This window comes from Physella acuta, unplaced genomic scaffold (genome assembly GCF_028476545.2).
Source record: "Physella acuta isolate Inbredline_101_S28 unplaced genomic scaffold, ASM2847654v3 ptg001834l, whole genome shotgun sequence".
Taxonomy (NCBI): domain Eukaryota; kingdom Metazoa; phylum Mollusca; class Gastropoda; family Physidae; genus Physella; species Physella acuta.
In genome coordinates this window covers 5393-66872 of record NW_026733343.1, presented here as the reverse complement: position 1 = coordinate 66872, position 61480 = coordinate 5393, and the positions used below count along the sequence as shown (strand labels likewise).

At 38.0% G+C, this 61480-nt stretch overlaps 3 protein-coding genes across 3 annotated transcripts in view; 1 reads left to right on the top strand and 2 right to left on the bottom strand.

The window, feature by feature from the left end:
• Positions 1-3022: 3022 nt before the first annotated feature.
• On the top strand, positions 3023-37687 carry LOC131930741 (uncharacterized; the record flags this gene model as incomplete). The annotated part of the gene is given in 8 exon segments (XM_059287341.1): positions 3023-3257; positions 30938-31087; positions 32683-33164; positions 35370-35447; positions 35568-35631; positions 35987-36176; positions 36826-36918; positions 37676-37687. Coding segments are annotated over 6 exon segments (1182 nt in total), but the record flags the coding sequence as incomplete, so codon positions are not given.
• Positions 37688-42075: 4388 nt separating this feature from the next.
• On the bottom strand, positions 42076-47429 carry LOC131930740 (GTP-binding protein Rheb homolog). Its single transcript, XM_059287340.1, has 7 exons — positions 47226-47429; positions 45539-45610; positions 45042-45192; positions 44477-44533; positions 44218-44265; positions 43994-44075; positions 42076-43566 (listed from the first exon to the last, which is right to left on the bottom strand). Exons 1-7 carry the CDS (start codon positions 47272-47274, stop codon positions 43474-43476), a joined length of 552 nt encoding a protein of 183 aa, XP_059143323.1. The 5' UTR covers positions 47275-47429; the 3' UTR covers positions 42076-43473.
• Positions 47430-51239: 3810 nt separating this feature from the next.
• LOC131930739 (uncharacterized) overlaps positions 51240-61480 on the bottom strand; it is a gene marked incomplete at its 5' end in the record, with an annotated part of 15291 nt that continues 5050 nt past the window's right edge. The window contains 15 exon segments of the mRNA XM_059287339.1: positions 51240-53034; positions 53296-53458; positions 53638-53825; positions 54184-54311; positions 54695-54856; positions 55004-55084; positions 55243-55362; positions 55778-55927; positions 56400-56536; positions 56842-57070; positions 57472-57746; positions 58179-58463; positions 60219-60313; positions 60667-60772; positions 61158-61290. Of these exon segments, the coding sequence (XP_059143322.1) occupies positions 52707-53034; positions 53296-53458; positions 53638-53825; positions 54184-54311; positions 54695-54856; positions 55004-55084; positions 55243-55362; positions 55778-55927; positions 56400-56536; positions 56842-57070; positions 57472-57746; positions 58179-58463; positions 60219-60313; positions 60667-60772; positions 61158-61290 (2580 nt within the window).

The following is a 61480-nucleotide window of genomic DNA, read 5'->3' as shown; positions in this document are numbered from 1 at the left end:
CACCCCTCCACCCCCCCCCCCCCCCCCCCAAAAAAAAAAACATGTCTACCGTCCCATTGCAAGAAAACCACTTTTTAGATTAGACACATTAATTAGGCGGTAATTTTATTATAGAGTATCAATAAAGAAATTTCTTTTGAGTTAGGGAGGGGGGGTGGGCTCAGACGTTCTTACACGGGGGTGGGGCTTCGCCCCTATCCAAAGAATTCTATGAAAGAAACTCTTCACGCAAACCACTTAGATTAGATAAAATTTGCTTTTTTTCAATGTTTACGCGATAATCAATGACGTCATATTACTGTGTGCACTCTCTGGTTTGAGATTATGTTCTACTCTACGCTAAATGTGTCGACGTCATATTTCGTTTTTCGAATTACTGTGCATGTTTTTAAATTGCTTGTGTTTTCTCTAGAGCGTTCTTGTCAGACAGAGCGTTCTTGTCAGACAGAGCGTTCTTGTCAGATAGACAGACAGCGAAACTATTAGTATTAACGAGAAAAATGGCCCGTTGAGGAAGGATACACCGGGCGCTAGGTTGATAGTGCTGTCTCTTTTTTCTAAACAAAAACCACCCCCCCCCCCACACACCACCCCCACCCCCACCCCCACCCCCACCCACACCACCCCAACCCCCCCACCCCACCCCCCCACACACCACCCCCCCACCCCCACCCCTACACACACCACCCCACACACACACCACCCCCACCCCCCACCCCCCACCCCCCCAAAAAAAAAACATGTCTACCGTCCCATTCAACGAAATATAATTATATACTTTTTCCAGTGTCCGCCCCCTCCCCGAAAATTCTACACCCGCCCCCGAAAATTTCAAGTACCCTCACCCCTCTCCGGGGAGGAAAAAGTCTAAATTAAAACCACCCCCCCACTCACCCCCACCCCCCCCCACACACACACACCACCACCCCCCCACCCCCCCCACCCACCCCCCCCCCCCCCCCCCCCAAAAAAAAGCATGTCTACCGTCCCATTCAACAAAATATAATTATATACTTTTTCCAGTGTCCGCCCCCTCCCCGAAAATTCTACCCCCGCCCCCGAAAATTTCAAGTACCCCCACCCCTCTCCGGGGAGGAAAAAGTCTAAATTAAAACCACCCCCCCACTCACCCCCCATCCCCCCCCCCCACCTCCCCCACCCCCCACCCACAACCCCCCCCCCCCCCCTAAAAAACATGTCTACCGTCCCATTCAACGAAATATAATTATATACTTTTTCCAGTGTCCGCCCCTCCCCGAAAATTCTACCCCCGCCCCCGAAAATTTCAAGTACCCCCCACCCCTCTCCGGGGAGGAAAAAGTCTAAATTAAAACCACCCCCCCACTCAACCCCCCCCCCCCCCCCCCCCCCACCCCCACACCCCTCAGACGTTCTTACGCGGGGGTGGGGCTTCGCCCCTACCCGAAGAATTGTATGCAAGAAACTCTTCACGCAAACCATTTAGATTAGACAACATTTCCTTTTTTTCAATGTTTCAATGACGTCATTACATTACTGTGTGCACTCTCTGGTTTGAGATTATGTTCTACTCTACGCTAAATGTGTCGACGTCATATTTCGTTTTTCGAATTACTGTGCAGGTTTTTAAATTCCTTGTGTTTTCTCTAGAGCGTTCTTGTCAGACAGATAGATAGATAGAGAGACAGCGAAACTATTATTATAGATGGAGGCCTTGTGTAATGTAGTTTTACTGAGCTTATTGAATGTATGCAGACACTATACAAACGTTGATGGGACATGTTTTAAATACGGGGATGTCTGGTAGAATAGACTTAAACATTGTAATGACGTGGACACTTTAATCTTCAATAAATGTTATCTCCCTTTATGTAGAATCCGAGCGTTGTTTAATCAAAATGATCTCCCCTACAACGTCTTGGACATTTTCTATCTAGATCCTAGTGACCTCCCCTACAAATAACAACAACAATAGCACAACAAAAACAGCAACAACAACAACACCACATATTCTACCTCTACACCATAAGATACTCAGATCCATATAATGTTTATATTTTTTTAAATGTGTATTTTTATACCAGTGTCATATAATGGCAAAATATTAAAATCTTCATAAAAAGGTTACTGGTAGTTAACTAAGTAAACAAATGCTAATCCTAACCCAAATTCCACCCTACGCCTGACCCTAATTGCTAAACATAAAACTAGACTTGGGATTTCAATATTGCTTACAACCTAATCAGGGGCGGAACCGCCGTGTTCAAGACGCCCTGGAAATTTTTAAAGTGGCCCCTAACCACAGACTGAAATAGTGCATTTTTCCCCAACAGAATCTAATAATAATTATAAGCTTGATAGAAACTCCTGCGACAATTTTTTTTTTAATCAAAGCACTAATAGGTCTAGTACAGCTCCGTTCCTGCAGCCCACAGGCTTTGTTTTTTTTTTTAACCTGGGGCCACCGGAAGTTTTCCGGTAGACCAGCGGGCCAGTCCACCCCTAAACCTATTTCCGGAATAGTCTGTTATCGGATATCGGTATAACACATTATTTTATATTTTTTTACAAATTCTATTTCACCTTTCTGCTGAAGTAGATCTAGATTTCAAGACGATATTTTTTTTTTTGCCCAGCAGAAGAGCCTAGACGTAGCAATTACATTTGAAGGTCAGGGTCGCTATAGTGAAGACGCCCTATACCCTATCGAAACAACAATCGTGTCTCTAAGTTTTTCCACTCAGGAATACATCCACAATCACAATACATCTCCATCTTCCCTAAACAAAACCATAACCAGGTTCTACTCAAAACCCTTGAAAAACCACTTCATCTAGACTAAACATACATTTTGCATTAAGACAACTATTGTAGTCCCCCCCCCCACACACACACACACGCACGCACGCGCGCGCACACACACACACGCACACACACACACCGTCCCTTCCATACACTTCGTGTTAAAAAACAACATTTTAATTTTTTTTTCTCCCCCCCCCCCCTCCCAACCCCCTTTCCAGAGTTTCGCCTCCAGCACGTATACAAAGGTCATGACCTCCTAACCAATGTTACCAAATCCGTGGCCGCCGGCAATGTTTACAACATCAGCAACTTCGGCCGCAAGACCGAATGCCTTGCAGACGTGGAGAGCGACCTGCGCTACCTGCTCTTCCTGACGGTGTTTGATGAACGTCTGTCTGCCCAATATGACGACATTTTCGGTGCCGCGTCCCTCTTTGATGAAGCCGACCAAGAGGAGATACTATCTTACCTCGGTGAGTTATCTTCCCCTTTTTTTCCCAGCTCGCTAAATTACCGCCGATCTGGTGGCGTATTACAATCTAACATCCAACACTCACCGGACTTTCATCTTGATCAAATTCAAACTAAGACATTTTAAGTTCCTCACAAGCTGAAAGGCCAAACACAATTTTTTTTAGAGCCGTGTAACTTGTATGGCGTCGTCTATCTAAAGAAAGAAAGCAATCTTATTTTGTTTTTTGCTGTTGTTTATGCGTACTGAGTAACCTCCCCTTGTGGTGTATATCCGTGTTTTAGAGATTTCTTTCTATGACGTCACTCCGTTTGTGACTAGTTTCGAAAGGTGACGTCACGTATACAGTTAATTTTTTTTAGCAAATTTAAATCGTTTTTTTCTAGTCATATTGCATAAGGGTGTCGTCTATAAAACCACGTCATACTCATGGGGAGGGGGATTGAGATGTTGGTAGGTTTGGACTTAAAAAAAAAAAAGATTTACAACGAGAGGGATGGGGGAGACGGACTTGGAAAGTGTAACGACACACTTTTGCATTTTAAAAAGTCAAGTTCCACTCCGAATTGATCACCAGAAATTTATCAAAATACTCAATGTTCACCGAGTTCAGTACATATTTTTAGAAAGAAATGGATGGTTTTAAAATTTGAGGAGTGTCGACTAAACTTTAAGCTCTAAAAAATTTGATCCTGATTTATTATTTATCTTTTTATTAAACATTTCATCGGCATCTCTTTAAGCCGTTTGGCGCACCCGATTTGAACAATGGAGCACTTTTCGTCCGGTCTCTATCTATAACCTCTGTCAATTGGAATGTTAGGCCTCTGTCCTTCAACTTTTTCATCAGTTTTGTTACAGTTTTCTAACTTCAAACATTTATTATTTTGCTGGATTCCTATTTCATAACTAGTAAAGTATTTAAATGAGCTTCGAGTGTGTGCAGTTCAATGCGCTTCTTGTGTACACCTCTTTATGAGGTAGTGTGGGTATATCTGGTACACTTCTGGCACAGTACACAGTTGCCTGACGGAGTGGTCTAGCAATAGAGAGCTGGACTGCTAACCAGTGAGTCTCGAGTTTGAATCCGGGTTCAAGTCAGTAGACCGTCCCTGAGTCCACCCAACTCTGATGGGTACCTAACTCACGTTAGGGTAAGTAAAGGCGGCTGGGCACAGCGCTGACCACACTATCTCTTCATATGCCAAGGTCACAGAAACTAGTTAACTCTACTTCACTTGCCCCGTAGACCGTCAGGTTTTGAAGGGGGACTTAACTTACACAGCTGCCTGTGTGTCCACGACACCAACTAAACTTGTATAGAAATATTAAGAAAAAAAGGGGAAGTTATATTGGGACGGCGTGGTCGGATTATAGAGCACTCGACTGCTAACCCGGATCCCTGGTTCGAGTCCGAATCTCTGATGGACACCTGACTCAAAGGAAATTTTAGGCGGCTGGAAATAAAGCTGACCACATTATGGCTTTATATACCGAGTTTTACAGAAACAGCTTAACTCTGCTTTATCTGTCCCATTTATCGCAAAGTTCGAAAAGGTTACGTTATTTTTTCAATAAAAAAAAGTATCGAATATAAAAGACAGAGCATTATGTAGGAAACTTAAAAATACAAAGCAGAACCTACATTGTAGGCAAAGAAATACGAAACAACCCACCTCATTAAAAAAAACAATAAGACTTGGTCCGTCTGTCAAAACCTGTCGTTGTCTACATTTAATTTCTACAGTGTGGCATAGAAACAATCTAAATTTAGTCCTCACCCTATTACCCCCCCCCCCCCCACACTCCCATCCTACTGTATTTTCCAACATTATTACCACCCCCCCCACCCCCATTCTACCAAGTATTACAACTTTAATACACCACCCCTCAACCCTCAACCTTCAACTTTGAGTCTGTTCCAACTTTAACTTTATTACCCTCCCCCCCCCCCCCACATCCTCACCTGCTCAAAATCACATGCTATTTCATTCATTTTATCGTAGAAAAAGATTAGTTTTAAATCTAGAAATTATTTTTTGACAATTTGTCAAAAAAAGGATGAGTGTGGTGTCAACAAACTTGTCGCATTTATTTTCTAGCGATCAAGTTTTTTTTTCAATAATGAAAAACTTGATAATTTATGGTATAAATAAAAGTTTGAAAATTATGGTGGACGTAGCTTTATAAAGTGATATTTTTATGTGTGTGTGTGGGGGGGGGGGGGAGAATTTTTGATGATGAGCGCCGATAAAGTTAAAATTGATTAAAATAGTTTCGGGGTAAGACGGTTAATAAAAAAAAAATTGCTGCCTTTGTATGCCCCCTCCCCTACATTTTGTTTGGAAATAATTTGTCTATATTTTATCTAGAAATAATTTGTCTATATTTTGTCTCGAAATAATTTGTCTATATTTTGTCTCGAAATAATTTGTCTATATTTTGTCTAGAAATAATTTATCTATATATTGTCTAGGAATACTGTGTCTATTGACATGCGCTATCTTAAGAATGAATAGATTTTCAAAAGGTTAAACAAAAAAGGAAGGGTAGGGGAATTGGCCAACTTAAATGAGGGGGCGGTAAGCTGTTGGTGAGGGGGTGGAGGGGGCGCCTAACCGGTAAACGAGACTCCCTTCAAAGTGACGCTTGCGGGGTAGACCTTTGATGGCTGGGGATACCAAGAGAAGAGAACTGCAAGTAACATTTTAGAAAAGTTGGGGAAAATGGCGGGAAAATTAGAGAGGGAAAAGTTGTAACAGCACGGGCGGATAACTGATACGTCTCTTTTAACCAGAGTGACCTTCTCTTGTGTCAGCAGAGAATGGGTACAGATAGACGGCACGATGGAAGATTCTAGAATATCGAGATGATCTCTTCAGATTAGGTACTCATACGTCGGGGTTTTTTTTTGCTCTTTCATCTGTTCCGGTAATCTGTGTTCTACGTCACAGAAGGTTGAGGTGTTTAGCTGTTCCGGTTATCTGTGTTCTACGTCACAAAAGGATGGGGTGTTTAGCTGTTCCGGTTATCTGTGTTCTACGTCACAAAAGGATGGGGTGTTTAGCTGTTCCGGTTATCTGTGTTCTACGTCACAAAAGGATGGGGTGTTTAGCTGTTCCGGTTATCTGTGTTCTACGTCACAAAAGGTTGAGGTGTTTAGCTGTTCCGGTAAATTTGTGCTCTACGTCATAGAATGTTGAGATGTTTATCGGTATCCGTTGAGAGTTGAGATGTGGCGGGTTAGGCGACAGGTGTGAGGCGGTGCCGCACTGTGGTGGTGGTGGTGGGACTCAACGGCATCAGAACGTGGTCACGTGACCACACCAATCTATCACGTGATCACAATCTCGTGGCTCTGACGTAAAATCACATGACTATAACTTAACGTCCCGTAATTAAAAATTACAGTCGCACACAGATAAGGCGACATGACTGCAACATTAGGTCACATGACTACAACTTAAAGTCACATGACTGCAACATAAAGTCACATGACTGCAACATAAGGCAACCTGACTAAAACATCATATGACTGCAACATAAGGTCACATGACTGCAACATAAAGTCACATGACTGCAACATAAAGTCACACGACTGCAACATAAAGTCACATGACTACAACATTAGGTCACATGACTACAACATCATATGACTGCAACATAAAGTCACATGACTGCAACATTAGGTCACATGACTACAACATTAGGTCACATGACTACAACATCATATGACTGCAACATAAAGTCACACGACTGCAACATAAAGTCACATGACTGCAACATTAGGTCACATGACTACAACATCATATGACTGCAACATAAAGTCACATGACTGTAACATTAGGTCACACGACTGCAACATAAAGTCACATGACTGTAACATTAGGTCACATGACTGCAACATAAAGTCACATGACTGCAACATAAGGTCACATGACCACCGCAAGCAGCCACGTGATCACATCACAAAATCACGTGACCTTTAAGTTTTATTTTATTTGACAATTACACAAAAAACAATTGAAAGTGATTCTCGTGTCGTTTGTATTAAGATAGCCCAGGGTAGGTCTACAATAGTTTTGTTTTTACTAGATCTATATTTTCTCCTCTTTTGTTCGATGCTTGTGATAAAAAAAAAATAGTTCGAAAAAAAAAAAATTCCGCCCTTTAAGAACGCTAACTCCACCCCAAATTTTCAATATCTTCTCTGCAGTATCGAATTCACAGGATCGAGCGACTTCTCTAGACGTTAAAAAAAAACCTGCCCGATACCGTAAAGATAATTAGTTTGAAGGTAAGAAGCCCGGGTTGGGGGGTGGAGGGGCGCATTATTCCGTTATTATTTCAACAAATAAGAGCTCGTTTTGTTTTTCACTGACGCCACTGACTGCTTCTCGTTTGATGAAAGATCGTTTCAGCATTTCAAAACGAATTTACGAGCGAGAAATCCTTCCGCATGAGTTTTCTACCGAGAAATCCTTCCGCGCAGCGTTTCTGCTTACATTTTAACTTTCAAAATAGCTTAGGCAATTATTTTCAGAGGAGTGTAAACACGGCTCAGGGCGAGGCAAGATTAATGGGAAGGAAGAAAAAAAACTACAACTTTTTTTTTTTTAAACTGAAACACGAAACACCGAGAGTGAAATAAAAAATATTTAAAAAAAAAAAAAATTTCAGCCGTTTTTTACAAAAAAAAATTTTTTAACTCGAAGTTTTGAAAATAATTATAACAATAAAAAAAAATTCCCAATCTTTTGTGCCGTTTTGTTTTTAGTAAAACCAGTGATGTTTATTACTACATAGAATTGAAAGAAATGAAATAAGTGTCGAAAACATTCTCTCACGCGAGAGTTTTGTCTATCGGGGTTTAATGTAGTTTCGAGCAGTTAAAAACAAAGCAGAAACTACAATAAACAAATAGATATATGTAATTGCTTCTGGATGTACTGCATGTACAAAATCCTGAACACACGCACGCACGCACACACACACACACACACACACACATATATATATATATATATATATATATATATATATATATATATATATATATATATATATATATATATATATATATATATATATATATATATATATATATATATATATATATATATATATATACGTGGGTTTTCAGACAGTTTTATTACTTTTAGCTCTCCCGAAATAAAATGTGCGCCTTTTTGTAAAAAAAATCAAACAGTTATGTTGCCTAGGCCTATTTTTCCCCGCTATTTCAAGCTACTTTTGATATATAATACGTTAAGAAAGAATTTTAAAATTGGAAGTGCGCGCGTATTGAATTGCCTAAACACGTAGAACATCAACACGGAAAAAGCTTGCGCAGAACTCGATTAAAAATTGCGGACACACAAAAAAGTTTGAACCTGGCGCTATCTATCAATGTATTAATGCGCGGTTTTTCTTTTAGTCTCGAGAATTCGTAAACAGCAGGAGTAAAGTTGTTTTTTTTGTTTTTTGGTTTTTTTTATGATTAAGTTTCAAATCATGATTTATAAAACAAGAAAAATGCAAATTACAGGTTTTTTAAAGCATAAATTAGAAGACATGTCATAGTTATTCGCCAACCGAGGACACCCCACGCCCCATTCTATTCTGCAGTGTTTCTTCCAGACTTTGTTCTTCAGGGGGGGGGGGGGGGGGGGAAGGGGAGCACTTGAAATTTCCTGGGGAGGGGGGGGCAGGGTCGGACACTGTTAAAATGTATATATTTTCTATATAAATTTTAGCTCGATTTCGTTCTGGAAGAGGGGGGGGGGGGAGGGGGTAGACGTTGTTCGGAAGGGCTCCACCCCCACCCCACCCCCGAAAAGATGCCTGGAAGAAACTCTTGTTAGTTGATACTTAATGTGTCTTTGTGGATGTTTTACACTTGAATCTCGTCTCTGCTCACACAAAAAGAAAATGTGTTCGAAATTTATTGAAACATTTGTTAAAAATGCTATTTTACAAATGAAAGCACCCCCTCATCCCCACCTTCAATTCCCATTTCCTAGTTTAGCAGTAGATACGTAAATTCCCTAGAGTTATTCGCTTAATTCCGTTAATATTTTTCATGAAATTTTGTATTATATTACGATTACCTACAACTTGTGATTGAAATTTAGTGCTATGGTTATTGTGAGGTTTGGACAAGTGTTGGACTAGCCTAAGGGGTCGTCCATCAGAGTTTCTTCCAGGCATCTCTTCGGGGGGGGGGGGATACTTTTAACAGTGTCCGCCCCCCCCCCCCCCCCGTAGAAAGTCTACCGCCCCCCCCCCCCACCCCGAAAATTTCAAGTGCCCCTCCCAGGAGAAAAAATTCTGGAAGAAACGCTGTCGTCCATAATTGTTAATTGCCCGTTCTGTTCATATGTATTTTTTCATAGTTAGATTAATTTGATGCGTTCATTGCCCATTGTGTTGTCTGAGGCCTAGTTAGATTTAGTTAATGTATTCATTGCCCATTGTGTTCAGCTCTTGCATCTTGTTCTTCCATTTGTATCAGGGTAACCTACTAATTCATTCCCACCCCCTCCCATCCCACCATCCTGCCCTTTCTTACTCCAAGGGGCGAGGTTATTTCATGTTTACCTATGTCGTGTTATTGACTCAAAAACCTAGCCGAAACAATCCCGTTACAAGGGTCGGCGTGGTTGGGTCGGTAAAGCTCATGGTTGCTAAACCTAAAAGTTCCAGGTTCGAACCCTCGGGCAGTTGGTGTGTTGCTGTCACAAGAGACAGCAAGAAATCTCTAAAATCAATATAATAATAACTGCCTTAAAAAAAAGTAGATTTCCTTAATCGAATGCGACGGTTAAAGGGCAAGTGAAGTACAATTCACCTGTTTCTGTGACCTCGACATATGAAGGGATAGTGTGGTCATCACTGTGCCTAGCCGCCTTTACTTACCCTAACGTGATTTAGGTACCCATCAGAGCTGGGTTAACTCTGGGATGTTCTACTGCGTTGAACCCGGATTCGAACTCGAGACTTTCGGGTTAGCGCAGTCTAGCCCTAGGACAGGCCGCCCTAATAACGGCGATATCTTCTCTGAGCTACTCTGTTGTTTGGGCAACGGTTCGATTGTTATAATACTATTTCTAGCCATCCCTTAAATATGATATCCTCCCTCAACCATCGGCGGACAGCAAAAATATTTATTTTCATGCCAGAAAACCTGAGTTATTTCCCTTCCTATGTCTAAGCTACCAAAAAAACAGGTGCCCTCGCGAGTGATGGAGAAAAATATTTTCATTGTCTTTTCTGGAGAATCTTCCAAAGAACACCAACAAATTCCATTCTTCTCAACGGATTCTCATAGATTCCAGGGGTTGGTGTGACTCTATAGTGTTTACCTGGTCAAAAATGTTTACATTTTTTTTAAATCGATATTATTCCTGCCTTCTTACAATTTTTTTTTCAAACACATTTTTTTCACCTCTCCCGCGGATCTCTTTTTTTTTTTAGCACGTGCAAACTCCCGCCTCAGACGCCCCCGCCATCGTGGCACCAGCACGCCGTCGCGTTCACTGTCTGGCGCCGGTGGCGGCTCCTGAGTGGCGCCCGTGGGACCCGCGCCATTAGGCAGACTCCCAGCTTAGTGCCATAGGCTGCCCGGCGGTACCTGAAGGAAAACAACGTCAGCCGCTGGTCCGTGGCGTCCAGGCTTGTGTCACTGTAACCTGGGGGGTGGGGGGGATGGAACTTCCGGTTGGGGAGTTGTTGTTTTTTTATATTGTGTGCATTTGGATGGTGGGATATGTCAAGGTGGTCTTTGACAGGGAAGTTTTTGACGGGGTAGTCTATGTCAGGGTAGTCTTTGACAGGGTAGTATTTGACAGGGTAGTCTTTGACAGGGTAGTATTTGACAGGGTAGTCTTTGACAGGGTAGTCTTTGACAGGGTAGTCTTTGACAGGGTAGTCTTTGACAGGGTAGTCTATGTCAGGGTAGTCTTTGACAGGGTAGTATTTGACAGGGTAGTCTTTGACAGGGTAGTCTTTGACAGGGTAGTCTTTGACAGGGTAGTCTTTGACAGGGTAGTCTTTGACAGGGTAGTATTTGACAGGGTAGTCTTTGACAGGGTAGTATTTGACAGGGTAGTCTTTGACAGGGTAGTCTTTGACAGGGTAGTCTTTGACGGGGTATTATTTGACAGGGTAGTCTTTGACAGGGTAGTCTTTGACAGGGTAGTCTTTGACGGGGTATTATTTGACAGGGTAGCTTATGACAAGATAATAACGAGGGTATAGAGGACAAATGCAGTATGTCCACTTTTAGGTCAGATCGATGTACATTTATACTGAATCTGTAAATAATACAAGCTACAAGAACACTTATCTACAATGTCAGAAAAGTAGAATGCAAATATTTTTTGAATGTTTAAACATAATATTTTGCACTATTTTAATATTTAAATGAGATTTATAAACTCATTTTTCTCGAGAATATTTTTTTTTGTGGACAAACTGCGTTTGTCTTCTATACCCTCGATAAGACGACAAAAAGATTTTCACTTTGCAGACGACAATAAGATTTTTAATTTGCAAACGACAAAAATATTTTCACTTTGCAGACGATAAAAAGATTTTTAATTTGCAGACGACAAAAAGATTTTCACTTTGCAGACGACAAAAAGATTTTCACTTTGCAGACGATAAATAATTATCTTTCTTTCTGTGTTCAGTCCGTGTTCATTGAACTTTCTGCAGTAGCCCAATACAGGTTTACACGAAGACATGTTTACGTGAAGACAGGTTTAGATGGAGACATTTTGCTATGCTCACAATTGCAATAGGGCTGGTAAGTAGGTCACCAACCAGTTATATGGCTCATGCAGGTTTTATTGAGCCGTAGAACTGGTTGGTGACCTACTTACCAGCCCTATTGGTGTGATATTGGTCAGCCAAGAAAGCTCTATTTAAGTAGAGCTGATTGACTGATTTTTACATGCCTGACTTGGTGCCTGGAAGGCGAGGCGATTTTGGTGCCGGATGGAATGATAGGTTTAAACTGCTCTGTTTATATTGTTTGAAACTATATACTTTCACATACAATTGGAGCGAGGCTAACATGGGTAGAATATGATACTCTATTGCAAAACTAATATGCACCAAATAGGAGCCTGAATTGAAAGAGATAAAAAAAAACATCAACAACATAGAAACTGCACTGATCGAAAAAAATAATGTGAGCTTTAGTATAAAGCGTTGAATACGTGCATATATTACTGTATCTGCTATTATGGTGTGTTTCTGTGGTTTTGCATTAACGGCCGTGAATGGTAGAGGGGGGGGGGTTAAGGCTTACTCGGTTAAATAGCAAAAGCCGTTGAATGTAAATAGTGGTATTCAGCCGCGAAGATAGCTCTGCTACAACGTGTGATATTTCGTGGGATAACTTCCCCTTGAAAACGCGAAGAGGATTAACTCCCCTCGACACGCTGATCTATTTAATAACGTTTTAAGCTCCTCTCGCTCACGTCACAAAACTTGCGTCCCCGAACAAAGCCGGAAAGATAACTCTCGTGGTCGAACGGAACAGGCGAATTTTTTTTTTTTTACTTTTTTAAAAAAGAAAGATGGGTAAATTGATTACCCGAGCGCGGAACAATCATTGAATGTTAAAATCAAAGGGACGAGCACTATAATCGCCCTAACAATCAACCCGGGGGACCGGCGTGGAATGGGCATGAATCGTAAACGAAATATTTTTTTTTAAATATATATATTTTTTTAACGTAATTATAGATGTCTGATATAGATGTCTGAATAACTTGGAAATGAGTTTCTCAGCCGAACAAGTCGGGTCCATGTCTATAGCTTGACCAGGGGCGTCGCCAAGTTTTCGTGGTAATGGGTTGGAGGGGGGGTAGTTCATGAAAGCGCTTATATTTCACTTTATTTTTTATGAAATCGCCCACCCCCCTCATCTTTTCATTTCTTTCTTCATCAACCCCCCCCCCTCCCCCTCTCCCTATAGGCGACGGTCCTGATCTAGTCAATTTAGGCCTAACTAAAACATTTTGGTGGGCCTTCTCAGCGTGGTTGTATGTTTTACCGGAAACAGTTTCGAATTTCACACATAGTTTCCTTGATATAAAAGTAGAATTTCGAACCATATCCATGGTGCAAGTGAAGTAGAGTTCACCTGTTTCTGTGACCTGGCATATGAAGTGATAGTGTGGTCAGCACTATGCCCAAGCCGCCTAACGTAGGTCAGGTACCCATCAGAACGTCCATGGACGTTCTAAGACTTGAACCCGGATTCGAACACCACAAGGCTTCCGTGTAGGAAGTTGTAGGCTCTACCATTCGTCTATGCCGTCCCGTAATTTTCTTAATATCAGTTTCTTAACTCAAATTCTTACTTTCCCTAGTATCTGGTTTCTCATTCCTGTCTAGTCCAACTTTTCACAGTAACTCTTTTCACATTCTTAGCTAACCTATCACTTTTCACAGTATCTAGATTTATATTTCTAGCCAAAGTATCACTTTTTACAGTAACTGTTTTCAGCCAAAAAATTTAAGTCTCACTTTTTATAAAAGAAGTCTCACATCTCTACGCAGTTTTGCCCTCCCCCCCCCCCCCCCAATTCCCATCTCTAGCTAAATCTCCCCAGTCTCTCAACTCGACATCACGTCTTTAACTAGCCTAACATTTCAACATCACATCTTCAGCTAGCCTAACATTTCAACATCACGTCTTTAGCTAGCCTAACATTTCAACATCACGTCTTTAGCTAGCCTAACATTTCAACATCACATCTTCAGCTAGCCTAACATTTCAACATCACGTCTTCAGCTAGCCTAACATTTCAACATCACATCTTCAGCTAGCCTAACATTTCAACATCACGTCTTTAGCTAGCCTAACATTTCAACATCACGTCTTTAGCTAGCCTAACATTTCAACATCACATCTTCAGCTAGCCTAACATTTCAACATCACGTCTTTAGCTAGCCTAACATTTCAACATCACATCTTCAGCTAGCCTAACATTTCAACATCACGTCTTCAGCTAGCCTAATTTCAACATCACGTCTTTAGCTAGCCTAACATTTCAACATCACATCTTCAGCTAGCCTAACATTTCAACATCACGTCTTTAGCTAGCCTAACATTTCAACATCACGTCTTTAGCTAGCCTAACATTTCAACATCACGTCTTCAGCTAGCCTAACATTTCAACATCACGTCTTTAGCTAGCCTAACATTTCAACATCACGTCTTTAGCTAGCCTAACATTTCAACATCACATCTTTAGCTAGCCTAACATTTCAACATCACGTCTTTAGCTAGCCTAACATTTCAACATCACGTCTTTAGCTAGCCTAACATTTCAACATCACATCTTCAGCTAGCCTAACATTTCAACATCACGTCTTTAGCTAGCCTAACATTTCAACATCACGTCTTTAGCTAGCCTAACATTTCAACATCACGTCTTCAGCTAGCCTAACATTTCAACATCACATCTTTAGCTAGCCTAACATTTCAACATCACGTCTTTAGATAGCCTAACATTTCAACATCACGTCTTCAGCTAGCCTAACATTTCAACATCACGTCTTCAGCTAGCCTAACATTTCAACATCACATCTTTAGCTAACCTAACATTTCAACATCACGTCTTTAGCTAGCCTAACATTTCAACATCACATCTTTAGCTAGCCTAACATTTCAACATCACATCTTTAGCTAGCCTTACATTTCAACATCACGTCTTTAGCTAGCCTAACATTTCAACATCACGTCTTCAGCTAGCCTAACATTTCAACATCACGTCTTCAGCTAGCCTAACATTTCAACATCACATCTTTAGCTAACCTAACATTTCAACATCACGTCTTTAGCTAGCCTAACATTTCAACATCACATCTTTAGCTAGCCTAACATTTCAACATCACGTCTTTAGCTAGCCTAACATTTCAACATCACGTCTTTAGCTAGCCTAACATTTCAACATCACGTCTTCAGCTAGCCTAACATTTCAACATCACATCTTCAGCTAGCCTAACATTTCAACATCACATCTTTAGCTAGCCTAACATTTCAACATCACGTCTTTAGCTAGCCTAACATTTCAACATCACATCTTTAGCTAGCCTAACATTTCAACATCACGTCTTTAGCTAGCCTAACATTTCAACATCACGTCTTTAGCTAGCCTAACATTTCAACATCACGTCTTCAGCTAGCCTAACATTTCAACATCACATCTTCAGCTAGCCTAACATTTCAACATCACATCTTTAGCTAGCCTAACATTTCAACATCACGTCTTTAGCTAGCCTAACATTTCAACATCACCGAGTCCCACGTGCCTCGCTCAACTCTCAACTTTACCCTGGACGAAGACACATCTTTAAAGTCTCGCCTTTCCCTAAGCTCAGTATCACGTTTCCTCTAGCGTCGTCTCTTGGCCGTGCGCGCACATTTTTTTACACTGATTGATTTAAGACCAGACAAAACAAATCGTTTTTTGTTCCTCTTTCATGTTTCATTTTTTTTATCCTTGTCAGCTTTTTTTTACATGGTTGATTTGATATGTATGGGGGTGGGGTGGGGGAGAGGTATGGAGGGAGAGTTTTGGCAAGTGAATGTGTCAGCAGTTGTAGTTATAAAAAAAGTTTAAGGTTAAGTTTAGGTTAACTTGAAAAAAAGCACGATACTTCAATAACAGATACATGTAAATTGGAAATATACGTGGGTTTCTAATAAACAGAATATATATTTTAGTTTAGTATAGTTCTACATACATCACCAGAATAGAGTTTTAATTTTGATTTTTTTTAAAAGTTCTTTATAACTTTTGAAATTGACGCAAAGGTATAGTTTAATAACAGGTGATGAAAACTTAGATCGAATACTTTTTGTAATCCGTAAAAATTGATAACGTCATGGTGTAAAATAAGTGTTGAACAACAGCATCCTACCACAGCATACCATTACAACAACAGCGAACTACAACAACAGTCTATAAACAAGACTCAGCAGCAAACCTCCAAACCAGACTACAAGACAAACAGCAGACTACAAGACAAACAGCAGACTACCTCAGCAGACTACAAGGTTAGAAAGCCATCGGGCTTGAGAAAACGAATTTAAACCGAACTTCCCGACACCCATTTTCAAATTTCAGGAATTGTTTAGTCCTGATGAGGAAAATTTCCAAAATAGTTGCCGGCCATAAACCACGGATCAAACCCGCTGGTTCGACCCCTTTTTGAGAAGTTCATTTCATTTTTAGCGCGGAAGGTAAACCGACATCATTACTGAACCCCTCAGAATTCCCCCTGAAACTCCAGAGAAAGCGAAAAGTATTCCCATTTAAAATGTTTCCAACCGCCTCCCTGACGTCCGACATAAAAAAAAAAAACTCGGGCTAACCCCGGAAATTTTAGCTATGACATGCGCAGTGCGCGTTGGCTTGTATGCCGGGAGGAGATCCCCCTTTCGTTTTTTTTAAACATGCGATCAGCATTTATTTCCCCTTTCAAGTATACCCAGGGCACTATTTAATATTACGGCAGAAATTCTTCTTTCCATCCTCGTTTTGAAGCGGCACCCCATTTTGTGTTGAGTTTCTTAATTATGTATTTATTTTGATTGCCATCGGTTATTTTCACTTCAAATGCGAGTAATTAACAACGTTACTAATTAAAACACCTCACCCAGAACACTTCAACCTTCGGCACTCGCTCTCACAAAAATGAAGTAGATTGTGTTATGTATACAAAGATACATACTTTTTTCTATAGCCTGCTGAGGTCTAAACTAGATGTTTAGTTGGTTGTTTTTAGCAAGGGTGTCTGGGGGATAATTTTGAACAAGGAAGGGGGGGGGTGAAATCTGCTGAATAGGCTAAGATATCGAATAACAAAGGAATTGACAGACACAGCCATTAAAAGTCAGGGTCTAAACTCTTTTTAAAGGGGAGGGGTGGATAAAAAGCTCTTCGGGGGGGGGGGCACACCTCGAAAAAGTCTACCTCCCCCCGAACGAAATGAAATTTATATATAAAATATATACTTTTAACAGTGTCCGTCCCCCCCCCGTCCCCCGAAGAAAGTCTACCACCCCTCCCCCCGAAGAAAGTCTACCGCCCCCCCCCCCCCGAAAATTTCAAGTGCCCCCCCCCCCCCCGGAGAAAAAAGTCTGGAAGAAGCACTGATAAAAAAGTGTAAGCCATTCTTACCATTCTTAACAACTCAGAAAACAATATCATATGTCTATTTACCACCACTTTCACAACATAACTCAATACTTAGTTTGTGCTCAATCGCCTAGGTGTGCGTGGTGGGAGTGGGGGGGGGGGGGGTGCGGAGTCCGTCCCGTACGGTACTATTTATCAAATTCATAAATATTTTTGACAAAGACGTCACCCAAAAGTTTTACAATTTCTTTAAAACTTCCGCCGAGCCGGAAAAAAAAATTGTTTTCGCCTCTGAAGAGCTCTCGTCCGATAGCTTGTCAAGATAGATAATAAAAAACGCCTGGAGTTATCATCCCATCTTGCAACAAGAACATGTCGCGAGAGTAATTTCCCTTGGCTTGATGATGTCATACGGATGTTTTTGTTTCGATGACAATTCAATAGCAAGCCTCAACCTCAACTCGTGGTCTGTGGTTGCTGACTACGATTGTGGTTGTACGATGGCGTGGTTGTAGGATTGTAGAGTGTACCATTAGGAATTCGGTTATTGTAAGGTTGAATTGTGTGACTAGAGTTGCACTGTATGAGTTATGTGATTGTATCTTTATGAATTGTGTGAGAGTAGACTTATTGCACATTTGTGAATTTTGTGATTGTAGGATTGCGTCAAATCAATTCTGGGATTGTAGCATTGCATTTTAATTAATTATGTGATTGCGAGAATGCGTCTTTATGAATAGTGTGATTGTCCTTTTTATGAATTGTGTCAGTGTAGTATTAATTACAGTTACGTACTTTTATATTAAAACAATGCCTGCAAACATTTAGGATAATTAATTTAAGTTTTTGACCTGAAAGAAAAACAAGTTTTGCCTCCCCCCCCCCCCTTTCACTCCACATGGGGAGGATTAAGCTTGAGCGTGGTCACTGTGTCTCACAGATCACATCATACCCCCGTTTCACCATTTTCGAAATTAACATTTTTGTACCCCTAAACCTCAGGAGTCCTTCACTGCAGTTCGATCCCGACTCAGAACCAAATTCGTTCCCCGCACCTCCCTTACCTCTGTTGTCCCGTCCATCCGGCGCCCACACTCCCTCCCGACCCCCATGCAACATGGGTAAGGATTAAGCTTGAGTGAGGTCCCTATGCTTCTTATGTCACATCATACCAAAGTCTCACAATTACCATAATTCATATTTTTGCACCCCTAAACTTCAGCCCGGTCACTCCGAATCAATCCAGTACTCCCGCAGCCCCCCTCACCTCACCTCTGTTGTCCCCTCCCTCCGGCCCCCCCCCCCCCTCCCCCCCACTTATCACCATGTTTACAGCGAGCATGTCTGACATGTAGACGCCGTGCTCACACCATTAGGAATACTCTCACACCCCTAATTGGTGGGATGGGGGAGAGGGTCGCTCACACAGGGGAACTTGGCACCCGTCTTTCAACGGTTTAGATCTGGCCCAGGGAGGGCACGAGACCGGAAGTGACGTACTGACAAAAAAAGATAAACTCTGACGTCACACTCACCGTTTTGTGATCTTTGTTGCAGCGAGAATGGTCTGAGCTCCGCGAAGCTGAGTAGTTGTAGGATTAGACATTGATCTTGCCTTTACATAAGCTTTGGGTCATATATATATATATATATATATATATATATATATATATATATATATATATATATATATATATATATATATATATATATATATATGTGACGAGCGAACATTTATCCTGCCGACAACGCCAATTGTAACGAGCCAACAGTTACCATGCTCGCAACGCCACATGTAATGAGACCTAATTGCCTGTAGTGCCACGTGTTAACGAGTTTAACCACTCATTCTAGACAACATTGACCACAGTATAGATACTCAAGATGCAGGTTCGCTATTGATCCTTTATTACATGAATCAAGAAATGCTTCATAATAACACAATAAATCAACAGGAATGCTTCTCAATAATAGTCTGAATCAACTGACCCCTAACAGTCCTTCACTAGGCTTTATATAACTGAATCCACATGTCTATAATCCTCCTTAACACAATACGGCTAACCCGTTCTATAACCGACTTGACATAGTCACACAGACTGACTGATCTAAGCGAGCGATGAAGATGGAAGAGAGCTCGCTGAAACGGGAAGAGAGAGAACGAGTCCTGCCGTGCCCTCCTATTTATGCCTTGTATCCGTACTCGTCCCCGTACTTGTATTCCTCCGTAATCGATACTTGTACTCGATCTCCGACCACCAGTTGCGTAGTTCAAACGTACAGACCGTAAAATAACATCTGCGTCCTATCCATCAAAGTTGACAGGCCGTCTGAATACCGTTTCCCAAAATAGCACGCGCCGGCTTTGAGGTTGTTATCAGCCCGACCCAATAAGCCACCTGTTATCGGTTGCATCAGACCAACACTGTGTCTCGGCTTCTCGTTCGTTATCATTTGTAACTGGTAGTTAGGCCTACCCCAGTTACATCCACCCCTGCTTTTTTTGTGTGTTTTCAACCACAAACAACGCCTGGCAGGTGCACTCCTCCAAAGTCAATCGCACAGTCGTAAAAAAAAATCTATTGTTCTACTCACTGTCCACGACGTTCCATTCGTATACGATTGACAGTTCTACCTATTTCACATATCAACTGTGTCTACATCATCTTTCTGAGACACAAAACAGTTCTAGAATTCACATCCACCCTTTCCATTTGGTGCCTTCACCAGTTCACTTCTATAGCTCTTTGAACAGTCTGTTTTCATACCAGCGCGACCATGAAAGAATTGATGGTTGCTGACAAAAAATTTCGTATTCCTTCTGTTCCTTAAACTTCTCCGCGGACCACTTATCTGATGGTCTACTGTCTCTCTGCTTCTGGAAGGACCGGGATCCTCATTGTTGCCGGTATCCTCCCCTTGCGTATCGCTGTTGTTCTGTTGATGGTGATATGGTTCCGGAATGGGTATGTGAATTACCGTTATAGTTTCCGGTTCCCTAATTGTCTTGGATTTCTCTGTGTGTAACTGCTCTTCTTGCCTATTCCAAAATTTCTTTAATTGAGCAATATTCGCCCACCGATCCGGTTTGGCGTGATCGATGGGTCTTATCTTAAAGGGGCCACCTGCTGCTTTAGGCATCTCCACGACTTGCCATATCTCCTGTCCCCAGAGATCGTGGATTTTGTTTCTGCCTAACGGGTGACTACGCAGTAATACCCTGTCATTCAGTTTGAGTGGCGGGTCCTTTGTCTGTATCGGCGGTTCCCTTCGCCGAGATTCATGTTCTAGTCTTTCCTGTACTACCCTGTACATTTCTCTAATTCTTCTCATATGTTCATTCACATATTCCAGTGCGGTGTATGAGCCAGTCATACTCTCCCTTTTTCCTAGGAACAAATCAAGAGGGAGTCGAGCCTCTCGTCCGAACAGCAACATGTATGGCGAAAAGCCGGTTGTGGCATGTGGTGTGCAGTTGTATAGATATACCAACTCTGGGAGAAAATCAGGCCAACGTTTTTTTTGTTCAGGTTCTAGCGTACGCAGCAAATCATGCATGCTGCGGTTGAACCGTTCACACTGTCCGTTTCCTTTCGGATTAAATGTGGTTGTTCTAGATTTGTTAATCCCGTAGTGGCTGCACAGTTGGTTAATTACTTCTGACTCGAAAGCCCTTCCTTGGTCAGAATGTAATTGTCTTGGTATGCCATATTTGATGAACCAATGTTCTATTAAGACCTTTGCCACTGTTTTGGCAGTCTGATCTCGCGTGGGCACCGCCACCGTCCATTTGGTGAATACATCAGTCATTACCAACACATGTTCCGTCCCATCCGATGATTGCTCCAACGACGTAAAATCCATAGCCACAATCTCTAGTGGTTTTGTCGCTAGTAGGTGTCCTGATGGCTGTCTCAATTTGACAACTGGCATTTTCGCATGCTGACACCTCACACAAGCCTCACAATGGCGTTTGACCTCCATTTCCATATTGGGCCAGTAACACCTCCGTCGTAATATTTTGTGGGTTCTGTCCTGACCCTGGTGTCCTGCCCTGTCATGTGCCAACCTTAGCACTTCTTCTCGTAATTGTCCAGGCACCACCACCTGGTGTATTGTCCCATCAATTTGGTCGTGAATTCTCCGCATGAGAACACCATCCTCTATACTGAGACGGTCCCACTGACTCAGTATTTTCTTTGTTTCTCGACCAAATTGTTCTCTTTCCCTTCTTCCTGGGAATTTTTGTTCCTGGACGTATTTCAATAGCGGTTGTAAGCCACTATCCGTTCTCTGGGCATCTCTTATCTTTTGGTGATTAAGGCAATTAAAATCACTATTGTCCATATGTCCGGGTTCCGTGGATATGTGCTCCACCCCGGTCTGCCCGTTCTGCAACACTTGTACCCCATGAGGGATATCTGTTGACGCTCTGACCTCACATATTCCTGTCAGTGTTTCTTCCTCATCACCCGGTCTCTCGTAAGGATTCCTTGATAAGGCGTCCGCATTGCCATTGGACCGCCCCGGGCGATACTTTATCTCTAGGTCAAAGAGTGCCAATTCTGCTGCCCATCGCTGTTCGATGGATCCCAACTTTGCTGTCTTTAGGTGGCTCAAGGGGTTATTGTCAGTGTATACCACACATTTAGCACCTAATAGATAGTCCCTGAATTTCTCAGTCACAGCCCATTTTAATGTCAAAAGTTCTAGTTTCATGGCGCTGTAATTTGTCATGTTCTTCTCTGATTCCTTCAGAGCTCGACTGGCATACGCAATAACCCTGAAACCTTGCTTTTGTTGTTGTGATAGCACAGCTCCCAGACCTTTAGAGCTGGCGTCAATTTCTAGCCGAAATGGTTTGTCAAAGTCTGCGTATCCCAATATCGGCGCCTCTGTCAAAGCCTTTTTCAAGAGCTTAAACGAGTTCAGGCATTCATCAGTCCATAATTCACCTATCCGTTGTGTTTTACCTTTCTTTTTCTCCTTACTGTGTTTCTTTGTCATTTTGTTTACCAAGTCATGCAATGGTGCGGCAATTTTTGCAAAACCCGGCACAAATTTTCTATAATAGGAAGCAAAACCCAAGAATGACCTGACCTCTACCGTAGTTGTTGGTTGTTTCCATTCTTTAACAGCTGCAATTTTATCTGGGTCAGTGGCGATGCCATCCGACGAAATCACGTAACCCAAAAAATGTACCGATTTCAAACCAAAGCAGCATTTGTCTGGGTTCAGCTTTACTCCTATCTCCCTAAGACGGAGAAACACTTGTTCTAATCTTTTTAGATGGTCCTCCCAAGTTTTTGAGTAAACTAGAATATCATCCAAATACACCAACATTATTTGAAATAGAAAGTCACTCATAGCACTCTGCATTACTCGCTGGAATGTAGCAGGTGCATTAGTTAGACCAAACGGCATACGGGTCCACTCGTACAGTCCCAGTGGAGAAATAAATGCAGTTTTATGTTGATCGTTGGGGTGCATGGCCACTTGGTGGTAGCCACTAGCCAAATCCAAGGTAGAAAAAAATCTTGCTCCTCCCAACGCATCAAGACATTCATCAATACGAGGCAAGGGGAATGCATCCCTTCTTGTGATATTGTTCAATTTCCGGTAATCACAACACAGTCTTATCTCCCCTGACTTCTTTTTTACCACTACTATCGGTGCCGCATACGGGCTCGTACTGGTTGTAATAATTCCCTTTTTTTAGTAGGTCATTCAGGTGTGCTTTCACCGCAGAGTAGTGACTTGGTGGCAATCTTCGATAAGGTTGCGCCACCGGCTTGTCTTGTAGTAAGGGTATCTGGTGTTTTATTACTTCCGTGTACCCCAAATCACCCTCATACGAGGCAAATATATCACTGTATTTCTTCAGCAATTCATTTAGTTTTGGGTCCTCAGTTTCCGGGAATGTATATGATCGGCCATCTTCTTTCTTCACCTCGGCCGTCACATTGACCGACCTAATTGTTACTTCATTACTGCTGGTATTGCTCAGTTCGATGCACTGTGCCGACCTTTGTACCTCGACGTTCTGTGGTACTCCTACCAGAGTGTTAGGCGGTATAAAAATTTCTTCATCCAAAACATTTGCTACCAACCCTTGAACTAGTCCGTTTTCCGCTGATGTGTATGTCCGCAGTAACACGACGCCTGCCCTCAGTGCGGCGCCACATGGTTCTATCATCACATCACCATTCACACTTCTATCACCAATTTGTAATGTGATTGCCTTGACCGTGTTTGCCGGGACTGCTGTCCTTCCTCTGGTCTTGGCAAACCTGGCCAACTTGGATCCCCGACCTGGTGTGGTCGATCCGACAATATTTGTAAGAAATTCTGGCAACTGGCCAAGAATATTCATGCCCAACAGGCAAGGTATATTTGACACATTTGTCTCTAGGTTGTGTTTCGTAACGAACACCCCAACCTGCTTCAACCTATGTCCTGCCACCACGACATCCGCCAGAAAATAACCACAGTATGGAATGGTTAGTCCATTAGCTGCCGTCAGGCGCATGCATGTGTCAGACCTCAACCTATGGTCTTTTCCTTTCATCCATTTGGTGTAAAAATTTTCCGTGATTGTCGTCACCTGGGAGCCTGTATCCACAATTGCCTTCACCGCGATGTCCCCAATCGTAATCACCATTTCGGGACAGACTCCCATCATTTTGCTTCTTGGGCCATAACCTCGCCCCTCTGTAGCTTGGCCCTGCCTTACAGAGGACGACCGTTTCCCTGGCAGTACCGTGCCATATGTCCGGGTTGTGAACAAGACAAACAAATTGGTCTACCGTCTGCCGTCCATTGGCGTGATGGCTTGGCAGGACGCGGCCGTCCAACCCGTCCCTGTTTTGTCCCGTTCTTTTCCTGATTCTCAGCTGTTGACCTGCTTTCCAACCACTTCAAGCGTTGGTCAACCTTCTCTAGGTGGGCCAACAGTTGAGCCATCATGGTCTCCATCGTGTCGGCCCCTGTGGGTGGGGATTGTCTCTGTTCAGGCACAGAGACTTTGTCCACCGAACAGTTCGATTGGTCCTCATCCTCGGACCTGCGGATCGCTGAGTTCCTGACCTGAAGGAAGGTCAACTGCTGGTCTCTGTGGACCTCCTCTTTCAACTCTCTTCTTAAGATCGGGGTTGCTAGCCCCTCGATGAAATGGTCCCTCAGTAGGCGTACATCAATGTCCGGTGATTTGCCCTTTACCAAATCAAAGGCCCTGTTCATCCTGTGTGAGTACTCCATCACACTCTCCGCCATTCTCTGCTTTAAGCCCACGAATCCCGATAGCAGTTGCACTCCCGACCGTCTCTCCCCAAAGGTCTCCATAATCAGATCCAGCACCTTATCTGGATCTGATTGGACGGTCCTATCGTGGCACTTAACCTCTGCCCTAACCGTTTCACCTATACTGCCCATCAGCAGTCTTAATCTTTCCTCTGGTGACATATGTCTCGAGGCCCAGGCCGCTTTGACCTCTTCACTGAACCTGTTGGTTAAAGTTGGGTCTCCGTCCCCGTAAAATTTGTTAATATGGGACTCTCTGGGTAGGACCACTATATGGGTCTGCTTCTCGTCCAGAGTAGACATTTTCTTCCTTAAGTACTAAAAAAAAGAGTTCTTTCTTACCGTGTGTGTATGAAAAATTTTTCCTCGTTCCTCAATTTTCACAGTTCCTGAATGTCCGAATTCACACACACACTAAACACAGTTATGCACAAGGTTGACTATAGGTGCCTTAAACGGCAAGTCTAGTTGAATTCATCCTGATCGCAGCGCCAATTGTGACGAGCGAACATTTATCCTGCCGACAACGCCAATTGTAACGAGCCAACAGTTACCATGCTCGCAACGCCACATGTAATGAGACCTAATTGCCTGTAGTGCCACGTGTTAACGAGTTTAACCACTCATTCTAGACAACATTGACCACAGTATAGATACTCAAGATGCAGGTTCGCTATTGATCCTTTATTACATGAATCAAGAAATGCTTCATAATAACACAATAAATCAACAGGAATGCTTCTCAATAATAGTCTGAATCAACTGACCCCTAACAGTCCTTCACTAGGCTTTATATAACTGAATCCACATGTCTATAATCCTCCTTAACACAATACGGCTAACCCGTTCTATAACCGACTTGACATAGTCACACAGACTGACTGATCTAAGCGAGCGATGAAGATGGAAGAGAGCTCGCTGAAACGGGAAGAGAGAGAACGAGTCCTGCCGTGCCCTCCTATTTATGCCTTGTATCCGTACTCGTCCCCGTACTTGTATTCCTCCGTAATCGATACTTGTACTCGATCTCCGACCACCAGTTGCGTAGTTCAAACGTACAGACCGTAAAATAACATCTGCGTCCTATCCATCAAAGTTGACAGGCCGTCTGAATACCGTTTCCCAAAATAGCACGCGCCGGCTTTGAGGTTGTTATCAGCCCGACCCAATAAGCCACCTGTTATCGGTTGCATCAGACCAACACTGTGTCTCGGCTTCTCGTTCGTTATCATTTGTAACTGGTAGTTAGGCCTACCCCAGTTACATATATATATATATATATATATATAATATGCACACAAGCCGTCCCGGCCAGACCCTGGACTGGCCTGTGTGAAAAACCTATATGTAAAAGACGTTGACTTGTGTGTTTATTAAGCAGTACACATACCCGGCATTGCTCGGGCTTTGGAAATATATTACTTTTCCAATGCAAATATTGACGTTTGAGAAAATAACACATAACCCTAAACCTAACTCAACTCTAAACTTAACCCTAACCGCAACCAACCACAACCAAAACTAAAATACAAACGCAAACGTAAGACAAACGCAAACACAAACGCAAACACCAAAATAGCGCAAACAAAACGCAATAGTAACGCAAACACAAACGCAAACGCTAACACAAAAACACACATGAAAACGCGAGGGCAAACACAATGGCAAACACAAACGCAAACAACGTAAATGGAAACATAAACGTAAACATAGAGGACATTTAGGAACGGCCTCCAACCTCTTATTAATAAAAATATATTTGTTGTTAAAAAGTACATTCAGTGAATAAATAAACAAAAGGTAGTTTTTAAAATACCTATGTTTTACCTACCACATCAATTAAGATTTTAGTACAAAATTAACACTAAAAATTATTACACAATGGCCGTCAAGTCGAGATTACTACTATATTATTATGCATGTCTTCTTCAAAAATACAAAGGCACATTTCATTTATATATATATATATATATATATATATATATACATCAATTTTTGAAGAACATTTACACTTATGCGTTAGCTCCATGGCTATATTTAGCCTCGATGTTTGATCATGTGACCCCTGTTGTTGAGATGGGGCCGATTGTCCCCCCGCCTTTGATGGGAGCACGGAACTGTGAAAAAGTATAACTGCGTGTTTTCACACAGATCGCCGCCTCCACGGGGCAATGTTTATCCTCGGCTGGCAGAAATATTTGTCTAGGGTTAGGTTTACCCCCAGTTTGAGCTGGCTTGATCCAACCGTGCATTAAATTTTAATTAGCTTAGTAATGTAATACCCTGGCTTTGTTAGAAAGGTGGGGGGGGGTTCACTTGTTATAGCGAGTTTTTTTTTTTATAATGACAACAACAGTTGCTATCATTCTTCCACGCGGTTGTCATCTCCCATGGGTTGTCATCTCAACCCATGCCAACCCATGGTTGGTAAGGGGTTGGTCCACCTCATCGCCATCATTTAAAGAAGTTATACGCACCAGAGAGCAACTTGTTTTGAAACAACAACGTTCCACTTGAATAAAAAAAAACACATTATCTGGATCAGTGTGTGCGATCATTAATCAGTCTGATGGTTCGCTGTGTACGGCCACTGGTCTGCTCAATGGTTCGCTGTGTACGGCCACTGGTCTGTTCAATGGTCGTTGTGTATGGTCAATGGTCTGTTCAATGGTCGTTGTGTATGATCAATGGTCTGTCACTCACAGTGCACCATTAAGGTGGTCATCTAGGGGTGTATCCATCACCGGAAGCGACATGTTAAATGTACTCATTTAACGGAAATGGTGCGTAAAAAGAATCCAAAAATGATTGTCTGACGGAGACCATTGGTCGAAACGTAATTCCCCCTCCCCCCTACAGGTGCAGTTGTTTATTTCAGCTTTTGCTGTGACTAAATAGAAATGTTTCTTTAGATAGTATACGTCATCTCACCCTTTGATATCAAGCGGATCCTATAGCAGAGGAAGAAGAGTTCGTCTGACGGATATATAATTTGATAAATCGTGTAGCCCAGTTGCCCCAAAAACACGCCAGACCGGTCATAGAAATGGGCAGATCACGTGGTGGTCAGCTGACTTGCCTGGAATAAAATTCAGGTATCAACCGACAACATGCACTCATACTGAAAACAAATTCACAAAACATTTGGTCCAGTGTATCCTACCAAATGGGCCATTTGGGCTAAAACGTCAAGAAAGTGTAATATAATGTGTAACATTTGAAATAAACCCACACCTGCTTAATGTGCCCTTAATCTCATCTCATAGACCAATAAACCACATTCTGCCATTAATTTCATGATCCAAAAACCCCAATGTGCCATTCTGTATCGAAACCCCCACGTATGCCCACTGTGCCCTTCAGGACCGAAACCCCCACGTATGCCCACTGTGCCCTTAAGGACCGAACCCCCCCCCACGTATGCCCACTATGCCCTTAAGGAACGAACCCCCCCCCCCACGTATGCCCCCTGTGCCCTTAAGGACCGAAACCCCCACGTATGCCCACTGTGCCCTTAAGGACCGAACCCCCCCACGTATGCCCACTATGCCCTTAAGGACCGAAACCCCCACGTATGCCCACTGTGCCCTTAAGGACCGACCCCCCCCACGTATGCCCACTGTGCCCTTAAGGACCGAACCCCCCCCCCACGTATGCCCACTGTGCCCTTAAGGACCGAACCCCCCACGTATGCCCACTGTGCCCTTAAGGACCGAACCCCCCACGTATGCCCACTGTGCCTTTAATATCTCGTACCAAAAAAAAACCTCCACCCCCACCATCATGGACCAAGAAACCCCACCTTTTGATGATCTCCCCAGTGGTAAAAAAGCCACCTTTCTCCCACCAAACTATGCTACTGATGGCCTCTTTAGTATCGGCAGACGTGGGTTCGCGCCACCCGCGGTACGGGAGCGATAAAGTCACGTGTCAGGACGATGGCGCCTCGGATTTCTTCCCGAACAATGTAATCTCCCCTTGCGCCTTGTGGGGGAGCCCGTGGTTACCGGGTGGCGTCCCTTGAATCAACCCTCTCCCCCCCCCCCCCATGTCGATTTACTTCCCCTTTTGTCTGCTCACTAGTCAAGGGGAGATCAGCGAACTTCCCGCGTTCTATTATCTCCCCTTCTTTTAACGTTTTGTGTGGCGCGGCCGAGCAGGTCTATTAAATTGACATAAAATTGACTCCACGCATAAAAATGTAAGAAACCTAGTTAAATAGCTACACAAGAGACGGTTTTCTAATTACGTTTAAGGCGTAAACAGGTTTATATACTACCGTAGCTATTTAAAAAATTTGCTTTAATATGCGAACACTAAAAAAAAAAAAAATACGGAAAAAATATTAACTTTTAATATACTTCGCTAGACGGTTCATTGCCCCATTTTGATGTTATGGTGAAAGTGTAATCGACGGGCTTTGAGTTTACAGTACATCCTTCTTGATCCGGTTGTCTCCCATGACAAAATCTATTACGGTCGGAAAACAAATTACAAATCGTGTGTACTAAGTCTACAACTACAACTGTAGCCTATAGGGGATAACTAGTGTGTGTCTGTGTGTGTGTGTGAATGTAATGTATATGGGGATAACTGGTGTGTGTGTGTGTGTGAGAGTGAATGTAATGTGTAAGGGGATAACTGGTGTGTGTGTTTGTGTGAATGTATTGTATAAGGGGATAACTGGTGTGTGTGTGTGTATTTGTGTGTGAATGTAACTGCGGGTAAGTTGTATAGCTCGCCTTGTTGCTGTTAACTGTATTCGTTTGGAAGTTAAAACTAAACATGATGTTGTCTGCCTTCATGTGCGTCGATAGGGAGGGAGGGGGTGGGGGTTGATCTCCTCCCTGGGGAAAGCTTTGGCCCTGTGGATATGCGAGCTACATGCATGGGGGGTCTGGCGAGAGTCGTTCAGGTGGGGGGCATATATTTCGGAGGGGTTAGGGGGTGGAGACGGTAGAAATGGGGACACAGGTATTGTTTCAGCATATTTGAGGATACGAACCCACGCCTTTACCGGGTGATCTATGGGCAGGGATTTTGGGATAGATGTGGGGTAGGGTCTTGTGATGGGTTACCGGGTGATCTATGGGAAGGGACTTTATACGTTGGGTTAGATGTGGGTTATGGGTCATGTGATGGGTCACATGACAGGTAACATGATGGGTCAATGATGACGTAACACGACGGGTAATTGATGACCCACCCAGTGGGTCACACAGCTAAATACCGCATGATTTTTATTTAGCTAAATTTGTTAGGATGGGATTGCGAACAATGTTCCATCTCAGCTGCGCGGTTGCGCGGCCGTGCAGTAGTTTTAAGCTGCCGTGCAGTGATTTTGTAAAGTAAATATATCCTTGTATAAGACTTTTAGAACAGCGCGCACAGAAAATACATTTTGCACACTAACTTTTCCCCCTTAGAGGGAATATTGATTGCGAAGTATTCAGGTGCCCGTTTCATCAACCTGTTTTAACAATCACATGTTTCTCTATAATGCCCGAGCAATCACATGTTTTCTTTTAATACCCAAACAATGACATGTATCTCTACAATCACATGTTTCTCTACAATGACATGTTTCTCTACAATCACATGTTTCTCTACAATGACATGTTTCTCTACAATGACATGTTTCTCTACAATGACATGTTTCTCTACAATGACATGTTTCTCTACAATGACATGTTTCTCTACAATTCTATGTTTCTCTACAATGACATGTTTCACTACAATTCTATGTTTCTCTACAATGACATCTACAATGACATGTTTCTCTACAATGACATGTTTCTCTACAATGACATGTTTCTCTACAATGACATCTACAATGACATGTATCTCTACAATGACATGTTTCTCTACAATGACGTGTTTCTCTAAAATGACATCTACAATGACATGTATCTCTACAATGACATGTTTCTCTACAATGACATGTTTTCTCTACAATGACATGTTTCTATACAATAACATGTATCTCTACAATGACATGTTTCTCTACAATGACATGTTTCTCTACAATGACATGTTTCTCTACCATGACATGTTTCTCTACAATGACATGTTTCTCTACAATGACATCTACAATGACATGTTTCTCTACAATGACATGTTTCTCTACAATGACATGTTTCACTACATTGACATCTACAATGACATGTATCTCTACAATGACATGTTTCTCTACAATGACATGTTTTCTCTTATCCAGGCTGGGACCAATGGGGTCAGTGGTCAGCTTGCACGTCCGAGTGTGGAGGGGGGCGCCAGACCAGGTCACGTGAGTGTCGCCAGAGCAACGTCAGCGAGTGTGTCGGGGTGGGCTCGGAGGAAAAAACGTGCAACCTTTTCTCTTGTCATGGTAAGGTATAAACTGTATTTGTGTGTATGGTGGTGGGGAGAGGGGGATACAAGCCCGTCAGTTGGGTCTGTGTGTGTGTGGGGGGGGGGGGGAATCGTAGGAAAAAACTTGCAACCTTTTCTCTTGTCATGGTGTGTGTGGGGGTGGGGGGATAACAGGTTGTCAATTGGGGGAGGGGGGACCACTAGACAATTAGTTGTGTGAGTGTGTGTGGCGGGAGAATTCACGACCATCAGAAGTGTGGGGGAGGGGAAGGGGGAGGGGGGGGGGTACGACAAGACCATCAGTAGCTTGTGTGTGTGTGTGGGGGGGGGGGGGGTAGATACAATATACAAGACCAAGAATAACATAACTTAAAGCCAAAATAAATAAAGGAAAAACAAACCCTTCAATACTAGGAATTTCCACTAGAAATACATATTGTCTTTTCTTTAAAGTTCTTTTCTATAACGTTAAACCCTTTCTACTTGTTTTAAAAAAAAAATGTAAGAGGTGTTGTTTTTCCCTCTCCCCCTTGTTAGAATGATTGACACAATGACAAGCCTAACTCCCTGGGCAATTTACCAAATTTCCCCCAACTTTATCTGGCCACGCATCATGACAAATCAGCTTGCCCTGGTCGTTTACCTTCAGCTCTGCTTGTACCTCTCGCCCCACCACCCACAAGATTGTGAAAAAGTCGTGTGGGTTTGTTTTTTTTTTTTGTTCTTTTCTTTTTTTTTCGTTTAGTATTTTATTCTAATATTGTACTTCTTTGTTTTCTTATAAAAAGAATTAAAAAATCAGAATTATGATTCACTATTTGGCTTTAAAGCTAAAAATATGAGCCTCCATAGGGTTGTCCGTAAACAATGTCACACTCCACGGGGAAGGGGTGGTTGTACTTTTGTGACGATAAGTGATGATATGGGGGGGGGGGGGGGGGGGTGTTCAGGAAGTGTGGTTACACACTATTACATTTTTAACAAGTTATGTTAGGAACAGATTTTTAGTTTTAGCCGTTATTTCGCGTTGTTAAAAGACTTGTTTTGAAAAATAAAATAAAAGATTTTTAATAAAAAAATAAGCTATTTTGAGGGGCAAATTTTGACTGGCTTTTTGTGACCATGTGTGTGACGATGCGGGAATAGAGGGGAGGGGGGGGGGGTTGTATCAAATCGTTTGATAAAGATTATGGATGACCCAAAATAAGAGCACAATTTCTTTTAGATCACAAGAAGCCCCCCCCCCCCTTTTAGTCCCGAAGAAAAATGTCTGAAAGAAACACTGCTAAAAATGTCATGTTCTTTATTATGTCAAATACTTTACTGATTTCCCCCCTCGTGTATCTTTGTTAATCTATAAATCTTTCAAATATTTTTTTTTTCAACATTTACGTTATTCAGATATTAGTCCAATTAGCTGGATTCGATTTTAAATAGACCCTCAACGTGATTACCCCCCTCCCCCTCTCTTAACATCCATCCCACTTCATACATTGAACTCACTAACCAATGATTAAGAAAACGGCTAACTGGAATCATCCGCGCGTCTCAGTTTTGTCTTACACCCGTCACAACACCAACCCTCATGGCGTCCTTTGTTTACCTTCCCAGAAAGCCGAGATCTCCTGACCTACATGGGCGTGCGGGACTTCCCGTTGGGCGTGTCCCGAAGCTCCAACCGCTCTTCCGGCTACGTCATCACCCAGCAGGCCAAGCTCTCGGTGCCGCTGTCCCGGGTCTTCGCCAACCTCCCGCGGAAGTTCTCCCTGCTCATGCGCGTCAGGCTGCCCAGCAAAAGAACCAAGGGCTACTTCTTCGTCATCAGCGACAGCCAAGGCAAGCAACAGCTGGCCGTGTACCTGGGGAAGCGGCTCAAGTTCCAGTACCTGGGCAACAACTACGGCTTCCGGGTGGACATTCTGGAGAACACCTGGCACAGCATCGCCGTGAGCGTCAATGAGAACTTCGTGACGCTGTACGCAGACTGTGACACGGTTATCAGAAGGAGGCTGAGAGGCCAGGCGGAGTTTCTGGGACCAGATCTTGTCATGTCGATTGGTCCGTACTACTCGCAGTATGGCAGCCCGTTTGAAGTAAGACATTCCGTTTAAATAATAGGCTTATATAAGTACATTAACAAGATGTTTATATGATGTTTCAAAGATTAATTAATAGGGTTTCATTTAAGTACATTAAAAGAACGTTTATATGATGTTTCAAAGTTTAAATAACAGGCTTATATAAGTACATTAAAAAAGGACGTTTATATGATGTTTCAAAGTTTAAATAATAGGGTGCCATTTAAGTACATTAAAACAAAGTCCGTTGAAATAATAGGTGTCATTTAAGTACATTAAAACAAAGTCCGTTGAAATAATAAGGTGTCGTTTAAGTACATTAAAACAAAGTCCGTTGAAATAATAGGGTGTCATTTAAGTACATTAAAACAAAGTCCGTTGAAATAATAGGGTGTCATTTAAGTACATTAAAACAAAGACCGTTGAAATAATAGGGTGTCATTTAAGTACATTAAAACAAAGTCCGTTGAAATAATAGGGTGTAATTTAATTAAAGTAAAAGAAATTCCGTTTAAATAATAGAGTGTCATTTAAGTACATTAAAAGAAAGTCCTTATGATGTTTCAAAGTTTAAATAAAAGGGTGTCATTGACAGAGGCGTAGAGAAGGGGGGGGGGGGTGGCGGGAGGTACATATGTCCCCGTGCGCCGACCTTAGGGGGGCGCCAAAATGGGTTTGAAAAACAAACTAAAGTCTCATTTTAGCTGTATTTTTGCATTATAAATATTAAAAATATAAGGGGGGGGGGGAGGGTGCAAAGTGAAAGTTTTAAGGGAGCGGGTGCAAATTGATAATTGGAGGGTTGCTCCCGAGGGGGGGGGGTGCCAAATTGACAGTTTGTCTCCGTGCGCCGGGATGGGTCGCTACGCCTCTGAAGTAAATAAAGTAAATAAAAAATGTGATATTTAAAAAATATAAAGAAGATTATTTGAATTATACCGAAAATATTATGAAGTCATTACAATAAAGTATACACAAAATATACACAAAATATCGTCATGAAAATTAATATAAAGAATATCCATAAAAAAATTGAGTAACATAAAAATAAAATTAAGAGGAAACCCTATTGCCCAATAATTTACAAAGCTGTACGTCATTAAAGTTTAATAAAAAAAAAAGAAGCCCGTTTGAAGTAAATGGCGAAAAGCCGTCGTTAAAATTAAATAAAAAGTATTAACCATTCGCCCAACAGCCATAAGAATACAACAAATGCTAATATCAGGAGTCTTCATACGTGGTTATGGTTGGTTTACGTTCTAAAACGTTACTGCTGTCAGTGCGTTATTGGGTGGGTACATCTATTTGTGAGTAACACATTTTGTAGAGGCTACTAATTAACTAATTATAGTTTCATGGCACCAGTGAAACTGTAGATTGCAAGAAAAAAAAATAATTCAAGAATATTCTATGTACTAAATAGATGTAGGCCTACCTAAAGGAGTCGTCGATTAATGACTGAAAGCTATTTTGACAATTGTTTTTTTTCTCACCCCCCCCCCCACTATCACATATCACATAGAGCCAGGCAACCCCTTCTCCCTCCCCCTTAAAACTACCCACAAAATTCCATCAATTCTCCTAAAATAATCACAAATCCACTGTTAATTTAAATGTTTAAAACAAATTTAAATCGGTAAAAAAGAAATCACCCCCAATCCTTCAATAAACATAGATATTCAAGTCGCCCTCCCCCCGGGCTATGTTATTTCGTTCATAATGAAGCCTCGTACCATAACACTTCCCAATTTTGTCTGACTCAAAACATTTAACCAATAATATTTTCAAGAGTACAAATGTAATAATTTATTCACACAAAAGGCTATCCCAATGCTTTTAAATATAGGGCTCAAATTCAATATAGGGGCCCTTGAAAATATAGGGGTCCATTAAAATATTGGGTCGCTTAAAAATATAGGGGCCCATTAAAATATTGGGTCACTTAAAAATATATGGGCCTCGTGCTTGCAGCCCTCTCAACCCCCACCCTAACACGCTCTTCGTTAATATTTGATACCCCTGAGAGCAGCATCCCGTTGCCTAGCAACCAACCGTTTCGTTACTCGCTGTCATCAAGTTACAGAGCCACGTTGAGCCGGGGTGGGGGTGGAGGAGGTACAACAACTAAAATAAAAATTCCCCTTATGTTGTCAATTTGTATGTTCGCGTTTTTGCCTTATTCTTTTTTTTAACTAAGATAAAAATTGTGAAATATTTTAGGGTGAGGTGGAACAGCTAGTAATCAGCTCTGAGCCGCTGGTGGCAAGTCAGCAATGCGGTCTTGTAGTGCTGAGCCCTGTAAGTTCTTTATCTAATTTGGTCGGATATTTTTATTCGTACCTGGTATGTTTTGATTTTGGAAAAACAAATCGGGAAACAATATTTTTGGGTATGTTAATACAATTTTATTCTCGTTAGAACTCATTCAACGGAACATCAGAAGTGACCTCGGCATACAATAACACTACTGTACCCGCTGATGGTAAGTTTTTTTATCTCTAAATAGCCTAGATTCAATTTTAAGAACTAGAAGAAATATTTTTTAAAATTTAAAATTAAAAAGGTAGAGATTTTTCTACGTCTAGCGAGTATGCAAGCGCTGAACCTTGCAAGGGAAATAACTGATATAAAAACAAATAATTAAAGACTTTGTGTTTACCTCCCTTGGTCTTTATGAAACCTAATACAATTTTGAAAAAAATTATATTAAGCCTATACTTTTCAAAGCCTTGTTTCTCTATTTATCTGTTAATGAAAATACTTATTTTAAAAAGTGTTTCTTGATAAATAATAATACTTGGTAGTTGTGACATACAAACTACTACATCGACTTGCAGTTACCAGTTACGCCCATTTGGCTTGCAGTGTATGGATCCGAGTGGTCAGCCTGGTCCCCATGCAGCACAACCTGCGGACAAGGGCAGCAGATCAGGGCACTGTACTGCCACCCCGCCACGGCGCAGAGTTGTGTCCCAGGTGCCCCACTGCCTACCCAAACAAGACCATGTAACTTGGGAAACTGCCAAGGTGCTTGACCAAAAAAAAAAATTGTGTTCATGTTTCCATCAAGCATCATTTCATAAAATGTATGATCATGCTTTTAGATCAAAATGTAAATGAAACATTTTTTATGACTGCATGTGGCACCCTTGAAGTCATGTTTTTCATCCAATCAAAAATGTTTGGTTGTGTAGCATCTAACATTTTCATTGACTAATCATTTCATGAGTTTTATTAATAAATTTTATTAATTATCTTATTAATACTGATTTCATATCCACATTTTTGTATGGCTGGAAACGTCAGTGAATAAAAATCAGAACATAATATAATATCATAATAGGGCTGGTAAGTAGGTCACCAACCAGTTCTACGGCTCAATAAATCCTGCATGAGCCGTAGAACTGGTTGGTGAACTTCTTACCAGCCCTATATACTTTAATATTAAATGCTTAGTGCTAGGTTTAATTATAATTAAGGCTTGGTTGTTGACTTACTGTTACTTTCAGCCTTTAACTATTAGGATAAGCAATGCATATTACTAAACAAGCTATATGAATACATGGGTATGAGTAACCAACAAATAATTTAAATTCATCTTGTTTGGCATGTAAACATTTTAATTGTACTATCTTTTAAAACAACCCACTCAATATAACTTTTTAAAATTATTCAGAGTGCTCTCATCCTTGCCAAAATGGTGGCATTTGTTTATCTGGCAACATTTGTCTATGTAAACATGGATATACAGGATTTAGCTGCCAAAACAGTGAGTAACTATTGTGGATTTTGTTTTAGTAGTTATTTAGGATGATTGGGTATACCAATATCCGATTTTTCAGACTCTTCTGAAAATAGGTGTTAGGTTGTTAGGGGTCATCCTTAAATGACGTCACACTTTTTTTTTGACAAATTTTACCTTCCTCCTTTCCCATCCTTCACACAGTGACACAACAAACCAGCCCCCCCCCCCCCCCCACCCCCCTCCCCCTAAAATGACATCACACCTCAGCCTATAGTATAGCCTTCCTCAAAATTGCTGTTGAATTTTTTTAAACATTGATTTTGTTTCTATAATATTGACTGAGCACAGTCCACATAGGCAATTATAATCAATTTCTTTGTATTACAATTTATTTAAAAAAATTTCAAATGCAAAATAACGGCTCTTTTTTTTTTTTTTCTTAATGCATCACACATGATCACAAAATTACAGAGGCCCCCCCCCCCCCCCTCCCTCCTACAAGTATTTTATCATGTTAGAAACTTTTGAAATTATGTCCCCTTTTTAGGTAGATTTTTACTGTATACACAAATAGCTTTTAAAATATGTAAAAATCTTGTTTAACTAAATTATTGTGTTTTTTCTACAACCTGCAAGCTTTCTTTTTTAAAAGTATTTTAGGATCCCACAATTATGTTGTTTAATTATTTTATATACCTGAAACCTATGATTATATATTTTATGTGTAAATATGTTTAATGAATGTAAATAATAAAATAAAAAATGGTCCATATATTATCAGAGGTGTGTGAGCCAACCTGTCTAAATGGAGGATACTGTAGCAGAGATGGAAACTGTCAGTGTCCCCTCAACTACACAGGAGCCTACTGTCAGAATGGTGAGTCCACTTAGAATTAAATTTATTCCTTTCACTTAAAATTTGTTAATATTCTAGTTGCTAAAGTGTTACTTTTTATTTTTAAAGCTGTCTGTGCTCCGCCATGCCAAAATGGAGGCTCCTGTGTTTTTCCTGGGTTTTGTAATTGCCAATGTGGATTTTTTGGACCTACTTGTGAAAGTAAGTTGTTAAATTACAGTTTTTCAAAAGTTGTTAGTGTAGTTTAATATTTTAGAGTAAGCTGCCAGTTAACATTTTTTTACCCACTTGTGAAAGTAAGTTGTTAAATTACAGTTTACATTTCAAAAGTTGTTAGTGTAGTTTAATATTTTAGAGTAAGCTGCCAGTTAACATTTTTTTACCCACTTGTGAAAGTAAGTTGTTAAATTACAGTTTACATTTCAAAAGTTGTTAGTGTAGATTAATATTTTAGAGTAAGCTGCCAGTGTACATTTTTTTTACCTACTTATAAAAGTAAGTTGCAAGTTTGCATTTTAAAAGTTGCCAGTTTAGATTTTGAGAGTAAGCTGTAAGTTTGGATCTTTTTGGACCCACTTGTAAAAATGGTTAAAGAATTATCCCTGTCAATTAGTAGTTGGTAATACAGGAGCAAGAAACCCTTCAGCATTTTCTACTTTCTGTTGCTGACAGTCTGACTAAAAAGCTTAGCATCAGCTGGTGAAGCCTGTTTCTTTTTACTCCTGCTAATAGATTGTTATATTCAATAGGCAATTGAAGACCTACACAATGTTTTAAGTATTTCTAAAGTATTGTTTTGTTAAATAAAGCATGCAACATTTTGATTTTATGCTAGTAAGTTCATGTTAAAATGTTTTGTTGTACAGGTCGATGCAGTTTTCCATGTTTAAATGGAGGAGAATGTATAGGGTTCAATAATTGCAAATGTCGAGGACTTTATACTGGCAGTGACTGCTCTACTGGTAAACTTTTAAAAATAATTATTAATTAATAAACATAAAGATTAATGATTTCATCTGACAATTATACTGTCGCATGACTACTAAAAATATTTTACTAAGTAAACTGCTATAAAAGGTTCTTGTGGATAATAAAAAAGATACTACTAGTTTATATTCTCCTTAAGAATAAAAGTAGCCTAAAAGTAACATAAAAGTGTATGTACTCACAGCAGTGTGTCAGAGAGGTTGCTACAATGGTGGGCAGTGTGTGGCACCAAATGTGTGTTCCTGTCCTTTTGGGTTCTATGGCAAAAGATGCCAGAAAGGTAACGCTAAACTTTACCAATTTTATATTTTGTTTTGTTCTTAAACTTTAATTAATAATTGACGTTCAACTGGAGTCTTTATTGTTTTAAAATATGTACCCTAATAAATTGTAATGTTTTTTCTAAAAAGCCATATTGATCAATTTTGCTTATTTTAAAACTCCTTTAGAATTTGTAATATATTGTCGAACAAGCCATTCATTCTAAACAATTTTACTTTTAATAATTCTGTTTGACTAATTGAGTGTCTGTTAAAATAATGAATCCTCCCCACACAGTCCAATGCCTGCCCAAGTGTGAGAATGGTGGGGTGTGTGTGTCCCCTGACATATGTGTATGTAAACCTGGCTACTTTGGGTCAAGGTGTCAAAAAAGTAAGCACAACATTTTAGTCTTTACCTGGAAACTTGATTGAACAATTGGTTGAGTTTTTAGATAACATACACTATAAAATTAAACTATTTAATGTTGTTAGTATTTTAAAAATTTTAATTAAAGTTAATTAAACTCTACATTCTTCTTTGGCTATTCATGAGATATATTTAAACAGCAATAATTGTACATTTTTTTGAGGCAAATGTTTAATTGTTTTCAGCATTTAAAAACTGCCCCATTAACTACTTCCGGAGCCTATTTGTATAGAAATTATTTAGTAAAAAAACTATCTCCATCATCTGTTATAAGACTTACTTAATTTTTTATCTGTATCTTTGGCAGTGAGATGTAAGCTGAACTGTGACAATGGAGGAACTTGTGAAACACCAAACAAATGCAAATGTCCTCCACCATTTTATGGTAAACTGTGCCAGAAAGGTAAAAACATTTGACGAGCTTTGAACTACAAAATTTCTTTTGATTGAAGTATGTGCTTGTTACTAGAAATATCTTCAGCAAGGCATACAGCTGTTTATGATGTTGAGCTGAGTTAGGAACTTTATTCTAATTAGAAAACGGTGTGATTCGCCCGCCTAATTATGGGCTTAGAATAATAATTTATTAAATTAATTGTAGCCAGAGCATATGTATTGAGTGGTCAGTCCTATGTCCAGCTGCCTGGTTCAAGTCAGGTGCCCGTCAGTTCTAAGTAGACTCTGGAATGTTCTACAATGAACTACAGTCATAACGTACCATGTTTTAGTTTAGCAATCCTACAATGGCACTAACTTGCTTTATGGCTTTTTAGACATGATTTATGTGTATATGATTCAATATTTCCTGTTTTACTTATGTATTTTGAAAGTTCAGTTTGTTGTGTGAATGTGCCAGTTTAGTCTTACATGTAGCATACAAGTCTGTATAGCATACAATGTGTTACATGTAGCAAATAAGTCTTACATGCAGCATACAATGTGTTGACATTATCCTCAACAGAAAGATGCAACTTTACCTGCCTCAATGGTGGAAGGTGTCATAACAAGCAGTGCCTATGTCCACCTGGATTTTATGGTGACAGGTGTGAGAGAAGGTGAGTACTACATACAAAATTAGACTCAGCTGACTTAACTTTGCCATAAGTACTGGTAACCTATTTGGATTAGAGGGCGCATTAGGCACATAAAACAGAGTTCATCTGTTTTTTCTAGACTCTTTGTATGTTGTGATAGTGCGGTCAGCCGCCTATATTATCCCTTGAGTCAGGTATCTATCAGAGCTGGGTGGACTTAGTGACATCCTACACACAAAAGGAACTGAGAGCACTTAACTTGTTATCAATTGCTATTTTTAGAAGTGTAAGCTCACCCCAGATTTAACTTAGGTTAATTGTTATACAAGAAATTTTCATGGACGAAGGGAAACAACCAATTTAATGTTTTGCAAAATAATCTAGGCTCAGTTATCCTTGAAAAATAAATCTTTTTTTTCTCAATTGGAAAAACTTCAGAAATTTTAAAAATTTATTTTTGTTTTTAACTTTGAGTCATCAATCATCACAATAATGCAGTGTGGTTAAATGTGCTGCTGTCATTCTTTTTTAAAACAGGGCTTGTGTGTATCAGCTGGTTCAAATCCCATTCAGACGGACTTTTAGGAAAATAGTGCATGAACACTATCCAGTACCTTGTGACCACTGGCCACAACAAATTTGCATAAAAACAAGGTAAAGTCAGCAGCAAATATTTTTATTTTATTAGAAACAAAATTTCAAATTTATCTTTTTAAACATATAGTTATGTGCTTTATAAATTTAATGTCTTTGACATCTTACATTTGTCTATAAATGTTTTGAAAGCTTAATGTTTAGATTCTACAATTTAAATGTTTAACTCAACTTTTTGTTGGCAGATTGAAGTATGTGCTTGTTACTAGAGATATCTTCAGCAAGGCATACAGCTGCTTATGATGTTGAGCTCATTTAGGAACTTTATTTTAATTAGAAAACAGTGTGATTCACCCGCCTAATTATGGGCTTAGAATAATTATTTATTAAATTAATAATTTCCATGCCATGTGATAATAAATGTGTATATAATAATTATGACATAAACTGTATATTTGTAAAATAAACATGTTGTGATGCTTGAATAAGTCTTAATTTTAAATGTATGTCTGTCAGTATAGTTATAGAGAAGTTATTTTTTTCACCAACATACAAGACATATTTAGCAGGTTTAAGCTTAGCATTGCATCCATTTAGCAGGTGTATACATCCAAAAAGATAGCTGGATGTGATATATTCTTATAACAACCTGATATAAGTTTATACGCTACACTCCCAGAAGCAGCAGACCTTTACTTCAACTCTTACAATCATCAGATTCACAAGTCTACTTGACCTGTTTTTACCGTGCTTTGCCAGTGTATCTACAATCATATGCTCACAAGTCATAAACACTATACCAGATGTAGGGCATCTAGTGATCTACTGATAAGTAGGGCCTAGAATGTTATGTTGAATTCTTCAACCTGTATTTGACCTCAGCGTGTTTCAGTACTTAAGGTTTCTGAAAACAACACTCCTCACATACAATAAAAGACAACAACTTCGACAACTAAAGACAGCACATGAGAACTTAAGACAGAACATGACAACTCAAGACAGCAACACAAGAGACAGCCATATCTAGTGATATCTTTATTTATTTTGCTCTTTTTATTTTCTTCAATTTTTCTGGACAGGTATTTTGATCTCACCTCAAAAACAAAAATGGTATCATGATTTACTGTCAGCAATTAATTCAACAATGAATTACATGGGTGAAATTCTATCTACGCTTATAGTTCTACTGGAAGTAGAAAGCAGATTTTTTATAAAAGATAAAAAGCTTTTGACGATACTTGTACATAATAACATCTCAGTGAGTCTGCTGGCTCTGTGGGAATCAATGGCATATTAAAAGTAAAGCATTTTTTAAATATTACCAAACAATTGGTACACAGAGGGTGCTAAATATTTACAATCAGATATATCTTACATAACTTGATATCATATTTTAGACGAAGACACATCTAAAAATATCTACAAAGTCTATAAAGATCAAATAGTGGAAATAGAACTATCAATTTTTTTTAAAATGACATAACCCATCACCTTCTTGTTGCATTAGTCTTTTAAAATTATCTAACAAGTAACTTTGAAAATGCAGTCCTCACAACCAGTCATATTCATCCATGTGAAACAGTCAACAACTAGCAGTTTAAAAAAAACTATGGGAAGCTACTCATTGTGCAGCTATTTTAAAAGGGATAATTTTTGCATCCTTTAGAATAAAGGGATCACACCAGTACCCAAATTAAAAAAAAACAATCATTCCCATCCACTTCTTGTTCTGATCTATAATAAACTTTATACTTACATTCATTGTGAACGGTAAGTCCTATGATTAAAATTATGTACAAATCAAAATATCTGGTACTATTTATCCTATATCATCATATAATTTTTTCCTGGTTGTTTCAAGTTCAGGATAGGAATTTTAAGATTCTGGTATGCAATCTTCAACTTTATTTTCTAATGAAAAAGGGAAGTGCATGGATCTGTCAAGATTCCTGCTTATTTTGTAGAGGATACCACACCTCTCAATCATCTGAGAACACCTAACCAAGGGTGTAACATCTGCTCCTGTTTAGCATTCACCCAACACTAGGTGGATGTCGGTATCGCATATACTTCACAGTTATGGCCAAGTTTATATAGAACAACAAAAATTTCCTCAAGAAAAAGCAACAAGCATCCAGACTAGTACAACAAAATATTTGATTAAAATCTATACAATATGAGAACCTCATATACACCCTAGGGATACCCAAATGAACCTGTACCCTATACAACGTATGTACGTGAACCCATTTTCTGTTACTATACCCCCAATGAGTGTACACTTTACCATATGAAGACAACACGATGAAGCAATAATGTAATAAGTTAAAAGGTAACAATGTTTTAGAATGAATTTGGAGGAAAAATAAAATCTTGACAACTAAAGAGAACAGAGAGTGAATGATCTAAGCGCAGGTACTAGGATAAAACACAGGAGCCTTTCTCCTGTGTCTCGCCGTTCTCCTTCTGTCTCATTGTGTTTAAAATGGTGTCAAATATATCCTTCACAGACTAGAAAATAGATAAAGTCTTTGTTATAAACTTGATACAAATTTTCAAATTATAAACAATAAAAACAAAGAAACAACTTAAAATTTAAAGTTCTTTAAGAGTAACATAAAATAGATGTTTTTCATCCACAGTGCCATTAGATTCTCATATGTAAACAATTGTGTTCATATGTAGTATGGAGCCTAGTTTTCATTAGGTCATGGCATTACTCCATAAAATATTTCCTGGCTTCTCTTACGTGGCGTTTTTAATATGCCATAAAGTGAGTAGGACACTGAAATCTACTTTACACTTTGAAAAAGGCAAAGCTGGAATAACTCTAATTAATGCTGTTTTCTTAAGTAATTGGGCAATAACTCTTGAATAAATAGAAAGGGCAGTAACTGAACACTTTAGACTTGATGGAAATCATAGTTTAAAAACTTACTGAATTTTCTTTAGCCGATGCTTCAAGAAATGGAACCTTCCAGGATTCAGCTAAGCGCCTACCCTCCTCTTCTGATATAACCCTAGGTAGAAGAAACGTGTTGTGTAACAAAGTTCTATTTTTTACAAGAATTCTAGCAGTACAAATATTCATCCACTTCCTACAACTAACAGTACACAACACTGGCAGTACATAGTAAAGGAAAAAACAGCTGGCCAACTCACCTTTCAAAACGAAGATCCTTCTTATTTCCTACTAAAACTATTGGGACCCTGTAAAATTTTTAGTCCATCTTCTTTAAAAATTTCTAATAAATACAATACATACAAACATTTTTTAATTTTAAAAAAGTTAAACGAAACCCCTCCACTGAGGAAGTTTTTTTTTAATGACAACACAATAAAATATACAACACAAGACAAGGGTTTCTAGGTAAGTTTGAAATACCCTTGGGTTAAGCACTACCTTTATCTTTTTACTTACGTAATTCTTCCTTTCATATCAATGATCTTGTCGTAAACATGTTTCACCACTTCAAAGCTGTAGTGAAGATAAGATTGAGAACAATTACATTTCTTTTTTAGAGAACAATTACTTTTGTATTTTATCATAAAGCTTCTTCATAATCATTTTTAAAATTATCAACATATAAAAAAAAAAAAAAACAACACGTTCTATATTATATATATAAAACAAAACTTTAATTTGAAAGAAAAATAATTATAAATTTTAATTAAATATTTGTAACAAGGTAAAAAGAAAACCTAAATTCCATCTTAATGAAATAAATTCAGTACTTAATTACTAGACATTGTTAGCTAATTCAAGAATAGGGAAGAATAGAAAATTTGTATGCAGCATATAATGCGTCCTATTTGTCTCACCTTTTTTGTGAGTTAACAGAGTAAACCAAGACGTAGCCATTGATGTTGATAAAATATGACTGGGGTATAACAGAGTACTCACCTTTTTTGTGAGTTAACAGAGTAAACCAAGACGTAACCGTTGATGTTGATAAAATATGACTGAGGTATAACAGAGTACTCACCTTTTTTGTGAGTTAACAGAGTAAACCAAGACGTAGCCATTGATGTTGATAAAATATGACTGGGGTATAACAGAGTACTCATCCTGCCCAGCTGTGTCGATCACATGCAGCTCATAATCCTGGCCTCCGACTCGGGTTGTTTTTGAAAATGCTTAAATATAGTTTTTTTCATAATATTAAATGTAATGCAAAATTAAAACTGAGCAGGGGAGGGGGAAGGGGAATCACCTCAGTTTAGGGTGGGGGAAATCCAGCTTATTGTGGTGGCATGTGATAAAACTCTATTTAAAAGGATTACATCATTTATGGACAACCCATAAAAATTCAGCCAAATTTTTCAAAAGTGTATAAGGGAAGGAACAAACATAAATTGAAGTTATTGTTCTTATTTTAAAAAAAAAATAAGGTTTCAGTTTCAAATGGTTTACTAATTTCTGTAAGTTTAAACAATCCATTTTAATTCTGCGCCAATTCTGTTTGTGAAAGAAAATGCTTACTGTTTTCTATGGTAGGATCATACGAGTCAACAAACTGATTCTCCACATATTGGATAATGAGTGAGGATTTACCTGGTGAAAAAATAACAGTAGAAAAATATTAAATATTTTCATGCTATTTTTTTTTCTAATGTATCATAAAACAGCTATAAACGTTGTGTTGTATAAAAAACTTTGTAGTATAGCTTCTTAATTGAAAAACTCAGTTACAGGATTGGTACAATTCAAACACGCAGATCTATTTTAGTATAGACTTGAATTAAATTTAGAATCCAAATCAATATTTTTTCCTGGCCATATAAACAGTACTATCATTCTTCTGTCCTTAGTGAAACTCTTGAGATTGGTGAAAGTAATTGACCTAGAATCTAAATCATGCCTTAAAATTTAGGCCTAATGAGGCTAATGATTAATAATTACATAATGGTTATATAGATTGAATAATTCATGATTAAATGGCATATTTTGAGGTTTATTTACTTATTAAAATTGATTACACAATTGAAAAACATTTGAATTTTTAAAATATTAGTTTTATTTTGTTCATTTTAAAAAAAAAGAAATTTTAGCACTTCAAATAGTCTTTGATGTCTAATTATTAAGAAATGGATGTAGCAGAAAACAAAATTTTTCTACTCTTGTCATTTTCTAATTTTCTTATAATCTAGACATTAAGTGGTGATTTTATTTACACTAATACATGGGACAGCATGGTCGGGTGGTGGAGAACTTGACTGCCAAACCAAACATCTCAAGTTCAGATTTTAGACTGCGTTTTTGGAGCTAAAAAAAAAGCGCCAACAATGTCACCCAAGGCCCAAGGCCAATAACACGCATTACGGTGGATTTTTTTTTTCAATGATTATATACCCTACCCATCCGCCGCCTGACAGCATACCACTAGTCTTTACAAATGGTGTTAAAAGTTTAACATTGAGTTCAAGAAGGGGAGAGGGTGGTATTGAAACAACAATGTTCTTTAATATGTTTAATAGTACAAATACATAGTAAAAAATTATACTTACTTAATTCTATAGCATCATACATAATTTTATAAATTAGCAAATTAATTAACTAATTAATTAATTAAATCTAATGATAATGAAGGGATAATGTTAAGGCACGACACACAACACTATGCGTGCGTGGTATGTGGCCTGACCGACCGAAAAGAGATTGTTTATATTATTGTTTTGAGTTTATTTTTAACTCAATGCAACGGGATTCAAAGGGTTGATTCTAAATTAAATATCGTCCTAAAGCCCTGCCACCTATTGTTTGTTTTAATAACGCGAAAACCCCGCCATTTTGCTCGTGTTAAACATTTTAATACAGTAATTCTAATAAGGTCACTGGAACTAAAACGAAAAATTGTCAGAAGTCATGCATCCGATGTGTACACCATATTGTTGTTAGCAACCGGCCACGCCTCCGGATAAGCTAGTAATATTATTATTTTTTAATAGACCTATGCCTCGTCTTAATGTATTTTATTACCCAGGTCTAGATCTAGAATTAGAATAGATCTTGATCTCTTTCTAGATTCTAGATCTAGTACTACTAGATTATTTTTAGATCTAGATCTAGATTCTAGATCTAGAAATCTAGATCTAGATTAGTACTTTTTCCTGGTTCAGAATCAGAAAAAAGAGAAGGGGAAATGATTTGGAAAAAAACGTGTACACACCAACTGATCTGAACCCCATAAATGCAATCTTTCTTTCTTTTGGTGGCATTGTCAGATGAACTGTGCAATTTGTTTGTTTTCTGTTAAAATTTTAATGTTATATCCGTTTTCACAGGATAATCAGGAAACAATAATCTCAGCGGAGTTATCTTTAACTACTTCCCACAACAAACAACATGGTAGCACAAGGTACATAACTCTCGTTTCAACGATGACTTGCCAGTTTAACCCATATTATCCCAAGGTCTCAAATTTTTATAATTTTTTGATATGGTTTAGCTTTTGGGCACTGAATGAAGGAATGACTATGGATTTTTTTTAAAAATCAATACTTTTTAAAATATCGATTTTTAAAAAAACGTCCCATAAATGGGACGCTAGCAACGAACGGCCCCATGTACATTTATTGAAAAATAAAATCATTTATCACGAAATATGGCTATTCACGCGAAAATTAAGCTGTATACTGATTTTGTATTGTTAGACCAATGATAACATTGTTTAGGACAGCTAAAAATACTGATAATGATCAATTGGGTTAGCCATACCATGGTCTAAAATGCAGAAATTATGTTCAAATCTCTAGTTTTCTTTTAATCTAGCATCCATCAAAGTGAATAACACTTGGAATTAAGTAAAGCTGTGACTAGTACCTCTAATTAGACACACATGATCACAAATATTGTTATTATTCATCGAAACTGTAATATAATTAAATATAAATAATTGATTTTGGGGGGGGGGGGGGGGGCGTACTTGAAATTTTCAGGGGGGATGGTCTTAAATTTTAGGGGAAGGGTGGATATTGGTAAACGTATGTTTTGTATATAAATTCCATTTTGTTCTGGGGGCAGAGCCCCCCCCCCCCCCTCCTCTGAAATGATGCCCGAAAGAAACTCTGCCCTCAGTGAATTTGCAAAAGATGATCCGGTCCAGTCATCTTTTCTTTTGTTACCCTCCCTATCCCCCCCCCCCCTCACAGGCGTACATTAGGACATCAGACATCTTATTTCTAGGGCACGGATACGTCTCTGGGGGCTTGTATTGAGTGTTCATGGCTCTCATCCATGTATGCACCTCACTATGCGAACAACTTCCAATCTAACACCAGGAATCTCCTTAAAAAGTTAACAAAGTAAAACTGGTATCGGGAACCTTTGGAGGGGAATATTATTGGGGCATGACAAATGTACACAGCTAATTCACATTTCTGCTATATGTAGCTTAAGCTCTCTTATATGAAGAGAGTTAACCAACCCCCATGACTGAATCATTTCACCATCGTGGCCATTGTAATTATTCTGGTTTGTTATAATTTTAATAACACGCGCTAGTAATTTTACAGCAATACTAAATTAGTTTGTATTCAATGGTATTAAATACTTCAGTAAGTGTAATTCTGAAAACTTAAAAATAAAATGTAAGTTTTTCAATATTTGCAATTTTTTAATACAATAATATATAAGAAAATATAGCTCAAGGTCATAATTAAATATCTATAAATACTACTTAACACCCCAAAGTCAACAGTTAACAAAGTCAACAATTGTTTCACCATAAATAACCATTTAACATAAATATTTGCATCTGTGTTTCTCGCTAGTGTCCAATAAATGTGACGTTTGTGTAACAATCTGCATAAATATAGGTCAAGGTCATAATTAAGTATCTATAAATACTACTTAACACCCCAAAGTCAGCAGTTAACAAAGTCAACAATTGTTTCACCATAAATAACTATCTAACATAAACATTTGCATCTGTGTTTCTCGCTAGTGTCCAATAAATGTGACGTTTGTGTAACAATCTACATGGGACCATTCGTTGCTAGCGTCCCACTTATGGGACGCTTGTTGTACACTTGATATAACGAAGTAGTAAAAAAAAATTGTTATTCTTAAATTTTTATCAGAAAGAAATATGGTACTGCTACAAGTTTCAAATGTATTTTGCACTTAAAATGTTAATATTTTAGAAGGTATGCATTTTCCTGTGCGCATGTTTTCTTTTTTTCGCCATTTTGAGAAGTCCTGCAAATCCGGCACTATAACATTTTTCTAAATTAATTTTTTTCACAAAACACACACAAATTCAATAGTCTAGCCATTTTCAAATACAATGAAACATAATTTGTGTTTTAACTAGTTTTTAATAAATTTTAGCAATTTTTTTTACAAGCGTCCCATTAGTGGGACGCTAGCAGAATATGGGTTAATATGATTAGACATTGCCAGACCAGATATTATTTGGCAAATAAATGTCGACCGAACTAAAGAATTTTTTTTTTTATCTATAACGATAAGCTTAATTCAAAATGACTTGTATTCAATGGCATAGGCAGGGATTTGTCATAGGGATGGATCAAGAATCTCCACACACACACACACACACTCGCACGCATGTACACCCGCACACACACATATCCATATCAGATGGTCCATATTCCTATGCATTACATTCATATCAGGTAGCTCATGCATTACATTCAAATTAGGTAGCTCATGTTTAACATACATATCAGATGGCCAATATGTAAAACACCCATATTTATATATGGTGTACATGGCTTAACATCCTCAACCATAAAAGCATGTTGTTACTGTTGATCATTTATGTATTTTGTTAGGGGATTTTATTGCCTTTGTTTAAAAGTTTCCATTCGAGTAAATTTACCCTTGGTCACTTCATTGTCATTTATTTACTCTCTGGCTTATATTTAGGTCATGTCAGATCTCAAGGATGTTTAAACTGTGAAAACTGGTTGAATTGATTAAATTGATAGCAAGGAGGTTGGTAAAGTGAAGAAATGTTTGTGTCAGACAACCTGGCATACATGATGCCTTGGTATGCAGCCCCCACCCCACCTTATGGTATGAATCTCCTTTAAATTTGGTCCACACTTTTAAACTTTAATCATTAGATACATTCTCAAACAGATCTTTTCCTTGCATTTACTTTTATATAATTTGAGTGTTATAGGATCTTCATTTTGGCTATCATAGTGTGACGCCCAATCAGTGTTTCTTCCAGACTTTTTTCTCCAGGGGGGGGGGGGTGGACACTGCTAAAAGTATATGTTTTCTATATATAAATTCCATTTTGTTCTGGGGGGGGGGGGCGGTAGACTTTCTCTGTGCCCAATGATAGCATAAGTTGGAACGACAAAGGGAACCAAGAATGCAGAGGCACAGCAACCCATTTGGGTTCCGCACCCTGCCCCATTTACATTTGGTTATTCACGTTGTTGAAAACAAAATTCCCCAACACCATTTGAAAAGGTCTGCATGTCCCTCTATAACTACTATTTTGGTTTCACACATTTTATGCGGAAATCAGTTAAATAATTCCCTAAATATAAGTATATTCTTAACTTAGATTGTGTATAAATTAGTAATTGAGCTCAGAATGTACTTATTTAATTTACCCTGTTTTTAACCCTATGGTTGGAGCCTGGGGTGGCCACCACACCACCCTACCCTGGCTAAGCCTCTGCAAAAATTTAATAAAATATTAAACAACATTTTAAAAATATTTATTGTTAAAACTCTCTTTTTATTGGAATCAGTTTTATTAACTATTTATAAAAATCATATAAATACATTATTAATATTATTATGCCATTAAAATATATAACATAAAACAAAATAGTTCACTTGAATTTTCAAAATAGACAGATTTGCAAAAAGATCAGTTTGATTTTAATTAGATGAAAAGTATCAAGAATAACATAATGGAAATGCAAAAAATGGCACAAGGATGAATCTCAGATATAGCACCAGGTTCACGAACAATCAAGACATTCATGGTGTGATATAATCAAATAAATCTCCAATCTTTCATAGTGCTGGTCATGAAATGGAAAGAACAAAAGTATACATCAACAAACATTATTGTTGTATGACTAAAATTGACTGGTGAAATATAGTAAATTATATACAAATATTATCTTTATAAACCTAGGTTTAGGTAGACTGGTTTAACAATAAGTGCTATGAAAACCCTGATAAGCCATAAATGTAGTTAAAACAGACTTAATACACGCCTGTGAAATTTGTTTATGCCTTTCACTAACTGTGAGAAGAAGGCCTATTTAAAAACACCATTACTTGATAACTGTTACAATACCAGTAATTGTTAATGTTAAATGTTCTAAAACTTAATTTATATTTATCTAACCTTAAGATGCACAACAAAACAAAATTGATTATTGAAAACAGTTGATTGAAAGTTAGATGAGGGAGTTAGCGTGTCTACTCAGGCATATTTTCCTCACAGGGAGGCTATCATCATTATTGACAGGTGTCATGGAATAAAAGCCAACATGATAACAATATACTCCAACAAACATTTTAAAAATGAAATTTAAATATGTCATATATAATATTTTAACACCATTTTATATTTTTTTACAGAGAAAATACAATTTAAAAAATTGTAAATTTTCTTATTTAAATTTGCAATTCCAAAAATAACCTCACTGGTATGAGAAAACAACTTTGGAGAAAAAAAAGGAGAAAGATGAAAGCCTTTATGGTTGTTTCAAAATGTAATTAACATACAAATGCATTGATTTAGGGATTTGCAAAATTAAATAACTAGTGGAATTAATGTACTATTTTTGTAGAAAGTAAACTTCATTAATGTGTGTAAATTAAACAAAATTTATGAGTTACATTTCTTGAATAATTTATCTATAGGTTGAAACTTTGTTTTTCTCTCAATGTTTGCAACATGTTTGCTGAATGGGTTATGATTTTATTTGCTCAGTTTAAAAAAATATTTTACATTAAAACTTATGACCAAATTTAAGTAAGTACAAGTATTCATTAAAAGGATTATTCAATAAATTATTATTATATAACATATATTGATAATGCATAATAACACGATTGTAAAAATCTGACATCAAAGTTTTAAATAAATAGAAATTAAAAAATCACAGTTTTTTTCCCTTGTTTTAATTTAACAATTAACAAGTTATTAATCAAGCCAACATGTTTGATAAAAAAAAGTATAGTATGTGTGAGTATAAATATTATGACATGGCAGAAATGGTGACTTTTAATTTTAAAATCAATATATGAAGTAAGTCAGGCATTTTAAGAACAATCAAGAAAGCTTGAATGAGAGTATAAATAGCATAATGTCATGGTGTATAGAACATAATAAATTTGTTATAATAATTGGAATGAAAAATTTTAAGGAATGAAATTAAATTACACATAAATAATCACATCATTTTCTATTGGATTTGTTTTGTTTTACAAATAAAGAAATCTAGCCCTTTAATACCCACATATGATTAAATCTTAAACTCTCACACTTACATTTACAATCATAAATATGAAGTAATTTTGATTCTTTTTTTTTTGGCAATGTAACGATTTCTGGAGCTTGGACTTGAAATCATAGATTGAATGATAGAATGTCATTTTTTAAAAAACGTTACAAAATTCTCTTCATAAACTTGCACTTTAAAACTTACAAACGTTCAAATCTTTCACTCTGAAACTGACGGTGTCTTGAGAATGAAACTTGTCTCCTCACTGGGACATCATTGCTGTTAAAAGCAGGGGTCCCATTCTCCATAGAACTGGTTGCCGCATTGATCAACTTTGATCTGTGGTATAGAGTCCGGGCCATGGCCCCCCCTTGCAAATCGGAATCTGTGTCATAATCCGGCTCCATGATATTTAAGTCTCGCAGCTCTTTGGTTGTAAACCCAAAGCCGGATTGGACAACCTTAGCAGTTTGAGATCTGCCTCGAGGTGGAAGCTTAGGTCGAACTGACATACCTAAATTAGGTGCGCTTTATGTTGGAAATAGAAAATTGTAAAGTATAAAATGTGTTCAGTGTTCATAAAAAAAATTCATTTACTAAGATTAAAATGACATAAAAAAATACAACTTTTCTGAGTCAATTTTTAAAAATTAGGTTTTTAAATTGTTTCAGATTTGAAGTATATAATTATTATTGTAATAATATATTTTGTATCAAACAGCAAGCGTTTTAAAAAATATAATAAACACTGGCCAGAAAAAAAAAGAGAACTTAGACTGCGGTACTTACATCCCGCCGAGAGAACTACCATTCAGTCTCTGTCTAACACTGTTCAATGTTTGTAGTGTTCTCCTATCAAGAGGGCCATTGGATCTCTGAGCATCAAAAATAGGCCCCATATTTTTAATTGTCTTTCTTAGTGTTTCTCTAATATGCTCATTATTGTGAGTGCCTAAAAAAAAATGGAAAAAAAATCCATTAAAAATTTTGTTTGATTTCATTAAATTACAAAATTATTTAGAGCAAAAACATAACGTATTGTGTGCAGTATTTTACAGCAAAAAAAAAAAAACCACAACATAATTATTTTACAAGACATTAAAATTATTTCTTCACATTCTAATTTCCTACCTCTAGATGCACCTCGATCAGAGAAAGCCCAAACAGATTTTCCAAAGTTATTGCCCTTTGGTGCAATGATAGGAGGTTCAGTTGTTGTACCTTGATCACCAGTTACAGGAATTTTTAAAACCTCCTTGATGTGCCTAATGGCAGCTTCTCTTTCAAGTTTTTCATTTGCGATGCTACTCTTTTGGTTTCTGTTTTAAAATTATTATTTAATTAATTAATTAAATATATATTATAATAATATAACACAATTGAATGATTATCATAGTGATGCAGATCTATATTATGAAAATAAAATTAATGCAAGTAATACATTTACAATAAATGTAGATAATTTGGTATCATTTGAGGCTAGGGAAATTCAATACAATTAAAATTTTAAATGAACGCAAACGTTCTTAAATGATTTTTTTTTTTTTTAAATGGTATTACAGAAGTAAAAATAATATAGTCTTATTGTGAGGAAAAATTTTGTCATACATTATCTCCACTTTTGTCCCATTTTTTTTGGTTAATGAATTTTTTAAATTGAAATTTTTCTGAACTCACCTCACAATAATTTCAGTTATAGCCAAAAGATGCTGAAGAGTTCCCATGCGGTGAATTAGCATTCCAACCATTTGCAGCAGAAGCAGCAACAAAAGGAGACCAACAAACCCAAATCCAAGAACACTTTCCTAATAAATATATAAATCTTAAAAAATAGTTTCTTGGTTTGCAATGAGACACTTAAGAAATAAGATTCTTCATTAATAAGTCTGACGTTTTTTTCTGGCTATAGCCACACATTAATACATACAACATATAAATACAAGTACACAAATACATAAATACACAAACATACATACACAAATACACATGGACGCATATAATAATCTGATCTGAAAATGCTCAACAATTATAATTAATTAAAGAAATAAGTTGAATGAATAAAGTTAGATGTGGGTGTTAGAATATTATATGTGCCTAAATTGGAGGCTATTATCATAATAGACACTGTCATGGAATAAAAGCTATTTTTTCTTACATATATAGCACTTGAAATTCTCAATAAAATTACCTCAAATTCATATTTCTTTGCCTCAAAATCATATTTGAAAGCGATGCGGGCAGCCTGTGTGTACTGGAACATAAAGTTGAGAGCCATCCACAGCAAGTTCAGGATGATTAACCCAAAAGCTGAAGAATTCCTCAAGTCCCTTAATCCATCTGCTATTTTTTTCTGCACAAATTAATGTTGCATTAAAAGGTTTGTGAGATCAAGAACTAATTTAAAAATTATCACAATTCTTTTAAAGATAATGGTAATTTTAAAATTTGACTTTATTACATGCTGTTAGTGCTTGTATTATATAAACAGGTAACTAACCCTTTCATCTGCCGTTGGTTTGATGGGGAGCAGATACTTGTCGACAAACCCTCGCCAAAATTCCATTTCCTTTTCATTGCCCTAAGAAGTGATGCAAATAAAAATGTTTTTGAAAAAAGTCACAAAAACAACTGAAGATTGATATGGCCTCTTTCAGTATCCTTATTAAACTTTTAATTGTTCTTAGGTTTTAGTTTTATCAAAAATGTATTAAAATTAGAATGATTAAATAAACTTACTTCTATAGTTGGCCCATCTCCTAATCCTTTGTCTTCAGCCCAAAATGGATTCTTCAGTTCATTTCTTATTTTTTTCTTTTTTGCTTTTTTGTTTTTGGGAGCTGGGGTTGTTTTAGTGGGCTAAAAAAAATTGAAATTTCTTTGATCAAATAATTTAATAAACTCAAAATGTTAAATACAAAAATATGCCAACTATATTTTTAAAAAAAACAACAACAGAGCAATGCACAGGGTTTAGTTATTGTTTCATATCTCCTGTCAATTGTTCCTTTATAATATTTTGGTTGGTTTGGAATTTGAATGGCAACAATATTTATATCAAATGCAAAAGAAATTATGAAGTTTTATTTAGCTTCACAACCATCTACTTAACATCCAACAACAAAGCTTATCAAGAGCCTATGATGATACCTACATGATGAAACTGAGTCTTATACTGTTATGCAGCTTTCTTTTTCTCAAATAGATTTTCTTAATCACTGTTTTATTATACAACATTACCAATGAGATTAGCAAAGAGCATTTATTCACTCACCTGTTCAATGACTGGTGATGGTTTTTGTGACTTTCCATCTTGTGACTGCAATGAAGGTTTTTGCGACTTCCCAAGCTGTGGCTGCTCAACGATGATTTGCTGCAGAGTAGATGTTCCTGTTTCTCTATTGCCTCCATCTTGGAGCAAGCGCTGGTGACAACAAATCAGCATTGAAATGATTAAAAGAAATGTGCATCATTTACATGGAAGAAAGAAATGCAAGATTTAAATGCTGAAAAGTATAGTGCATTATCTAAAAATGTAGAAAAATATGCAACGTTTAAATGAAGTAAAAAATTTTAAAATAATTGTCAGATGACAAATTAGTTTAACTGCCTGTAAGGCTGACAGTGTGTCACTGTTTAACTAATATCTAATCTTCATCATATATTGGCAACAGAAAGAGGTGTCACTGAGTCACTTCTGCCCTTTAATTAGAAGCACATAACCCTGTGCCCTCCCCCCCCCCCCCCACTGCCTATCAGTGGTACCAAAACTTGTCATAGACAAATTTATGCTGCTGAACAGAAGTTAACATCTATTTCCATTTCATCAATTAAATGATACCTACGCAGTTGCAAATTTGTAATGATAAAAAATAATGCATTCATTAAATACTTACACCAAGATTACTCTCAATTTTAGCCAGAAGTTCAATGACCTTGTTGTCTGTCTGTTCATCAGAGACTAGAACAGCTGCTTGGTTGTTTTTCTGGGGTATCAGCGTCTTAACCAAGCTGGTCAGTTCTCTGATATGTTCTAGAATAAATGAGCAAATTAGATTAAATATTTAACCATCTAAACTATTTACAAGAACATAACAACTGCTAATGTGTCACTTGTCACTTTTAGATTAGTTTATTTAACTAAAAAACATTAGGCCCTATAGTTTGATCTTTAAAATATGTGGAACGGATAAATAAACTAAGCCTATTGTAAAGTGTTAAGTTGAGACAATGAGCAGGCTACATAAAAATCTTAAAAATGGTAATTGGACCATATAATATGTGACATTAATATCTGCCAAGCTAAGTAAAGTAAAATTCAGAAAACTTTCTAGTAACCTTCGCCTCTATTAAACATCCTAGCAAAAAATCCTTTTTTCTGTTTCTTTTTTTCTTCTTCTTTTTCTTTCCTTTTTTGTTCCATCTCCAATCTTTGAGCTTTAGTGGGCACCTCTCTGGTCCCCCATGAGACATCGTTGAGGTTGATAATTGAATAGATAACAAGGAGCAGATAACCAGATGGGATTGTTAGGAGGTAGAGTACTCCGTGAACTAGGCATCCAATTTCCTGTCAAATATTAACAAGTAATTAATAAGTTATTAACTGAAAGTTAAGTTTAATACTAAGTTGTTCTGTCTGGAGAGAATAAAGTTGATCATAGAGAGTAATGAATATTCTCTGATAATAAGTACAACTTGAAATTATGCATGTAAAACTATTTTAATTTTATTTTGCATCTTGGAAACGCAGTCATTAGGTAGAAAATGTATAATAATATTTTTGGGTTTTAAAAGATAATTTGTTAAAAACTCTGTCTTGTAAAATTTAATTAGAATAATATTGTTAAAAACTTCGTTTTGTAAAATAAAACTTGAACAAAAAAAATAATGTTTTTAAATTTTAAAAAATTGTTTTGGTTTTAGCCAATTTATTTTTGAAATTCATGTAAGAATTTGTCAACTATGTACCTGAGGATGGCAGATTCCAGCTATGATAAAAATCCCAGTCAGCATGACTATGACTATGACACTGGGGTGAAAGACATTCTCCTGTGATGCTGTTTGGATCGTCCCCACAAGGACTATCATCATAATGAAGGTGTAAAAAATGCTGAGTACCGCAGCAAATATCAGTTGGTGCTGAGACTTCAGCCAAAAACAGCCTATGATGTAAATGGCTGCTGGGACTACGGCAAAGACATAGGATCCCACCAGATCTAGTTTGAACACTAATTTTATTGCACCTGTTGGATAGCAGAAAAAAAATTATTAGATTTTTCATACAATCTAAAAAATGAATTTAAATATTAAATTTCGAAGTGGTAGACAACAGCATGAAAGAGTAGTCACTGTTCTACACAGGAAGGAAATGTTTTATCTGTTTGTATTGTCTGAATAAGTTTAAAATATTCAGCTTTAAGCCACTTGAATTAGATTATTAATACTGCTTTTAAACCAATTGAGCTAATTTTAATATAAATATTATATTAAAATTAGCTCAATTGGTTCAAAAGCATGATTTTGCTCCACAAACTATCAATGTTTGTATTCTTTTTGTCACATTGGCATTCTTTTAGAAGAAGTTAAAATTTACCCCAGCGACACTGTTATAAAAGAAAATTGAGTTAACCTTTCCTCCACTAAAACTGTTATAGAAGTAATAAGAGTTAACCTACCTGCAATCATCATTAGGATTGTGCCTGGGCCCAGTATTGTCATCAGCATAAGCAACCACTGGTACAGTATGTACAGCATGCTGATGTTAGAATTTTTCTTCCTTGTGAGCTGGGAGGAGCCAAGTAGATCTAATATATTGGCAATTGTTGAGGGCATCCAACGGCGCCTTTGGTTGAAGAATTCAAAGAATCCTTCAGGGGCGAAGGTCCAGGCATCAGCTGCTGCAGCGTATTCAATTTTATATCCTTGCTGCAGCATTAGAGTACACAGCCAGCGATCCTCACCTAATAATAAGATAAATAGAGCTAGGTGTAAATGGGTCATCCATAAATGACGTCACACTCGTAGGGGGGAGGGGGGGGTCCGTAATTTTGTGACGGTGTGTGATGAGGGGAAGGGGGGGGGGGGGGTCAGATGGTGCGACGTCACACTTTTGCATTATAAAAAAGCAATGTTAGAAAACAAATTTTAGACGTTATTTTGCATTTTAGAAAACTGTTTTAATAAATTGTAATAGGAATTGATTGAAATACTCTATTTTGACAGAGTTCAGACAAGATTTGGGAAAAATATCGATGTTTTAAAAAGAATTCAACTGCAATTTTGAGGGGGGGGGGGGGGGGGTTGTAGGCTGAGGTGTGACGTCATTTTAGGGGGGGGGTCTGGCTTTTCGTGACAATATGTGACGGAGGGGAGGGGGGGAGGTAAAAATCATCAAAAAAGCGTGATGTTATTTATGGATGACCCCAAAGTATAGGTAGTCTGATCCTCACCTAGGTTTGGATGAAGGGGGTTTAGTTACAAAACAGAGTTAATGATAGTGTGGAATGTAGAGCAAAATATTAAGCTGGGTGTAAATACTAGGTAGTCTGGGCTTGGTGATGATCATGTGATCCTTTACAAGCTGAGGCCACAGAAATAAAAAAAAATCTACTACCAGTGCTAGGACCAGAGTCCTAACAATAAAAGTTTCTCTTGAATACACTTTAGAGCATCACAGACCATAGTACATGTGAAGTAGAGTTCACCTGTTTCTGTTACTTCAGAATAGTGTTGTAAGTCCAGCAGTAAAAAAAACACTTTAAGGGGATATGCTATGTTTTTTTCTATTTTTTTTCAGTTTAAGATCTAAAGCCTTTTGAATACTTTTATCATATTTGGCATATAAAACCAAGTATTAAACAGCAAAAAAACGGGTCGAAAACAATTTTGTTTGTCATGGAAACCCAAAAAACCTCCGCCATTTTGAATTTTTCGTTACTTTTAAAAATACTAAGGCTTTTTTATTTATGCACCTTTAGCAATCAAATTCAAACTGCTTATATTTCAGTATATATTAAAACTTTTGTCACGACAACTATTTGAAATAATGACTAGTAAGAATTTTACAATGTCTAAAAAATCTTACCCTTTTTAGTATTCAAAAGTTTCAAAATGTGCATATTAATTACCAAATACTTTTTTTGTATGAAAGCAATCACAATTCCCTCATGACAAAAGTTGTATTTTTGCATCAAGAACATTTACTGAAAATGTGGTTGACATTGTTTAATAAATAAAAAAAGTAGTAGGCTTTTTAGTGTTAAAAACCTGCGAACTGAGAAAAACCGCCAAAAGTAAGGAAAACTAGGTCAGGAAAGTACCATATCTGTGTAAACTGCAAAGCCGATTGTAAGCGTTGGGTGTTTCTGAGATGTAGGAAATTAAGTTTATTAAATACATGAGAAATCCAGCTTTCCAATGATGTCAAATTCAATATAATAACGGATATAAAAACTTTTCATAGAGAGCTTGTAAGATTGGGAAAAATTGATTATTTTTTATTAATAGGGTCATAAAAATCGTAATGCAAACACATAAAATATTTTTTTTCTCTTTCAAGTTATTATTTTCTTTATACAAAAATGGACAAAGTATCCAAAAGTGCAAGAAACCCATCATGACGGAAAACAAGAAATTTTGTGATTTTTTTCCGCGCATATCCCCTTAATCAGGATCAATACCGGATGGAACAGATAATGGAAATGATTGAAAGTTACCTTGGTCATACTGAAGATGGTGTGTGGGCTCAGTGGGTTCTGTTGTGTATCTCTTCATCACATTGGTGTCCATCAGAGCCGCTGCTCTGAACAAGCTGGAGAAAAGAAATTGTGCATGAGGGAGAGCATGTTCTGCTGCATTTGTTACTTTTTCTGGTATTTTTTTTTGTAAATTTTTGTTTGAGAGAAAATGTAAAATACAATTTTAAAATTTCTAAAAACAGATTTCAGTTTATATTAAAAAAAGATAATAATTTTTAAAGTTATAATATGACTACATTTTTATAAAATTACAATCATTCATAATAAAACAAACATAGCTTTGCTTTAAACTTTTTAGACTAAATTTTGCAAAAATAACTTAAACACTTTGATTATTTGGAACTGGCATGTAACTATATTATTCAGGTTGAGTAGGTTTATGAAAGACTACAAAACTCAAACCAACCTGAAACAACCAGGACTGCACAGAACACAACCAAACACATGCTCTGCTGCTTTCTGTAACCAGTGGCCAAGAGCGTACTCAAACTTCTGATACCACACCATAGGGCCTAAGAAAAGTTGATTGAGATAGCACTCATGTTTGCATATTGATGTAAAGAAATAAATAAAATTAATAAAGTGTATATAAATATGTATTTACGAGCATCTTTATATATATTTGTTTGACATAAACATTCAAAATTGTCATATAAACGTGTATATACATATTTATTTGTGTATATGACATAACTATTTTAAAAGTAAAATTGCAGTTTTATGACAATAAAAATTTAAATATTTTGAAACTAATGCACATAATCAAATACTTCTATGATTTTATTCAACTTAGCTATGAAAAAATATCAGTGAAGATCTGTCTAAGTATCCTACATAAACTATGGCAGTATAAATAAAGATCTTGATTTAATATGCTTTAATAATGAGCTGCCTTACCACTGCCAATGGGATGAATCCTTCCACAGGCTGCGCCAACATTTTCATCTCTCATGCGGTCGAGTAAAATTTTGATGGACCCTGGATAGAAATCTGTGTCACCATCCAGTGCCAGCAGGAAGGTGTTGTTGGCCTGTGGATTCAAACAAAAGCTGCTGACATTTTTAAACAGACGTTTAGACTAATGGTATCAAACAAGTGTTGTTGGCATGTGGATTCAAACAAAAGCTGCTGACATTTTTAAACAGACGTTTAGACTAATGGTATCAAACAAGTGTTGTTGGCATGTGGATTCAAACAAAAGCTGCTGACATTTTTAAACA

What these genes read in the sequence shown, in the direction of transcription:
- LOC131930740 (XM_059287340.1), bottom strand. Translation starts at nt 47,274, where the DNA reads ATGCCACCAAAAGAAAGAAAGATTGCATTTATGGGGTTCAGATCAGTT. An exon ending in TATGGGGTTCAGATCAGTTG is followed by an intron (nt 45,611 to 47,225) that starts GTGTGTACACGT and finishes TTTTTTCACCAG; the next exon opens with GTAAATCCTCACTCATTATC. An exon ending in GATATGAAAGGAAGAATTAC is followed by an intron (nt 44,266 to 44,476) that starts GTAAGTAAAAAG and finishes AAAATTTTACAG; the next exon opens with GGTCCCAATAGTTTTAGTAG.